Source organism: Oryctolagus cuniculus, chromosome 11 (assembly GCF_964237555.1).
Source record: "Oryctolagus cuniculus chromosome 11, mOryCun1.1, whole genome shotgun sequence".
Taxonomy (NCBI): Eukaryota; Metazoa; Chordata; class Mammalia; order Lagomorpha; family Leporidae; genus Oryctolagus; species Oryctolagus cuniculus.
The window spans coordinates 117479321-117547102 of NC_091442.1; the positions used below are offsets into that span (position 1 = coordinate 117479321).

The following is a 67782-nucleotide window of genomic DNA, read 5'->3' on the forward strand; positions in this document are numbered from 1 at the left end:
ATGGGGATGGCAGGAATCTAAGCACTTGGGCCATCTCCCACTGCTTTCCCAGGTACATCAGTAAGGAGCTGGACTGAAAGTGGATGGGACCAGCACAGTGGGTTAAAGCCCTGGTCTGCAGAGCCAGCATCCCATATGAGCACTGGTTCAAGTCCCAGCTACTCTACTTCCAACCCAGCTCTCTGCTATGGCCTGGGAAAGCCATGGAAGATGGCTGAAGTGCTTGGGCCCCTGTGCCCATGTGGGAGACCTGGAAGAATTCTGCTCCTGGCTCCTGGCACAGCTCCAGCCGTTGCAGCCATCTGGGGAGTGAACCAGCAGATGGAAGACTTCTCTTTCTGCTTCTGCCTTTAAACTAAATAAATCTTAAAAAAAAAAAAAAAAAGAGAGAGAGAGAGGGCAGGCGCCGTGGCTCACTTGGCTAATCCTCCGCCTGCGGCGCCAGAATCCCATATGGGCACCGGATTCTAGTCCCGGCTGCTCCTCTTCCAGGCCAGCTCTCTGCTGTGGCCCGGGAGTGCAGTGGAGGATGGCCCAAGTCCTTGGGCCCTGCACCTGCATGGGAGACCAGGATAAGCACCTGGCTCCTGGCTTCGGATCGGCGTAGCTCCGGCCGTAGCGGCCATTTGGGGGGTGAACCAACAGAAGGAAGACCTTTCTGTCTGTCTCTCCCTCTCACTGTCTGTAACTCTACCTGTCAAATAAATAAATAATCTTAAAAAAAAAAAAAAAAAAAAGAGAAAGTGGAGCAGCTGAGACTCGGACTGGCACCCATATGGGATGCTGGTGTTGCAGATGGCGGCTGAACCTGTTACACCACAACACCGGCCCCAACACCAGCCCCAGGAGACAAATTTTAAAGAAGTTAAAGGCTGAAGGTGACTGAATACCAGAAAAGAAACACCAACTTTATTGATGTAACAGCAACAGGAAGGGTTTCCAACTTCTAAGAAAACATGAAGCCCGCACCACCTGCAGGCACTGCCAGACGCAGCACCCAGCACGGCCGTGCGCGCCGCGCCTGCCGAGGGCCACGTGGACACCCGCCTTTAGAGCTGCTGCGGGCCCAGGCTTTTCACCATGGGGCGCTTGTGGTCAGCGCTCAGACAGGAGGCTGAAATGGTCCAGGCCCGTGTAGCTCTCGGTGCAGACAGAACACATCCGCGTGGGGAACAGGGCCCTTCTTGAATTCATGATCACCTCTTCCCTCCTAAGCCAGCCAGGAGGCTGTGAAGAACCCTTTCCGTCCACCCCACCCCGGGCGAGGGAGAGGGAGAGCGGCAAGGTGGTGGACGCTCCGGGCTGGGCTCCCTTCTGCTGGGTCGTAGGTGTCTTTTCTGGCAGCCGTGGCAGCTTGGTGGGGGAAGGAAGGAGACACCCACCAATCACCTCTTCTTAAAGCCGTATTTTTTGCGTTCATAGAAGAGATCTGTCTTAGAGCTCCCCAAATTGACAATCTTGGGGCAACCATCTCTCTGCAAAACAGAACGAAGAAGCGGTTAAGTTTCCGAGATTTCAGGGGCAGGTGTTTTGGCACAGCCAGTTAAGTGGCACCTGAGATGTCCGCGTCCCACATCCCTGCCACTCTGCTTTGGATCCAGCTTCCTGCTATGCTCAGATAAATGGCTCCTGTCACCTATGTGGGATATATGGATGGAGTTCTGGCTCCTTGCTTCAGCCTGGTCCTGCACTGGCTGTCAGGGACACTGTGGGGAGTTAACTGTCAGATGGAAGATCTTTTTCTGTCCCTTTGCCTTTCAAATAAATAAATTAATTAAAAACAAAAAAGAGGCACACACTTAAGGAAGAACAAAAGCTAAGCACCTCCTCGATCATCCAGAGGGCAATAAATGGCTTTGCATCTATCTCCTTCAGACGGGAGGTTCAGATCAACCAGTGCTGGCAGTGGCGTTGTGGCACAGCAGGTCGAGCTGCTGCCTACAACACTGGCATCCCACAGGAACCGTGTCTGGGAAAGCAGCAGACAGCCTAAGTACTTGGGCCCTAGTACCCAAGTGGGAGACCCGGATGGAGTTTCTGGCTCCTGGATAGAAGATCTCTCTTTCTCCCTTTTTGTAACTCTGCCTTTCAAATAAATAAATAAACCTTAGGAAAAACAAGCAAAACAGATCAACAGCACTATCTTTTAAGACTTTATTTAAGATTTATTTATTTATTTGAAAGTCATAGTTACAGAGAGGAGAGGCAGAGAGAGAGAGAGAGAGAGAGAGAGAGAGACAGAGAGAGAGGTCTTTCATCCACTAGTTCACTCCCTAGTTGGCTGCAATGGTCGGAGCTGTACTGATCCGAACCCAGGAGCCAGGAGCTTCTTCTGGGTATCCCACGTGGGGCAGGGGCCCAAGGACTTGGATCATTTTCTACTGCTTTCCCAGGCCATAGCAGAGAGCTGGATCGGAAGTGGAGCAGCCGGGACTCGAACCAGTGCCCATATGGGATGCCAGCACTGCAGTCAGCAACTTTACCCACCACACCACAGCACCGGCCCCAAGACTCATCATCTATCCGCTGGTTCGCACCCCAGTGGCCACAATGGCTGCGGCTGTGCCAGGAGCTTCCTGTGGGTCTTGCTGCCTTCCCAGGAGCATCAGCAGGCAGCTGGATTGGAAGTGGGGCAGCCGGCCTCGCGGGAGGCAGGTCTATCCACTGTGCCAGAATGCTGGCCCCAGCGACCTCATTTTTAATTTAGCCGATTTTTTCTTCTGGGGATTGGCATCAACGCTCCACAAAAACCTCTGAAGAATGCACAGAGCCCACAGTAGCACGGAGGGGTATTTCAGAACACCTGCGGCACATGCCACACTAGTCCTATCGAGCCTGGTGTACCGAGGGAGCCAGCCCTTCAGTGGGCTGTAGGTAAACTCAAATAAGCTCTGTAATGTGTCACCAACGTCCTTGTGCAAACGAGGAACCTGCTGTCTCCCCTGACCTGGGCAGGTGACATGACCGTGCTCTTCGTCCCAGAGGTGCTGTGAGACCGCGCAGCCTGAGCTGTGTGCTGATCTGCGCGGCTGTGGACTCAGCCTCCTCGCGTGCCGCACGAGAACTGCATCAGGTCGTCTGCAAAGTCGAGATTCCTGGGAGGCACCAAGTGATGGACCCATTTCCCATTCTTACTGAGCTTAAGCTAAGGTAGCGGGCTCTGGTGCTGAACACTTGTTTTTTCGGTTATTTATTTATATATTTATTTTAAAGTCAGAGTTACACAGAGTCTTCCACCTGCTGGTTCATTCCCCAAGTGGCTGTAATGGTGAGAGCTGCGCTGATCTGAAGCCAGGAGCCAGGAGCTTCTTCCCGGTCTCCCACAGGGGTGCAGGGCCCAAGGACTTGGCCAGTCTTCTGCTGCCTCTCCAGGCCATGGCAGAGAGCTGGGTCGGAAGTGAAGCAGCTGGGACTTGAGCCAGTACTGATAAGCGATACCGGCACTGCAGGCACTGGCCCCTTGTTTTAATTTGGGAGGAAGAGACAGAGAATACTCCCATCTACTAGTTCATGCCCCAAACGACTGCAAAAGCCAGGGCTGACCCAAAGCCAGGAATTCAGGTCTCCCACGTGGGTAGCAGGGACTCCACTAGTTGAGCCATCACCACCGTCTAGCACTCAGCCTGCAGCGCTCCTACATGACACATTTGGAATCTTGGATGTTCCACTCCCAGTCCAGCTCCCTGCTAATCCAGCTGGGTAAGCAGTGAAGATGGCCCAAGTCCCTGGGTCCTGGCCACTTGGGGAGTAAACCAGTGGAGGGGAGGGCAGTGAGCAAGTCTGCGGATGCCTCCCCAGGGGCAGCTGTCATATCCCCTGCTCGGCTTCATTTCGTGTGGTAACCAAAAGGCCATTCCAACCACAGAAACAGAAACAGAAATAAAACCAGTGGATGGAAGATCTGTCTCTCCCTCCCTGTTTCAAACAACCAACCAACCAATAAATGAATCTTCAGAAAAAAACAGAGGAGCCAGAGTGTCTGCCCAGATGTCAACCTTGATAAATCGTGGACTTGGTCGTGAACAGACATGGGTGAATGCCGCCAACGCTGGAGATGCTGCCGTCACGGCTGCGGGGCAGCGGGGCCGTTACGACGTCCTGCGGACACCCGCTCAGGGCCGGTCAGCAGCCAGTCGCTGAGGGCCAGAGCCTCCGCAGAAGAGCTGAGAAGACTAAAGGAGACTGTGACCGAGCGGGGGTGGCCTGTGTCCCCAAGTCTTTACTTATGGCTCAGGAAGTTGAAAAGAATGGCAAGTCTGTGAGTTAACTTTGAAAATTTTCAAGTGATCTTTTGCACTGGAGTGCCCTGCTTTCCACGTAACAGGAGTACACACAGGTGCAGCAGCAAGCAGGGAAGGCCCCAGGAGATGGTCAGGGCTCACTGCTCTGAGCGAGACCAGGCATCTTCCACCGGGACGACGCTGCCCACAAAGGGGCCAGAACATCTTGGAGGTTACGGTGATTGGCCATCTGAAGCTCACCCCGCCCCTCTGTGCCAGAGAGACAATTTAATCAGTTTAAAGTAAAATTCAGACGGGGCTGGCACTGTGGGTTGACGCCCTGGCCTGAAGGTCCAGCATCCCAAATGGGTGCCGGTTCTAGTCCCAGCTGCTCCTCTTCTGATCTGGCTCTCTGCTGTGGCCTGGGAAAGCAGTAGAAGATGGTCCAAATACTTGGGCCCCTGCACCCACGTGGGAGACCCGGAAGAAGCTTCTGGTTCCTGGCTTTGGACTGGCGCAGTTCCCGCCATTGCGGCCAACTGGGGAGTGAACCATCGGATGGAAGATCTCTCTCTCTCTGCCTCTCCCCTCTGTGTAACTCTGACTTTCAAATAAATAAATAAATCTTAAAAAAAAAATAAGTAAAATTCAGGGGCAGACATTCAGATTAAAATGCTGGTTACGAGACTTGCATCCCTGGGTTCCATGCCCGGCTCCAGCTTTTTGCTAATGCAGACCCTGAGAGGTAGCAGTAAGGGCTGAAGTGACTGGGCCCTGGACAGCCATGGAAGAGACCTGGATTGAGTTCCTGGTTCCTGGCCTTGATCTTGGCTGAGGACTGGTCCCTGCAGGCATTTGGGGAGTGAACAGCAGATGGGAGCTCTCTGTCTCTCTCCAAGAAAAAAGAAGTTTCTGAAAAGTTTAAGTGGGCAATAATGAAAAATGGTTGAGACATACGGAGTCAAACAGACCTAGGTTCTGATCCCAGATCGCAGCTTCCTGGGCCTGTGACCCTGGAGCAAGTTCTCGAACCTCGCTAAGCCTCAGCTTTCTCACGGGCACTACACGCCGCACGAGTTCCGTCCCGTTACTGCTCCTTTCCTCATTTTCTGGTTGGAAGGAGTGAGGGAAATGAGAAGCTCAAGGAGTGCAGGAATCACGGGTCAGGGGACCGACGTGGCGCTGCCCCGCAAGGCACTGCCAGCGAGAACCTGGCAGCAACACGCACAGCCGCTGTGCTCGACGCCTGCTTATTCCAGTGGCTTTGAAAAACTATAAATGAGAGCACCCAGCTTAGCTTACTGGCCTGATCACCTTATAAATTATGCAGGCTGCAAGAGAACAATAAAGGGGCCGCTCTGCTTGCAGGAAGGTTTCTGCACAGGCACTGATCTCCACGAGGATCGGGAAGGCTGAGAGGCTGCATCGTGTCACTGGACTGCTCGTGTTCCCCGGAAACGGTGCGAAGTCAACGTGAGCCAGGCCCATCTCAGCCTCAGGACACTGCCAGGTAATGCAAAGTAAGGAGTGACGCCGGGATCCTGGGGGCAGTGAGGCCCGGGCAGCCAGGGGATCAGGTCGCCTGTCACGTGCAGAGCGGCCAGACAGCACTGAACCTCTATTACGCATTCTCTAGTTGCAATCCCATGCCAGACAAGAACTCCAGTTATACCCTTGCAAAAGCTCAAGAAAATGTCCTTAAATGCACTCTAGCTAGTGTAAGAACTGTCTGTACTCTTCTCATTGTTCACCTTACCATGATTTCACTGCTTATAGACTGTAATTACCAAACACCAGGTACCAGACACCCCGGAAGGGGACTCCTATGGATAATTTATAGGGCCAGCACCAACCCATGTATACTGCGGTCACACTACCTCTCAGGCACGGTAGCAAGAACCAGGGAATCGGGGTTGGTGCTGTGGCGTAGCAGGTAAAGCCACTACTGCAGTGCCGGCATCCCATATGGGCACCGGTTCGAGACCTGGCTGCTCCACTTCCAATCCAGCTCTCTGCTGTGGCCTGGGAAAGCAGTGGAAAATAGCCCAAGTGCTTGGGCCCCTGCTCCCACATGGGAGATCTGGAAGAAGCTCCTGGCATCAGATCAGCCCAGCTCCAGCTGTTGCGGCCAGTTGAGGAATGAGCCAGTGGACGGAAGACCTCTCTCTGTCTGCTTCTCCTTCTGTTTGTGTAACTCTGACTTTCAAATGAAAATAAATAGATCTTAAAACAAAACAAAACAAACAAACAAAAAAAAAAACAAAAAACAAAAAAACAAAAACAGGCCGGCGCCGTGGCTCACTAGGCTAATCCTCCGGCTTGCGGCACCGGCACACCGGGTTCTAGTCCCGGTCGGGGCACCGGATTCTGTCCCGGTTGCCCCTCTTCCAGGCCAGCTCTCTGCTGTGGCCCGGGAGTGCAGTGGAGGATGGCCCAAGTGCTTGGGCCCTGCACCCCATGGGAGACCAGGATGAGCACCTGGCTCCTGCCATCGGATCAGAGCGGTGCGCTGGCTGCAGCGCGCCGGCCGCGGCGGCCATTGGAGGGTGAACCAACGGCAAAAGGAAGACCTTTCTCTCTGTCTCTCTGTCTCTCTCACTGTCCACTCTGCCTGTCACACACACACACACACACACACACACACACAAAACCAGTGAAAAAGAGAAACAAATACACAAATCAAATCAAGATCCGTTCTCTAAAGCAGTATAATCCAGCTGGCAGACTACAACCTCATTTTTAGAAAGAGGAACATGATTTGAAAGTCAAAGGTAAATGCAAATCAAGGTCGAGGGCAGGAAAATGTGCAAATCACCAACTGAAACAGAGTCTGACACTCTACTTACAGCCCTTCTCATCTCCATAAGCAACACATGATCTGATGGTGCAAGGAAGGATCTTGGGGGCTGGTGCTGTGGTGTAGCAGGTAAAGCTGCCACCCGCAGTGCTGGCGTCCTGGACCACTTCCAATCCAGCGTCCCTGCTAATGGCCTGGGAAAGCAGCGGGAGATGGCCCAGGTGCTTGTGCCCCTGCCACCCCCATGGGAGACCAGGATGAAACTCCTGGCTCTGGCCTGGCTCAGCCCTGTCCATTTTGGCCATCTGGGGAGTGAACCACTGGGTGGAAGATCTCTCTAACTCTGACTTTCAAATAAGTGAATAATGATTTTTGTTTGTTTATTTAAAAGTGGAGCAGTCAGGACTGCAAATGGTGTTCTGATATGGAATGTGGGCATCCAAGCAGCAGCTCAATCTGCCGCACAATCCCCACTGCCTTCGTCTTGAGAAGAAGCAGATTCGTGGGTCTGTATCAGTAAGAGCCCTGTTGCCAGTACTATTCTAAATATAAAGGACAGAACTTGCCCTTGGCGCCGATCCACAAGGCCTTTCCCTGGCATCTGGCTCAGTGAGTCAAATACCTCACTACTGCCACTACATAATGTCAAGGGACAAATGTCTGAGGCAGATGTGCAATCAATTCTGCAATATGAAACCAACACAGCATCCACTCATACACACACACCCATGTATATAATTATTTAAAGTCCGAGTTAGAGAGAGACAGAAATATTTCATCTGCTTGTTCACTTCCCAAATGGCCGGAGCTGGGCTGGTCCGAAGCCAGGAGCCGGGAGCTGCTTCCAGGTCTCCCATGTGGGTGCAGGGGCCCAAGCACCTGGGCCATCCTCCACTGCTTTTCCAGGCACATTAGCAGGGAGCTGGATTGGAAGTGGAGCAGCCAAATCGAACCAGCACCCATACGGGATGCAGCTCCGCAGGTGGCAGCTTTACTGGCTATACCACAGCACTGGCCCCAGCATTCATTCCTTAGCGACTTAAAGCTGAAATCAACTTGAACCATCCCATGGGCACAGTGCATTAAGGCTTACAACACTGCTATCCCATACCGGAGCGCAGGTTCATATCCTGGCTGCTCCACTTCTTTTTTTTTTTTTTTTTTTTGGACAGGCAGAGTGGACAGTGAGAGAGACAGAGAGAAAGGTCTTCCTTTGCCGTTGGTTCACCCTCCAATGGCTGCCGCGGCCGGCGCACCGCACTGATCCGATGGCAGGAGCCAGGAGCCAGGTGCTTTTCCTGGTCTCCCATGGGGTGCAGGGCCCAAGCACTTGGGCCATCCTCCACTGCACTCCCTGGCCACAGCAGAGAGCTGGCCTGGAAGAGGGGCAACCTGGACAGAATCCGGCGCCCCGACGGGGACTAGAACCCGGTGTGCCGGCGCCGCTAGGCGGAGGATTAGCCTAGTGAGCCGCGGCGCCGGCTAGCTGGCTGCTCCACTTCTGACCCAGCTCCCTGTTAGTGCGCCTGGGAAAGCAGCAACAGCCCCAGTACCTGGGTGCCTGTCACCGATGTGGGAGGCCCAGAGGGAGTTTCAAGTCCCTGGCTTCTGCCTGGCCCAGCACCAGCTGTTGCATGCATCTGGGGAGTGAACCAGCAGATGGAAGATCACTCTCCCTGTCATTCTGCCTTAAAAAAAAAAAAGTCGTATTCCTTAAGCAACAAAAAGCCAACTTGAACTGCCTCCATGTCAATGCTGCTATCACATCAGCCAACAGCCATGCTCGATCCAAGGAAAACACCGAGCAGCTAATGCACACCACGCGCTGTGCTAGGACTTAGCAAGTGCAGGAGGCTGCGTCTGCGTGAGTAATCAGACACCAAAGCCAGGAGGGACGGCGCTCCCAAACTGCTGGTGTCCACAAGGACTTGCTCCTGTTGCACTTCTGTCTTTGGTCCAGAATAGCTGCCCTTTCGCGGACCACACCCAGCCTGGCTCAGGGAACGTGAAGCCATTACAACCTGGGCGGCCAGCTGAACACAGGACCCTCCACCGGCCAGAGGAGACCGCTGTGGGCAGCCAAGCCTTGGGAGGCTCAGAGCACAGCCCAGACACTCACGTCCTTCTCCTGGATGGTGCACTCCTTGCAGTAGTAGGCGTCGGAGACCCCGGGGCCGCCGCAGATCACGCAGCGCCCCTGGTAGGAGCCGTAGTTGCATTCGTCACAGATGCGCACCAGGGTGCAGGGACGCACGTAGGAGTCACAGATCACACACTTGCCGTCACCTGCAAGCAGAGACCCGAGTCACGCTCCCTGCTGCGTACCTCGGCCTCCGTCTACGCCGGCATCCACTTCCATCTCCTCCACAGGTAATAATAATAATACTAACAGCAATAAAAAGCGGTCAACGAACACCTGTCAGGGCCCGAGAGCCGCACCAGGGAGGCCAGGAGCTGAGTGTGTGCAAGGGGCGGGTCCCCACGGCTCTGGGACCCTCCCCTCCAGAGCCCACAGATTTCCCCCAAGCATGCGGGAAGGCGGAGGGGCCCCGGCAGCAGCCTGGCGTTCGGCGTTCGCGCGCCCCCAGGCACATCTCCCCGAAGCCCCCCGGCGGCCACGGGAACCCTGGGTGGTGGGGGGCGGAAGGCGTGTTCCACTCACATTTCTCACACAGTCTTCCGATGGCTGCAAGAGAAACGCAAACAGCGTTAGAGCGAAGGCTTTGATCAAGAGGAGCTCCTGGGGCTGGGCGTCGGGGCGGGGGCGAGGACAGCAGAGCCCCGCGGGATGGCCCTTGTCTCACTACGGACTTGGATCTGAAGCGAAGCGCCCGGCGCCCGGCCCCGGCCCCGGCCCCTGGCCGCCTGATCCGACTCCCAGCACGTGCGCCCCCGGCGGGCCACAGCACAGGCCACGCACTGGCACGCTCCTACGATACCCGCGACCGCCGAGGCGGGAAACGGGGCTGCCCTGAGGCAGTATCCTAAGGATGGAGTGGAAGTCCCCGGGCCCCCCGCTCGAACAACCCCCCTATCCAGGCAGCCGAGGGCAAGGCGCTGTCTCACCTACACCGGCCTGCTTGCGGCAGAAGATCAAGTCCGGATGATGTTTGGCCATAGCCCCGACCCTAGCTTGCCACCGGAAGCTCCGGGAACTTCCGTCCGCCCTTTACCCCGCTCTTGTTCCTGCCTCCAGGTCGCCGTGATTGGTCGTCGAGGCTTCCATCAGCAAGTACAAGCTGCACCGAGTCTCGCTCGCTCTCGCGAGAGTTTCTGGAGCTGCGGGAGGCCAGGTCCTGGTAGGTTCATGTAAGTCTTAAAGTAAAAAAAAAAAAGCCTCCCAGACTTGGATGGCAGAGATAACCTAAATCTGCTCTTGGATATAACATCTTTGTTCGCGGTGTTTAATTATGCAAGTTTTTTATTTCGGTTTTTAGTTTACCGTATCCGTACGTACTTTCAGGCATATCTTCCTTTCACGTGTCCGTTTCTCATCCCTGAGCTCCTCCCACTGCGCTGGCAGCACTTTGGCGCCCCCTAGGGAAGCCCCGCCTCCACCATGACGTGTCGCTCTTCAGGCCACGCCCCTGGCCGTAGGCTATAAATGAGCCCGGTGGCACGTCACTTTCACGCGACCTCATCTTTGTCAGTGCACAAAATGGCGCCTTACAGCCTACTGGTGACCCGGCTGCAGGTGAGAGAGCTCAGGGCCCTGTGGGTTCACAGGGGCGGGGTGCCTCCTGCTATGCCCGCGGCAGTGGGCGAGGCAAGGCGAGGCGGGCGCGTCTTCGGGCTGACTTCGCGTGCCCGTCCGGGTTGCGGGCGTAAGTCGGTGCCCGCTCCCCCAGTGCCCTAGGTCAAGGCGTCCCCGGGCCGTCAGTCCCTCCCTGCCCGCTAGGCAGCGTGGGCCCAGTGAGTGGCGGCCGGTGCAGAGTAGAGACACCTTTCCCCCCTTTCCGAGGACGGCAGCCCTCGCTCCCGTGGGGTGACTTCCCGTTTCTCAAGGTGAGGGCAAGGTGACTTGGGGGGCGCCGTGGTTGTTGAGCGCTCTAGGCCCAGCGCCCGCCGCCCTCGCTCCCCGCTCCGCAGCGGGGGCCTGCGAGCCGAGTGCGTCCGCGGTTGCCGGGCTTCGAGGCTGGAGAGGAAGCGCTAGTCCCTTAATCCATTTCTGGGGACCCTCCCGATCGTGCAGCCGCGAATTCGAGGGGCTTTTCCGGCTGCCGGAGGTAGCGCGTAGTCAGCTTCTCAGCAGACTGCAGGGCTGCTGTATGCTGGTCGCTTCGTATACTCACCCGGTGAGACCGAAGTGGGTTGATCGGCTCGCCTGATGGCTGGGGGAAGCCGCCCCTCTGCTGCTGGTCAGCCTGCTCTCACCGAGCTGCGGTGCGCTTATTTGCACTTGCCAGACTACAGAATGGCGCGTCTGAGCTCAGAATTAGTTGCTTTTCAAGTCCTAGATAGACAGCTAAGGGGACCGAGCAGTCTGACCTTGAGGGCTCTGTTGGGAGCCGTCCGGAAGGCTGTGTCTGCCAGATGGCCTCTCACTCCTAACTTGACGTATTCAAAAGTTCAATGTCAAAATGTGTGTTTCGTTAATAAAAGTTAAGAAAGCAAGTGTCTGTAGACATTTTCTGTTAAACTTTTAGCCATCAGCTTTGTGAGTCTTTGGATCAAACAGCACAACTTGGTAGAATCAATAAAGAAGTTGAATGCGTACCCTCACATTGTGTTACTTTTCATCGCACCGCTGGAGTTCTAAACCATATGGCTTCAGGAAAATCATTTATTCCAGAATACTTTTGGTCTCAAATTCTGAGCAGAGGCGAGAGGTCTGAACTGAATTGTCTCTCCAGGTTATTGATGTAGAAACAGTTTGATCTAATGGAGTCAAGATTTTTTTTTTAAGATTTATTTACTCGTGATTTTTTTTAAAAAAGATGTATATTATTTATTCAAAAAAGCAACAGAACGAGACAGGAGAGCGAGCTTCCACCCATTGGTTCACTTCCCAACTAGGTCTGGGCCAGGCTGAAGCCAGAAGCCAAGAGCCAGGAACCCCATCCTGGTCTCCCAAATGGGTGGCAGGGCCCAGGTCCTGGGCTGTCTTCTGCCTTCCAGCGTTCAGTAGGAGGGGATGGGTGGGAGGCAGGGCACCTGGGATTCAAACCGGCTCTCAAATGTGGGATGTTGGCACTGCAGTGCCGGCCCTCAGGCAGTTACTTGATAGGATACCTGGTTTGTTAAGCTTGGAAGAAAGGAATAATATTGCATTTTTGAACTGAAAAGTGATCTGGACTGTAATTTGTGTTCGCCCTGACCCTGTGACCTTGAGCAGATTATTTCCTGAATCCCAGTTATCACATGGGGCTTATCACCGTTAAACAAATGTTTACCGAGTACGTGGACTGTTGCAGAGTGATGAGCAAGTAGAATGTATTTGTGGCCATCATGTGTTCCAATCTTTTTTTTTTTTAATCTTTATTTATTTGAAGGCAGAGTTACAAAGAGAGAGAGAGAGGTAGAGACAAAGAAATCCTCCAGCTGCTGGTTCACTCCCCAAATGGCTGCAATGGCCAGGACTGGGCCAGGCTGAAGCCAGGAGCCAAGAACTCCAACTGGGTCTCCCACATGGGTGGCAGGGACCCACGTGCTCAGGCCGTCATTTCTGCCTCCCAGGCCTGTGAGCAGGAAACTGGATCAGAATCGGAGGAGCCAGGACTCAAACCAGACCGTGATGTGGAATGTGGGAGTCTCAAGCGGCAGCTTGGCCCGCTGACACTGTGCCACAGTGCCCGCCCCTTCCGCTGTGTTTTGATATATTCTCCAGAGAGCCTTGTGTCCCAGCGGCTGGACAAGGGTGAAGGTAGAAGATGGGATATTGGCTGTTACTACTACCAAGGCCAATGGCTGACATGGACCTTACTGTGTGCCAGTGCCCTCACTAGACCCTGAAGATGCGGCACATCTGTCAGCTCTGTTTTAAAGATGAAGAGAGATCAGAGAGGAAGCGTGGTGTCAGCTTTGAGCGTGGCCTCTGGCAGCTGGTTGCCAGGATTGAATTCCTGCTCAGTAACTGGGACTTTCGGCAGGACACTCAGCCTCTCAGCCGCTTCCCCCCGTAAGGTTCCTGCACAGCAGTGTGTCAGTCGTGTTAGATTCCAGGGGCAGTGCCCACACAGTATCCTGTGTATTGTTCAGATTGCCTCCACCTTCTCGCTGCTTGTTGGCAGATCTGATTCTGATTCTGCCTGTTTCTGATTCCCAAGCCTGAGGGCTTTGGCATGAAGTCAGTGACCCAGACACTGCTGATGCTCTGTGACTGGAGAACAGTGCCAAGTTGAAGTTTACTATTGTTTGTTTGATATCACCTGCTACCAAGTAGTAAGATTAGAAACAAAGTGGAGGCGATGGGAGGTGAGGTTTTGTTTTTTTGAAAAGTCCTGGTTTGTGGCTGGCTCTGTGGCGCAGTAGGTTAATCCTCTGCCTGTGGCGCCAGCATCCCGCGTGTGTGCCGGTTCTAGTCCCGGCTGCTCCTCTTCAGATCAAGCTTTCTTCTGTGGCCTGGATTGACACAGCTCCAGCCATTGTGGCCATCTGGGGAGTGAACCAACGGAAGGAAGACCTTTCTCCTTGTTTCTCCCTCTTACTGTCTGTAACTCTGTCTCTCAAATAAATAAAAAATTTAAAATTTATGGTTTACTTTCTGATTTTTTTAAAGATTTTTTTATGTGAAGGTCAGAGTTACACAGAGAAGGAGAGGCAGAGAGAGAGAGAGGGAGGGAGGGAGAGAGGTCTTCTATCTGCTGGTTCACTCCCCAGTTGGCCCCAGTGGCCGGAGCTGTGACAATCTGAAGCCAGGAGCCAGGAGCTTCCTCTGGGTCTCCCATGTGGTTGCAGGGGCCCAAGGACTTGGGCCTTTTTCTGCTGCTTTCCCAGGCCACAGCAGAGCTGGACTGGAAGTGGAGCAGTCAGGACTCAAACCGGCGCTCGTATGGGATGCCGGCACTGCAGACAGGGGCTTTACCTGCTACGCCACGGTGCTGGCCCCTCTTTCTGGTTTTTAATCTTTATTTTTGTGCATATGACTGTAGATTTTGGTTTTGCCTTGAGGTGCAGGGGTGCTGAGTCCATGTGACCTTGGGGAAGTCAGGTAACTTCTTGCATGTGAATCTGGGATGACAAATTGACTGAAGGAGTCTGACATCTTTTGCAGAAGTTCTCTCTCAAGCATCACTTAAAAACATGTGTTTTGGGACTGGCGTTTTGATACTGGGAGTTAAGCTGCTGCCTGTGGGCACTGGTTTGAGTCCTGGTTGCTCCACTTCTGATCCAGCTCCCTGCTAATGCTCTTGGGAAAAGCAGAGGAAGATGGCCCAAATGCTTGGGCCCCTGCTCCCACGTCAGAGACTTGGATGAAGCTCCTGATTCCTGGCTTCGTCCTGGCGCAGCCCTGGCCATTGCAGCCATTTGGGTTGTGAACTAGTGGTTGGAAGATCTATCTGTGTCTGTCTCTTCCTCCTTCCCTCTCTGTCTGTAACTCTGCCTTTCAAAGGAATCTTTATTTTTGAAAACTTACATATTCTAATAGATTATTTTAATTTTTAAGATTTATTTGAGGGCCAGCATTGTGGTATAGTGGGTAAAGCTGCTGCCTGTGACACCAGCATCCCATATGGGCACTGGTTCAAGTCCCAGCTGCTCCACTTCTGATCCAGCTCCCTGCTAAGGCACTTGGGAAAGCAGTGGAGGATGGTCTAAGTGCTTGTCCCCTGCTCCCATGTGGGAGACCCAGAGGACTCTACTGGCTTCAGACTGGCCCAACCCCAGCCCCTGGGGAGTGAACCAGTGGATGGAAGATCTCTCCCTTTCTCTCCCTCTACCTGTGCCTTTCAGATAAATGAATAAATTTTTTTTAAAGATTTATTTGAAAGAATTAGAGAGGGAGATGACAGAGAGTGAAAGATCTTCCATCTGCTAGTTCACTCCCCAAATGCCTACAACACTGGGGCTAGACCAGGCAAAAACCAGGAATGTGGAACCCGATCTGGGTTTCTCATGGGTATCAGGGACCCAACTACTTGAGCCATCATCTGCTGCCTCCCGTTGTGCACATTAGCAGAAGCTAGAATCAAAAGTGGAGCAGGACCCTGACCCTGGCCCTTTGAGAAGGATGCGAGTGGCCCCAACAAGTGGACAAATGAGAAAATTGCTGCCGTGGGGTACTGCAAGGACCATGGGCTAGGGTGGAGGTGTGGAGGTGTGGTGCAGCTGTAGCTGAAGGGGTGACATCTGAACTGAGACTCATAAAGCAGCCATTTGGCGTTTGGGGAGACGAGGCCTCCAGTAGGAGCAGCAAGTGCAGAGCAGTGGATAGCCGTGAGGATAAGCGTGGGTGGGGTGTCACAGGAGAGGAGGGTCTAAGCGAGAGGCGGGAGCAGGAATTTGAGTGTTGCTCCGAGCGTAGGGAAAACCCCCGGAAGGGCAGGCGTGTGCGGAGTGCTTAAGATGCCCACATCCTGGGCCGGCGCCGCGGCTCACTAGGCTAATCCTCCGCCTTACGGCCCCGGCACACTGGGTTCTAGTCCCGGTCGGGGCACCGGATTCTGTCCTGGTTGCCCCTCTTCCAGGCCAGCTCTCTGCTATGGCCCGGGAGTGCAGTGGAGGATGGCCCAAGTGCTTGGGCCCTGCACCCCATGGCAGACCAGGAGAAGCACCTGGCTCCTGCCATTGAAGGGTGAACCAACGGCAAAGGAAGACCTTTCTCTCTGTCTCTCTCTCTCACTGTCCACTCTGCCTGTCCAAAAAAAAAAAAGCCCACATCCTGTGTGACGTGGGTTCCAGTCGCAGCTCTGCTCCGATTCCAGCTTTTTGCTAATGCACAGCTTGAGAGATGGTAGGTGGTGGCTCAAGAACTGCCACGCCCATGGAGTCCTGGGCTCCTGGATTGGCCAGGCCCAGTCGCAGCTGTGTGGGCTTTTGAGAGGGAACCAGCAGGTGGAAGATCTCTGTCTGCCTCCCTCTCTGCTTTTCAAGTAAAAATTAAAAAAAAAAAGAAAAGAAAAAGAAAAAAGGCACATGGAACATCAGAGCCTTCAGGGGGACTTCCTCTGCTGCCTACTCAACCCATGATTTACTGCTGACTGACGGGGGGTTCTCTCCAGGCCCGAAGCCGCGTGGCCCTGGATCACACGTCAGCAAAATGGAGTAACAGCTGCCCTCCCACTGGGAGGCTTGAAACTCCTGGACATGCCGTAAAGATTTGTGAATCGTTTCCCTTTTTTTAAGATTTGTTTATTTGAAAGGCAGAGTGACAGATACACACACATCGTATCTTCCATCAGCTTGTGCACTTCCCAAATGGCGTCAGCAGTGGGGGCTGGGCCAGGCTGAAGCCAGGTTCTAGGAACTCCATCCAGGTCTCCCAAGTGTGTGGCAGAGACCCAAGTGCACTGGGCCGCCGTGCACTTCCCAGGTGCGTTGGCAGGGGACTGCTCAGAAGCAGAGTGGCCAGCATTCGAACTGGTGCTCTGCTTTAGGAGGCTGGCATCACGCGGTGCCGCAGTGCTGACCCTTGTGAATAGTTTGTATATTTTGGAAATACAGCTTTTCTGAACCGCGAGTCAGGACTGGCTTTTCCCTGCGACTGTCCCTCGGAGCTGCAGAGCGCTTTACTCTGGAAGTCCTGAAAGGCACAGAGAGTGGGTTCCCTGGCTTCATTCTGCAAGTGTGGCCCAAAGCCAGGGGCGCCAGTTTGGAGCCAGGTCTGGAATTTGGCCTTTCTGTGTGTCCTTGGGCACAGCCTGTTTCCTCCCTGTAAGATGCACACAGTACCTTCTGTCCCTTTGCCTCACGGGACAATTGTGGGGTTGTGTATAAAGTGGTTGGGGTGAGCTGGTGCAGGATATAGGCACTTGGAGCACGTTGGTCTCTGCCTGCAGCCTCCATTGGCTCTGCTCATGTGCTTAAAACAGACCGGTTCTCGGGAAGTTGCTTGTCTACCCGGATAGCGGTGGTTCTGGAAGACCTTATCACACTGCTCTGACAGTCGGGGGAAGAGGGAAAAATGAATCTGACAGTTCTTGGTGGTTTTTTTTTTTTTTTTTTTACACTTTTTTGTTTTAAAAGCAGAGAGAGAGATTTTCCATTCATTGGTTCACCCCTCAAATGTCTAACAGCCAGGGCTAGACCAGGCCAAAGCCAGGAACCCAGAATGCCATCTGAGTCTGCCACATGGGTGGCAGCGACCCAAGCACCTGAGCCACTATCTGTTGCCTCCCAGGGTTCACGGAAAGCAGGAAGCTGGACCAAAAGTGGAGGAGCTGAGGTTTGAACCTGACACTCAGATAGGGGATGTGGATGTCCCAGGTGCCGGAGGCCTGCCCCTTTTCTGGGTTCTGAGCTGAAGGGCAGGACTGACTGGGGAAGTGCGCCCCAGAACCACATTTGCTGCACTTATGCCCAGACATTAAGGCCCCGGCCCTCGGTGAGTTGAGGCCTAGGAGGCTGTTTCTGCTTTCTCCTTGCAGAGGCTGAGAGTGTTTCTGACTGGGAGCTTTACTCCATGGGCGCTTGTGAGCGGTCCCAACGAGGCAGCAGGAGTCCTTTAACATCTCTCACATACACACTTCTTCAGGGCCTTGTCCCTGGGCATCTGTGTGTCATCTACACGCGTCGCTGTGTCCTGCCTGTCCACTGAGGGAGCTGCAGAACTGTGTGGACAGGGACCTGCCTGTGAGGACACCTCTGTGCTAGGAGGAGCAGTCGCTTAAGGAACGGTGGGACCTTGGGCCAAAGCAAGGAGCAGGGGCGGGGGGGGGGGGGGCTGAATGCAAGCTCACCCGCCTGTCCTGGCCCCTGAATGTAGTCTGCCACTGCCACGGTGGTGGTTAGAGACCAGACCCAGTCTCGAGGGACGGGCAAGCCACATTAGCTGCCGTATGCAGAGTGTGCAGGCCCGTTCGTTGCACCACTCACAGAACTGGGTCTTGTTTTAAAATATTGCCTCATGTGTCCTTCACAGCAACCCTAAGAAGCAGGTCGTATTAGCCTGTTTTCATAGTGATGCAACGCAGGCCCAGAGGGGTTAAATAAACAGTGCGTCAGAGGTCTCCGCCGGCAGGCAGCGAGCTGAGCTTTGGATGCACGTTTGTTTGCAGAACCCAGGCTTTCTGCTGCTCAGCCAGGCTGGTTCCCAGAGTAGAAAGCGGATCTCTGCAGCAGGGCACAGTGCGGTTGGCTCCTGGCCACTCGGGTGTAGGAGACGTCTCTGGAACTGCGATCACCTCTTGCCCCACACACCAGCAAGGCTGGCAAAGGAGAGGGCGGCGGTGTGGGTCTCACAGAGGCAGCTGTGTCCGTCACTGAGCTCTGGGCGCTCTTACGGCCACCTGTGAGCTTGCACAGGATGCCCTTCGCAAGTGTGTTGGCGTGGATCTGCCTAGTGGGGGCCAGCGCAGGCCTGGGGGTTTGTGTGCAGCTCACAGTAAACCTGGAGTCTGTGCTGCTGACGCCAGCAGCCAGAGAAGTAGGCAGACGAGTGAGTGTACCAGCCTGTTCCCTGCTGCCTTTGGAGCCTGACAGAGGCTGTGACTTGGAGAGACAGGCACCTTGCTCCCTTCCCAAGCCTCTGAAGAGGACGGCATCACTTCTGTTCTGCCAGTCGCATAGCAACCAAGCCAGCTGGCTGCCTGCTGGCAGGGGAGAAGCTTCTGGCTGTGGGTTCTTGGGAGAAATGCCAGCCTGGCCTACCGGGGCTGGGAGACGATTGTTAGAAGCCTCGCAGTGGCGGTGTGGGAAGATGCCTCCTTAGGTAGGGGGAGGGGGAGGGTGTTGCTTGACGTGCACACCTGTGTTGCCCATTTGAGGCTCATTTGAGGCTCCTGTGCCGGGGTCTGGCAGCTAGCCGCTAAGAGCTGTGAGCCTGAAGCCTTCTGGAGCTGTGGTCTGAAGAAGCAGGGGACTGACCCCCCCCCCCCCCCCCCCCCCCGCCAACAACCCTGAAGTTCTCCTTTCTTCTGGTGGAGTGTGGCGTCCTTACCCCGGAGGTGGGCTGCGTAGGTGGAGTGTGGCGTCCTCACCCCGGAGGTGGGCTGCGTAGGTGGAGTGTGGCGTCCTCACCCCGAGGTGGGCTGCGTAGGTGGAGTGTGGCGTCCTCACCCCGAGGTGGGCTGCGTAGGTGGAGTGTGGCGTCCTCACCCCGGAGGTGGGCTGCGTAGGTGGAGTGTGGCGTCCTCACCCCGGAGGTGGGCTGCGTAGGTGGAGTGTGGCGTCCTCACCCCGGAGGTGGGCTGCGTAGGTGGAGGACTGTGGTGAGCATTCAGGTGCCCGGTGAGTGGCTCCATGAGGCCTTTGCAGGTCCAAGATGTGCGGGCCTGATGCTTGGGGCCCGCTCTGGGCCAGTGGTGGTTGGCGGCAGGGAAGGGAGAAGTCGAGGGCGTGGTGGGAAAGCAGCAGCCTGTAGCCCTTCCCCCAGGGCAGAGGCAGGCGGGCATTGTGCTCCCAGGAGGACTGACTGGGTGCCTGCCCAGGACCCAGCAGTCAGGCTCTGCTTCTCAAGACATTTTTTTCCTTATAGATGTGATACATTCTATAAGCTCCGCCTCTCCATCCCAATTTCCAGAGGCAGCCACTGCAGGAATTCTGTTTGTCCGTCCGGACCTGCCCCCGCATTTACAAGCCGCGTGTTACTTCTCAGTCTGCGCAGAGCAGAATCCCGGCTGAGGTTCCCCCGCCAGGGGCGCTGAGGTGCTTCCCGAGCTGCCCCCGGCTTTGGGGCGGATGCCATCTCTGTGACGTGTTCTTGTCTGGGGGTGTTTCCACAGTGCACGCTCGTGGAGACCGGGCCTCCCCCAGCAGCCAAGCCGTCGTGAGCTCCTCGGCTTGCTCCGAGGGCCCGTGCCCACCAGCACGTGGCTTCCTAACCGGCAGTGCAGCTGTGCTTGGCAGGCTGAACAGAACCCTGCCCACAGACTTGGCCGTCCCTTTGGGTTGGATGTTCTCAGGACACAAGTGTCCCAAGGGAAGTCTCCATCCTTTGGGAAGAGAAGGCAGCGTGTCTGACTTGAACCACGTTGGGGCTGAGTCCTGAGTGGGTGAGGGTGTGTGACGTGCCACGGGGCGGACTCACATCCCAGTGCCTTGGCTCTGAACTGGCCCTGATGACTCATTATGGCCTCTGCCAGAGGCACATATGATCAGAGTTTGAAAGCACAATGAAGCTCTACCTTCATCCGTTTCATCACCAAGTGTTCCTTGAACTGTATGTCAGACGTTGCCTTGGGCACTGAGTTCTAGTGGTGATCAGAATAGACGAGGTTTTTGTCCTCATGAAACTTACGTTTTAATGGACTTGACTTTCTCTTCTGAGGCTGTCTTATCAAACAATGGACAAAATGACATGTAGCATTCCTTCTTGGCACAGTTATTGGAAGATGGCATAAGACCAGGCATGGTTTCCTGCCCTCTCCCCTCCTTCCTTCCCTTTTTTCCTTCCTTCCTATTTATTTATTTATTTTTAAGATTATTTATTTGCGGGACCAACACTGTTGCTTAGCAAGTTAAAGCTGCGGCCTGCAGTGCCGGCATTCCATATGGGCCCCGATTCGAGTCTCATCTGTTCTACTTCCAATCCAGCTCCCTGCTAATGCGCCTGGGAAAGCACTGGAAGGTGACCTAAGTCCTGCACCTGTGTGGGAGACCTGGAAGAAGCTCCTGGCCTAGCCCTAGTCATTGTCACCATTTGGGGAGTGAACCAGCAGATGGAAGATCTCTTTTTCTCTCTGTGTAACTCTGTCTCTCAAATAAATAAATAAATCTTTTTTTAAAAAAATTGTTTGAAATGCAAGTGACAGAGAGAGAGGGAGAGATCTATCTATCTGCTGGTTCACTCCAGAAATGGCCACAAATGCCAAGTCTGGTCCAGGCCAAAGCCAGGAACCTAGAATTCCATCCAGGTATCCCATGTTGGTTGTAGGGACCCAAACACTCGGGCCATCATCCACTGCTTTCCCAGAAGCATTAGCAGGGAGGTAGATTAGAAGCAGAGCAGCTGGGACTGGAACCAGTGCTGTGGTGTGGATGTTGACACTGCAAGTGGTGGCTTGACCCGCTGTGTCACAGCCCCAGTCCCCTTTGCTGTTTGTTTTTAAAGATTTATTTATTTGGGAACCAGCACTGTGGAGCAGAGGCTTAAGCAGTAGTCTGCAGCACTGGCATCCCATATGGGTACTGATTGAGTCCCAGCTGCTCCACTTCTGATCTAGCGCCCTGCATCCATGTGGGAGACCCGGAAGAAGCCCCTGGCTGCTGTTGCTATTTGGGGAATGAAGCAGTGGATAGAAGACCTCTTCACTATTTCTTCCTCTCTGTAACTCTGCCTTTCAAATAAGTAAATAAATCATCGAAAAAAGATTTTATTTATTTGAAAAGCAGAGTTAAAAGAACTCCATCCAGGTCTCCCACTTGGATGCAGGGGCTCAAGCACTCGGGCCATCTTCCACGGCTTTCCCAGGCACATTAGCAGGGAGCTGGATTGGAAGTGGAGTAGCCGGTTCTTCAACAGGTGCTCAAATGGGGTGCTGGCATCAAAGATGGTGGCTTAACCTGCACCACAGTGCTGGCGGGGACCCCCCTTCCTGTTCTTGCCCAGTCATGGGTAGCTGTCCCCCCTGTGGGTCCCTTTCCTCCTGTACAGTTTGCTCATTGTTCTGTATCAGGGAAGCGAGGATCCTCTGAGCCTCCCCTTCTCCTCGGGAGCCCTGGAGATCTGTCGCCCACTCTACCCGGGGTGGGCCGTCACCGGACTGAGCAGTTAGACTCCCAGAAAGGCAGCTGGGGCAGCAGTTGGGAGTGAGAGCCCCTGAGGAGGCTGCTGGGCCTGGAGGAGAGGCTGGGAAGACACAGTGAGGAGGCGTGGACCCTAGACTCCCAGCTGTGTGTGTTGGCAGACCACTTCCTGTCTCTGCGCTGCTGTTGTCTTCAAGGCAGTTAGGGAGGCTGAGGTGTGTGTAGCAGGGAGCCAGCTGCTGTGTGTCCCAACCAGATCTGAGGGCACGTGACTGCTGGTGTGCTGCTGCAGCTCTCACTGGAGTGTACAGTGAGGAAGCAGAGGGAGTGCTCCGGGGATGCTTAGAATAGAGAAGGCGTGTATTTATAGCCATATAAACAGCGATGCGAGTGTTCTTATAAATACTTCAATACCACAGAGAAGGCTGAAATCCTCAAATGGCCCCAACGGCTGTGGCTGGGCCCGGCCGAAGCCAGGAACTCCTTCTGGGTCTCCCAGGTAGGTGTCAGGGGCCCGCGTCCTTGGGCCATCTTCTGCTGCCCTGCTAGGCGCGATCAGCAGGGAGCAACCAGTATGTGAGCCGGCACCTGTGTGGGATGTCATTAGCAGGGAGCTGGATGGGAAGTGGGTGCCGGCACTGTAGACGGTGGTTTAATCCACTGCACCAGAACGCCAGCCCCTGGTTCACTCTAGAAACGCTCACGAGGGTTGGCTTTAGACTCACCAAAGCCGGGAGTGGCATCTCAGTCCCTTGATCCTTCACTGCTGCCTCCAGGATCTGCATCAGTGGGAAGCTGGAACTGGGAGCTGGAGCCAGGCATTGCACCTGAAAACTGGGATGTGATGCAGGCTGTGCGCATTATTTTTTTCTCTTTTAAAGATTTATTTATTTGAAAACAGAATGACAGGAAGAGAGAGAGCTCTTGTATCCACTGGCTCACTCCCCAAATGCCTGGAGTAGCTGGGCTTGGATTCGGCTGAAACCAGGAACCAGGAACTCTAACTGGGTCCCCCACATGAGTGTAGAAACCAAGTACTTGGGTCATGATCTGCTGTGTCCCAGGTGCGTTAACAGGAAGCTGGATTGGTAGCAGAGGCAGAGCTGGATCTGGGGCACTCTGATTGGGTAGGTAGGTGTCTCAAGTGCAGCCTAACTTGCACCATAATACCTGCCCTGGATATAGGTGTCTTAACCAGCATCTAACCACCAGGCTAAATGCCTTCCCCACAGTCTTTTTAAAGAACTATGGGATGGCATTCCATGGTGGGTGAGCCAGAACTTAATGCCCCATTTCTGAACAATTGAGTTCTTTAAAAAAAAAAATGCTGCAGATAATGTCCTTGCCTTTCTGTCTGCTCATTTATGTCAGTATTTTGATAAGATAGCTTCTTGGAAGCGGGAGAGCTGGTTAGAGGGTACAAGCACTTTCCATTTTAATAGGTATTGCCTAATTGTCTTTGAAAAATGTTGAGCCTTTTTGTACTCTAACCAAAAGCTTCTAAGACTGGTAAATCATTAATTTGTCTGTTAATTGCTCTCACAAGGTTAACGGAATTTGCTGTCTTTAACCCTGCTTAGTAAGGAAGAACTAGTAGGTAGAAGCACCATTTCTTCATTTAGCTAAGTGATATTTATGTAGCACCTTCTGTATCGTCAGACTTGGTGTTTAGGCATGGAGAATTTAGTCGTTAAGAAACAGACATGAGGCCGGCGCCACGGCTCACTAGGCTAATCCTCCGCCTGCGGCGCTGGCACCCTGGGGTTCTAGACCGGTTGGGGTGCCGGATTCTGTCCTGGTTGCTCCTGTTCCAGTCCAGCTCTCTGCTGTGGCCCGAGAGTGCAGTGGAGGATGGCCCAGGTGCTTGGGCCCTGCACCCGCATGGGAGACCAGGAGGAAGCACCTGGCTCCTGGCTTCGGATTGGCGCAGTGCCGGCCATAGCAGCCATTTGGGGGGTGAACCAACAAAAGGAAGACCTTTCTCTCTGTCTCTCTCACTGTCTAACTCTGCCTGTCCCCCCCCCCCCCAAAAAAAAAAAAAAAAAACAGACATGGGGCTGGTGCTGTGGCATTCCATGAGGGTGCCAGTTCGAGTCCTAGCTGCTTCACTTCCAGTCCATCTCCCTGCTTATGTGACTGGGAAAGCAGTAGAGGATGGACCAAGTACTTGGGCCCCTGCCACCCATGTAGGAGACCCGGAGGAGGCTCCTGGCTCCTGGTTTCCGATCGGCCCAGCTCCAGCCATTGCGGCTAGTTGGGGAGTGAACCAGCAGATGGAAGATCTTGTTCTCTTTCTCTAACTCTGCCTTTGAAACAAATAAATAAATCTTAAAGAAAAAAATACACTGCATGAGTGAGGGTGGGTAGATGCTGTAGTATTCGAAACATCATGCCGAGTGGAAGGAGTGTCTCCAAGGACTGCGTGGTGTAGGATTCCATTTGTATGAAGTGTCCACAACAGGCAAGTTTATAGACAGAAAATAGATTAGTGGTTGGCTAGGGCTGGAGGACTGTGGGGAAGTGGGACAGTGCCGAGGCCCCCGTGGCGGTCCCTTTAGGATTTGTACAGGCCAAAGGAGGTCTACCAGATTGTGCTCCTGAGGAAGGCAGATGTGGAATTGTTCAGAGACCAGGTAGGTGAGTTTCACTCGCAGGGTTCCATGAGCAGAGGGAGTTTCAGAGGCGTGGGAGACTTTCCAAGGCAACTTCTAACAAATTACAAATCATCTGAAGGAGAGAAGAGGGGGCCCTTAAAGAAATCAGCTTAGGTTTTCAGAATGACTTGTCCAAAGTTAGCAGGAGGGCCAGTAACCAAGGAGAAATACCACAGAGCTGCTAGAATACCTCAGAGGGGGTCAGGAATGCCAAGCCCAGATGAGCTAAGTCTATTTAAGATTTTAATCAACCCAGAGCCTGTGAGACAGTGTGTGCAGTTTCCTGGCTTCCCGCATGAGCCAGAAAAGGGACAAAAGTCACCACTTCTAATTATGTACCTCTCTCTGAAGGAAAATGACCCCTTGTAACACGTTAGGCTCTCTGCCAAAACACTCTATGTAGACTTTTTTTTTTTTTTTTTTTTTTTTGACAGGCAGAGTTAGAGAGAGAGAGAAAGGTCTTCCTTTTGCCGTTGGTTCACCCCTCAAATGGCCACTATGGCTGGTGCTGCACCGATCCAAAGCCAGGAGCCAGGTGCTTCTTCCTGGTCTCCCATACGGGTGCAGGGCCCAAACACTTGGGCCATCCTCCACTGCCTTCCCTGGCCACAGCAGAGAGCTGGACTGGAAGAGGAGCAACCAGGACAGAATCTGGCACCCCAATCAGGGCTAGAACCTGGGGCGCCAGCACCGCAGGCGGAGGATTAGCCTAGTGAGCCGTGGCACCGGCCTCTATGTAGACTATTACATTTGATAGTCACGCTATGAAGTTTATCTCCATTTTCTCTATGGCCAAACTAAGGCTTGGGAAAGTTAAATTACTTGCCCGGGGCAGTGTTGTGGCTCAGAGGGTTAAGATACTGCCAGCATCCCACATCGGAGTGCGTGGTTCAAGTCTTAACTACTCTGCTTCCATCCAGCTCCCTGCTGATGTGCCTGGGAGGCAGCAGATGATGGCTTAAGAACTTGGGTTCCTGCCACCCACATGGGAGACCCAGATGGAGTTCCTGGCTCCTGGCCATTTTGGACTTTTGGGGAGTGAACCAGCAGATGGGAGAGTGAACGTAATCTCTCTCTCTCTCCTCTCCACTTCTCCTCTCTCTCCTCCCTCCCCCCCATTCCATTTCTGTACCTTTCAAATAAGTTAATCTTTAAAATAAATGACTTGTGCATGGGGCCAGCGTTGTGGCATAGTACCCATATGAGTGCTGATTCCAGTCTGTCTGAGATGGGCCAAATCTCCTGAATTCTGCTGCCCCTAAGTTTGGAGCCAGTGCTGCCTCACAGAGGTCACCCTTCCCCAGCACAGTATGATAGACTGAAGACTGCCTAGCCACATACCTGCTGTGACCCTGGGTAAGTTATTGTTTTACATATTTATTTGAGAGGCAGAGTTACAGACAGAGGGAGAGACAGAGAGGTCTTCCATCCGCTGGTTTACTCCCCAAATGGCTGCAACGGCCAGAGATGTGCTGAACAAAACCAGGAGCCAGGAGCTTCTTCCAGGTCTCCCACACAGGTGCAGGGGCCCAAGGACTTGGGCTGTCTTCTACAGCAGAGAGCTGGATTGGAAGAGGGGCAGCCAGGACATGAAATAGTGCCCATGTGGGATGCTGGTGCCACAGGTGGAGGTTTAATCTACCATGCCACAGCACTGGCCCCTATTATTTTTTATTATTTATTTATTTATTTATTTATTTTTGACAGGCAGAGTGGACAGTGAGAGAGAGAGACAGAGAGAAAGGTCTTCCTTTTCCGTTGGTTCACCCTCCAATGGCCGCCGCGGCCAGTGCGCTGCAGCCGGCGCACCGCGCTGATCTGATGGCAGGAGCCAGGTGCTCATCCTGGTCTCCCATGGGGTGCAGGGCCCAAGCACCTGGGCCATCCTCCACTGCACTCCCTGGCCACAGCAGAGAGCTGGCCTGGAAGAGGGGCAACCGGGACAGAATCCGGCGCCCCGACCGGGACTAGAACCCAGTGTGCTGGCGCCGCAAGGCGGAGGATTAGCCTAGTGAGCTATGGCGCCGGCAGCCCCTATTATTTTGAAGACATAATAGTCTATTTATTTATTTGAAAGGTGGAGTTACAGAGCACTGTCTTGCATTCACTAGTTCATTCCCCAAATGGCCACAATGTCCAGGGCTGGGTCATGCCAAACCCAGGAGCCTGGAACTGACTGCATCCAGATCTCCCATCTTCCACTGCTTTCCCAGGGGTGGTAGCAGGGAGCTGAAGCAAAGTGGAGCAGCTGGCACTTGAGCTGGCGCCTACATGGGATGCTGGTGCCGCAGGCGACGGCCTTACCTGCTGTGCCACAGCGCCGGCCCTCATTTCATGCACCTTCTATCTCACATCGCTGTTCTGAACTCAGGAGCATTGCCGATATCTCCTCCTATACAGGTGTGAACACAGGCCTGGGGGAGCGGTCTCACAGCTAGGCCAACATCGCTTATTTTGGGGGACTAGTAGATCAGTGAGAGTGTCGGTTTCTGTGGGGTATTTGACTTGTTCTTCAGGCTGTCCTTAAGATCAGAGGCAGGGGCTCCTGACAGTTGAGGTAGGTGGCTTCTGTTTGGGGTGAAACCTGGGACTGGGAAGCTTTGCTAGATGAATAGTGTTGGCCTGACCAGACATCTCCCTGGGAGGGCCGGCCTGGAATAGGTCCCGTTTGTGTTGTGACTTGGATGGACAAGCCAGGATTCCTGCTCACTGCATGTGTGGCTGATACACTAGGAGGGTCCTCCTGTCATGACACGGGGTGACTGACCAGGACTTCTGCAGACCACAGAGGGCTGGAGATGGTCAACAATTGATGAAATTAAGTCAGGGTTAATGTCAGGTTCTGCCTTCAAGTTTACGTGGCCAGGTGCAAAGCAGAGCCTGGCTCCCGAGCAGTTGATGAGGAAGGTGGGAGGTGAGATGTCAGAGTATGTGGTCGTGATGTGCCTGCGGTGCGGTGGGCTGCTGTGGGACTGGTGATGATCCCTTTGTCCTCGGTGCTGGCATGCCTGGGCTGCTGCGGAATGTGGAAACATGCGTAGGGGACAGGACCGGGGCGGTGCTGTGGTGCAGCAGGTTAATCCCACTTAGGACGCCCACACCCTCAGAGTGCTGGTTCAAGTCCCGACTGCGCTGCTTCCAGCCCAGCTCCCTGCCAGTGCATCCTGGGAGGCAGCGGCTGGTGGCTCCAGTACCTGGGCTGCTGCCTCCCACGTAGGGGACTGTGTGGAGTTCCAGGCTCCTGGCTTTGGCCTGGTCTAGTTCCGGCAATTATGGCTATTTGGGAGAATGAACCTGCAGATGGAAGACAGGCACTAGTTAGCTAGCTAGATCCTCTCTCTCTCTCTCTCTCTCTCTCTTTCTCTCTCTCTCTGTTTCTGTCACTTTGCCTTTCAAGTAGATAAAAATAAATATTTAAGAAAGGAGGTCTCTATGTAGACATTGGAAAGAGGTCTTTGTTAATGAATGAAAGAAGTGAGCTGCAGAACAGCCTGTGCGGGTTCTGGTTGTGTGAGGAACACGGGGGACCGTGTGTGCTTCTGAACGCACAGGGCTGGTAATAGAAGAGAGACTTTGCTCAGGGTTTATGTAACCTCTCCAGTCCTCACAAGGGCCCCCTGAGGAGAGTGCTTAGAAGAGAGGGTAAGTTGTCCAAGATCACTCAGGCAATAAATAGCAGCACCAGACTTAAACCAGGGTCTCTGCCACTCCGCCCTGTGTGCTGGGCTCCCCCCACGACTGTGAGCCTGAGGTGCCCGTAGCTGCTGCTGGAATGTCCTGCCTTCTTCCTCTGCACAGGCACTGTCAGCGTCTTGGTGCAGGATGGGCCGTTTGCCTTACCAGTGAGCAGAGATGAGGCTCTGTGCGGGGTGTTGGTGGACAGCAGGCAGCTCCTTCCTGGTTGGGAGTGTGGATAACGGCCAGGTGCTGTTTCATAACAAGATCTGTTATCACCTGCCCAGATTCACGTGGTGGGACTGGCAGGCGACAGAGCAGCGCCTGGGGCTGTGGGCTCCGCGTCGCCGCGCTTTGCCTCTGCTCACACAAGTCTGTGCCTGCTGGACAGGTAGCACCGCTGCCTGGAATGGTGTCGGTGGAACAGTAGCTCTGACTTGGGGAGTGTTCACAGCCAAAGAAGAAGTTTTGCTTGTGGTCTCATTCCGCCTCAGTACCCCTGTGTTGTCTTACATCCCTGTTTCCTCTCCTCTGGGACTCAGGGGTGTGTGTCCCCAGATGATACAACTTAAATGGTTGAACTTGGCTTTGGTCCCAGCAGTTCTACATGAGTTCCTCGCTTTGCCACCTCGGGTTGTGCTCTTCGTGGCTGCTATGTCATCCTGCTTGGATGAGGAAGCCGTCACTGAGTAGCTGCCGACACTTTGGCTCCTCAGTTTTCTCAGCAAACTGAGCTGTCCCTCGGGCTGGAGCCTCCTGAGCACGCCACTGACCCTTGCTGTCTGTCTGCTTGCAGAAAGCCCTGGGTGTGCGGCAGTACCATGTGGCCTCTGTCCTGTGCCAACGGGCCAAGGTGGCCATGAGCCACTTTGAGCCCAACGAATACATCCGCTATGACCTGCTCGAGAAGAACATCAACATTGTTCGCAAGCGGTAAGGCTGCATGCGGGAGGCGGGCGGCTCCGCAGGGCGCCGCTCCTGCTGCCTCCCCCTTTCAGGCGGCCGGGGAGCAGCCGGTGAAGGCATCCGCTCAGGTGCTCAGGTGCCAAGGTCCCTGCTGGGGAGGGCTTTCCGGATCAGTGGTGGGACCTCTGCCCTCCGTGCCAGGAAGAATCTCAGCACTGAAGCCTCGCTATACGGGCAAAGGGAAGCTGTCAGGTCCGCTGAGCATCCCCTCCTCTTCAGCGTGGGCTGCTGGCCCTGGGCCAGCCCCTGGGAGCCAGCAGCCCCAAAGCCTGGAGAACCATGTGTTTTCCTCTTCAGTGTGAGGCTCACCTGGGCCTGGGCCCCAAGAGGAAGCCAGGGTGGGGGTTGAGCAGTCTCTTCCTGGCCTGATTGGGTGAAGATAGTCATCTTTGCCTGCTGTTCTGTGTGCCGGTCCTGGGCCAGGTGCTGCCACCAGCAGGGTGAATGAGGTATCACAGGAGCGAGCATGAGGCGGCTGATTACGCACAGCTGTGGAGTTGACCTGCTAGACGGGGCTGTGTCCTTGCCTAGCTGGTGGCTTCTCTGAGACACTGGTGACCCTGGAAGAGAACAGATCTGAGTAGCCAGGGAACAGGTGGGGGTGGAGAAGCGGTTTACCTGAGGCCACCCAGCGTGTGCTGCTGGGACCTCGTCTGGTGCCCCAGCCACTACCTTAAGCTCTTTTGCCGCTTGGCTTTCTGTTTCCTGGTATCCTGATTTCAGGTTTCAGGGTAGAGACTCTCAGTCTGTATCCCCAACAGCCTCTAGCACGGTAGCACCTAATTATAGTAAGAACCTGCCGCCCACTGAGGACAGCCCTAAGAGCAGCTGCCTCTCAGATGTTATTCCTGCCCCCAGCAACCCCTCCAGGTGGTTGTTCCTCCCCTTCTGCATTTTTCAGATCAGACATCGAGTGTTTGACTGGGGAAATGCTCTAAGGTCAATCGACTGTTCAGTGATTGGGCCCAAACTCAGCCCAAGTTCAAGTGCAGGTCTGTCTGACTGTAGCACCTCCCAGCGATGGTTCTAGTGCTTTCCTGGGTTTTGTTGAGGCTTCACAGGAGAATCACCTGGCAAGCTTCCAATGCAGCCAACCTTGGGCCCAACCCCAGCAGTTCTGATTCAAGTGGTCTGGGCCTTGCCCTTCAAAATGTGGTCCATGGGCCAGCAGCTTTGGCTGCAGGGAGCTTGTTAGAATTGCAGAATCTCAGACCCCGCTCAGAGCTGCCAAGTCAGAACCTGCTGCTTACCGGGCCCCCGGGACTTGGGTGACAGCCAAGTGGGGGAGGCGCTGGGTGGTTTCCCAGCTGGTTCTGAAGTGCAGTCAGGGCCAAGAACTGTCCCCTCAACGTAGGACCTTATACACGTGCCATCTCCGGGAAGCAATGCTCCATTTATTCTTGGCACTCTCAGACCACAGCTCTGTCGGAAAATGATGGATTTCCTTCCCACTTCCACCTTGCCCTTCATTGTGTGTGGATGGAGAGCTTAACATAGAAGTGTGCTTTGAGATAACTTGACAAAAGAGTATTATTTTCCATTCACTTTCACTTTAAGCAACAATGATGCCCTTTAGGGCGGGCATTGTGGAGCAGTGGTTAAGCTGTAGCCTGGATGCTGCGTCCCACGTTGGAGCGCCTGGTTTGGGTTCTGACTATTCCACCTTCCCACCAGCTCCCTGCTGATGCACCTGGGAGGCACAGACGCTGGCATCTGGGAGTGAACCAGCGGATGGAGGACTTCTTTCTGTCTCTTCCTGTCTCACTGTCGCTCTGCCTTTCAAACAGATCCTTTTTTTTTTTTTTTTTAATGTCCTTTTAAACACTGGGAGCTTTTTAGGTTTTAATTTTTTTTAATGTTTATTTATTTTCACCTACCTGAGAGGCAGGGACAGATCTTTTATCCACTGGTTCTCTCCCCAGATAACCGCAATAGCCAGGAGCTCAGAACTCCCTCTGGGTCTCCCACGTGGGTGCAGGGGCCACGCCCGAGCACTTGAGCAATCGTCCGCTGCTTCCCAGGTGCATTAGCAGGGAGCTGGATCAAAGTGGGACAGCTGGGACTCGAACTGTTACTCCTGTGGGATTTCCCTGATTAGTGTAGACAAGGATTCCATTTTTATTATTACCATAGATCAGTGGTCTTGACAAGGTAGGGAATGGTTGATTTTGTGCCCTCAGACATTTGGCAATGTCTAAAGACATTTTTCATTCTGATTTCAGGGCTCAATGGGGGTTTATTGTTACCCTAGTGGTGGAGCCAAGAATACTGCTAACCATCTTGCAGTACACAGGGTGGTCTCCCAGCAAACTGGCCCAAATTGGCAATAGTGCTATTGCTGAGAAAGCTTGACATAAAGAAAGTAGAGGCGAGGTACTATAAAAAGAAGGGTCTATTCGAAAGAATGTGTTAGAGGGGCTGGCACTGTGGCGGAAGCAAGTTAAGCCGCCTTCTGCAGTGCCAGCATCCCATATTGGTGCCAGTTCAAGTCCCAGCTGCTCCACTTCTGATCCCGCTCCCTGCTAACATGCCTGAGAATGCAGTGGAAGATGGCCCAAGTGTTTAGGCCCCCACCACCCACTTAGGAGACCCAGATGGGGCTCCTGGCTCCTGGCTTTGGCCTGGCCCAGCTCTGGCTGTTTGGGGAGTGAACCTGCGGGTGGAAGAGCTCTCTCTCTCTCTCTCTATGTAACTCTGACTTTCAATTAAATAAATTAAAAAAAAATTTGTTAGAGGCCCAGGGCCCTTGCTGGGGGGCTCTTTCTCTAACCCAAGTCCATGCCACAGGAGTATGATTCTGTTCTTGGGAACTAGGTCTCCATTGTCCTGAGCAACATAGGAGTAAGGGATATAATAGGGGACACAGAGGACCCTGGTCACCATTGTCAGTGTGTCCTCAAGGAGATGTGGTGGCAGACCTGTCATTAGGCTTTGTCACTGTCAGGCCTTTTTTTTTTTTTTTTTTTTTTTTTAATATTTATTTTATTTATTTGAAGGAGTTACAGAGAGAGGTAGAGACAAAGAAAGAGGTCTTCCATCTGCTGGTTCACTCCCCAGATGGCCACACGGCCAGAGCTGCACCGATCCGGAGCCAGGAGCTTCCTCTGGGTCTCCCATGCAGGTGCAGGGGCCCAAGGACCTGGGCCATCTTCCACTGCTTTCCCAGGCTACAGCAGAGAGCTGGATCGGAAGAGGAGCAGCTGGGACCAGAACCAGCACCCATATGGGATGCCGGTGCTTCAGGCCAGAGCTTTAACCCGCTGTGCCACAGCGCCGGCCCTGTCAGGTTTCTGTACAACTTCAGACATTGCTTTCAAGGCCTTGGATATTTTATTTATTTATTTTTTAAAGATTCATTTATTTATTTGAAAGGTGGAGTTACAGAGAGACACAGGCAGAGGGGGAGAGAGAGAAAGAGAGACAGAACATCTTCCATCCCCTGGTTCAATCCCCAAATGGCCTCAGTGGGTGGAGTTGGGCCAATCTGAAGCCAGAAGCCAGGAGCCAGGAGCTTCTTCCAGGTGTCCCATGTGGGTGCAGGGGCCCAAGGACTTGGGCCATCGTCTACTGCTTTCCCAGGCCACAGCAGAGAGCTGGATCGGAAGTGGAGCAGCTGGGTCTCGAGCCAGCGCCCATGAGATGGCGGCAGCTTTACCCACTACGCCACAGCGCCGCCCCCAAGGCCTTGGATCTTTAAACCCCGGGGCCCAGAAAGATGGGCTGAGTTCCGAGCAGCCACCACCCTACACCAGCCTCAGAGGTGCTGCAGACAGACAGGCTGTCCCTCAGGTAGTGCTGTTTTCACTCAGAGCTCTCTTGAGGGCAGAACTGTAGAAATTCTCAGAATCACCAGTTGATCTGTTACCTGCAGAGCTGGTGCCTTAGAGATTGCAGACTTTCAAGGGGTTGGATCATCTTAGGCCAGGCTGGAGCCCGAGCTTGCAGCAGAATCGTATAGCTGACGGGTAGTGGGAATTCGACCCTTCCCTGTGCCGTGGGCTCTGGTCTAAGGTGTCGCGAGGCAGGACAGGTTCACGTGCAGAGCACACCGCGGCCCTTGCGTCCCAGCACTGCCACTCACCGGCTTTGCCAGCTAGGCATGAGTTCCTCCACTTCTGTGCTTCCCTGGACCCCTTGCTTTGTGAAGGGACAGCGAGTTACATGCAGGGAAGTGCCCAGGACAATGCAAAGCTAGAAGTGAAAGCCACGACAGCACTGACCTATAGTGACCGGCGTGGTGTCCGGGGCGGGGAGAGGGAACTGCTGGGGGAGGCGGGTGTGTTCAGTATCTTGAACACGGTGCTGGTTTCACAGGTGTCAGCTATGTCAACACTTACCACATGGTACACTTGAAATACATGGGGTTTATTGTGGCCAGTTGTAGCTGAGCAAGGCTAGAAACAAAGAGGACTGTGTGCGTCAGTGTGGCTGATGCCTCCTGGCCGCCTGACCGCAGAGTGGGCAGGCTGAGCTCCCTGAGGAAGCTGTCTTACCTGGTGACACAGTGGCTTCAGTGTAGGGTCAGCTGTAGACCCAGAGCATGGCCTGCCAGTCTGACACCCCCTTTCTTGGCCTCCTATGCTAGGGCAAGGCCTGTTAGTGTGGGCGGGACTCTGCTGCTCTGAGAATGGTGGAGGCCTGGCAGGAGGGCGGAGGCCGCAGCAGGGAGTCCTCAGGAAACTTTAAGGGGGCGGGGATTCTTGGGCCCACCCAGAGCTCCGTCCAGATGTGTGGGAGGCTGGGGAGGAGGAGGCACTTAAGTCCTGGCAGAAGCTGAACAACACACACACACCCCGCCAAAAGGCCAGGCTTGGACTGCCATGTTGATCCTGATAAGGAAGGGAGGGGTGGACTTCACGGGACATGGGGCGCAGGAGAACTGACAGCCACACTGTCTCAGTGGGGTGCAAGCGAGTGGTGCTAATGGGAAAAGCTGCAGGGTGGCCAGGAGGCACCATCTGAGGTAGGGGGTGTGCATAGGACTGACTGCAGCTTAGGTGACGGGGAGGCTGGTCCCGTCCACAGGGAAGGCCACAGGCAGAGAGGAGTAGAGGTCCGAGGTAAGACTGGAGCTGTGAACTTGAGTCGTTCGCGTGACTGCTGAGCCTGCTTCCTCTTGGTGCTTTTATTAAATGGCAAGAACAAGTGAAGAAGTGGTAAGCTACATACTTCATAGGTGCTTATCAGATAATGGTAATGTGCTGGAAAAGCAAATATCCTTTGAAGACCCAACCCTGCCAGCTCTGTGACATTGTCATTCACTTAGTCATCAGTAACTTGGAGTGCCTGGGGCTGTGCGGTGGTTGTGCCGTGGCCGGAGCTGCCACAGAGAGCAAGACCAAACGTCTCCACCCGAGTGGGACTTGAGGCCTGGTGCAGGCTCCCTCTCCCTGCCCACCGCAGCCTCGCGCTCAGTGAGGGTGGGCAGGAGGAGGACGTCTGGGACTAGGCCACCTCTCCCTTCCCCCCAGGCTGAACCGGCCTCTTACCCTGTCAGAGAAGATTGTGTACGGACACCTGGATGACCCAGCCAACCAGGAGATCGAGCGGGGCAAGACCTACCTGCGCCTGCGGCCTGACCGCGTGGCCATGCAGGACGCCACGGCGCAGATGGCCATGCTGCAGTTCATCAGCAGTGGGCTGCCCAAGGTGGCTGTGCCCTCCACCATCCACTGTGACCATCTGATCGAGGCTCAGGTCGGGGGTGAGAAGGACCTGCGCCGGGCCAAGGTGCGTGGAAGGTGGTGTCGGGGCAGGTGGGTGGGTGTGACGTGGGATGGGAGGCAAAGCCCTCGCATCAGGCCCACCCAGGACATTGCCTCCAAATTCTGGGGGTTCTGTGGTGTATTCTGGTTGGTTGGTATTGGTTTTCCATTTATTTTATTTATTCGAAAAGCAGAGAGAGAGACAGAGAGGGCTGGACGAGACTGAAGCCGGACAGAGAGCTCAGTCTGGGTCTTCCATGTGGGTGGCAGCAGCTCAAGTACCGGAGTCATCACCGGCTGTCTCCCGAGGTCTGCATCGTCAGCAAGTTTGAACCGGGAGCAGACTAGGACTTGAACGCAGGCACTCCGATATGGGATGCAAGTGTGCCAAGCAGTGCCTTAACCACTGCCCCTGACACTTGCCTCCCCCCCCCCCCCCCCCGGTCTGGTCATAAAACGTTGTTAGGGGCCAGCATTGTGGTGCGGCGGGTCAAACTGCCACTTGTGACGTTGGCATCCCATATCAAGGGCCTGGAAGGCAGTGGACAATGGCCCAAGTTCTTGGACCCCTGCTAACCGTGTGGGAAACACGGATGGAGTTCCTGGCTCCTGACTTCGGCCTGGCCCAGTTCTGGCTATTGAGGGCATTTGGGGAGAGAACCAGCGGATGGAAGATCGATCGATCTATCAGTTGAGCTCTCTCTGTCTCTCTCTGTTTCTCTCTTCCTTGCCGTCAGATAAATTCAAAACATAATTCTATAAATACCACTTACTCATTGTAAAGATCTTACAAAAAAAAAAGTCATTATTCTTAGCCCAGTGGAGGTCCCTCGGGTACAATAGAGAGGACGAGGAGCGGCCCTGGGGTGCCGCACCGCCTGCACTGTCCTGTCCAGGTTTCCGTTCTGCAGAGCGGTGAGGGGCACTCCTCCGCACGTGTCGCTCAGCAGGGTCTGTGCTCCTTCCTGCTCACCCTGACCCTCTGAGGACGAGGCGGGCCACGTCGCGTCACAGCCGAGTCCTGCAGCTGCGTGAAGGTGTGGTTGGGTTAACCCCGAGCCCAGCTCCCACGCAGGTGCTCTCTTACCGACTGACCTGCTTCGGGGCCTCTCTTTCTTAGTAACTTGGGCTTCATAGCCAAAGCGCTGGCTGCCACACCCTAGAGATTTTCCCCTTAAATTCTGCCCCCTTCCTTACAAAATCCAATCCCTGCCCCTTTTCCTGGGCTCTGCCTGCCTGCCTGCCTGCGGTGCCTTTGTATGACTCTTGGCAGCAGCAGGCCTGTGTCTCCCAGCTCTGGGCCTCTTAGCTCTCGGTCCTTGCAGTGGGAGTGGGCACTCCCCACGGGGGGCTGTTGGCAGGAGCTGAATGCTGGCAGGGCCGCAGCCTGGCTGGCACGGAGTGGGGCGTGTGATTGAAAGTCCTCGGACTCCCGGGGTCAGCACGGCTCACAGGGCCTCTCATGCCCATGGGAAACACTCGGGGCAGCGTTCCCATTCGAGCCCTTTCTGGCCAGCCTGGCCCCCCAAGCCTGTGTCCTGGGTGCACGGTGGTCTTTTCCACCCAGCTGAAGGGAGGGTCCTGCCTGCTGGCGGCCAGTTTCCGTGTTAGCAGTGGCAGTGCTGCTAAGGTCACAGGAGTTCCTGCTGTGCCAGCGGCTTGCATGGCCTGGAGCCCGGGCCTCTTCAGCCCAGGGGACAGCTGCCCCATGCATAGTTTTTTATAGTGCATATTTTCTGTGAAGTTTTGGAAGGCCCCTCCTAGAGGCTGGGACCTAAACAGATAAATTGATATTGGCTGAAAGAACATTCTAGAAAGAATAACCTAGGCAAAGGCCCTGAGGCAGGAGGAAACTTGATGTTCTGTGTACTTAAAAAGGGGCCCGTAGTTGGCTGGCGCCGCGGCTCAATAGGCTAATCCTCTGCCTTGCGGCGCCAGCACACCGGGTTCTAGTCCCAATCGGGGCACCGGATTCTGTCCCGGTTGCCCCTCTTCCAGGCCAGCTCTCTGCTGTGGCCCGGGAGTGCAGTGGAGGATGGCCCAAGTGCTTGGGCCCTGCACCCCATGGGAGACCAGGAGAAGCACCTGGCTCCTGGCTTCGGATCAGTGTGGTGCGCCGGCCGCAGCACACCGGCTGCAGTGGCCATTGGAGGGTGAACCAATAGTAAAGGAAGACCTTTCTCTCTGTCTCTCTCTCTCACTGTCCACTCTGCCTGTCAAAAAAAAAAAAACAACAACTTTTTTTCTTAAAAAAGGGGGCCCATAGCGTGCTGGTGCTGTGTGTGGAAGAGACACACACAGGAGGTGGGCAGAGACCAGGCCAGGCCTTGGGGGCCATGGTAAGGGCTGTGAGCACCAGCCTAGGACCCAGGGGAGGGTTTAAGCAGGGGAGAGAAGTGGTCAGTTTTATGTGTATTTGAAAAAGGTCCTCCTGGCTGGGTCTCAGAGAGGCCCGGGTCACGTGGGCAGAGTGGAATCTAGGCTGAGCTCAGTGTGACTGCAACAGCGCCGTGGGGCTGTGGGGCTGCCGGGCTGCCGGGCTGCCGGCCTCCCGGCCTCCCGGCCTCCCGGCCTCGCGGCCTCATGGCCTCGTGGCCTCACACGCTCACCCAGACGTAGGAGCACGGCGCCTTGCTTTGTGCCCATTTCGTAGTGACTGATTTGTAAGTGGAAAAGCCAGCATCTTAATTATTAACTAAAGAGATTCTTCGGGGCCCGTTCTTTGCCTGCCACTCCTCTACCTGGGGGTACCAGGTGGGCCTCAGAGGCTGCATGGCTGGTCTGGACTGCACAGGAAGGGGTGTTGTGGGGCCTGGGGGAGCTGACAGCGGCCCTTCCCTGCCGTGAAGCACGACTCTCCGGGGGTCCTCCTTTGAGACTCCAGGCTCCACCACTGTCCTGTCGCTCTTGTCCCTGGGGTCAGCCTGACTTGCCCAGGAGCTTGCCAGGTCTTCCACGTGAACCCTGGCCTCCCGTCAGCTGGGCTGTGGAACCTCCCCTACCCCCTTCACTGTTGGCCATGGGAACCTGAGTGCCAGAGGGCACCTTGGCAGGGACTGCTTAGCCCAGGTTCTTCCCCAAATAGGAAACTCGAGACCCAGGGCAGGGCAGGGACTCCTTCCAGGCCAGGTGTGACAAGCGAGGGGTGCTTTCTCCTCCGTCTTTCTCTCCAGGCCTCCCAAGCCTTTTAGGAATTACTTTTAGGAGGTCTCTAGGGGAGGGCCTGCCTTCCCAGTGCCAGCATTGCGGTCCCAGGGGAGGAGGGGTAGGCAGGAGGGCGTGGTCAGTCACCCCGATGCAAGCTGTCAGTAACCTCTGCACGTTGATTTGTCTTCCTAGGACATAAACCAGGAAGTGTATAACTTCCTGGCAACTGCAGGTGCCAAGTACGGTGTGGGCTTCTGGAGGCCCGGGTCCGGAATCATTCACCAGGTAAGCTGGGCTCAGGAGGACGTCTCAGCTCCTAGGGGCCTCCCTGCCTCCAGGATCATCGCCACCACAAGTTGTGCATTCTCCTTCTCTGTGTAAGAAAGCAAAGCGACCCCTCACCTCCCCAGTCAGGGACATTCTGAGTTCGACGGGTGTCTTTCTGCACCTCCTTCCCAGCGTTACTCTAGCGTCTGCTGCAGTCTCTAACGGAAGCTTCGTGTTATTTTTCACGCCGTCTCTCCCAAGCCTTGATCGGGGGTGGCCAGCAGTCTGTGTGTTGGGTACTGGACGTCACGTCTGAAGAGCCTGGCTTGCTCAGTGCTCACCATCATCATAGGAGCCGGGGGGGGGGGGGGGGTTGTTACACACACCTCCCAGATGAGGAGACCGAGGCGCGGAGAAGTTAATGCGCTTGCCTAGGGACACCACCGGCTGGTTGTGGGGCCAGTTTTTTGTTTTTTTGGTTTTTTTTTGACAGGCAGAGTTAGACAGAAAGAGAGAGAGAGAGAGAGAAAGGTCTTCCTTCTGTTGGTTCATTCCCCAAATGGCTGCTACAGCTGGCGCGCTGCGCCAATCTGAAGCCAGGAGCCAGGTACTTCCTCCTGGTCTCCCATGCGGGTGCAGGGCCCAAGCACTTGGGCCATCCTCCACTGCACTCCCAGACCACAGCAGAGCTGGACTGGAAGAGGAGCAACCGGGACAGAACCGGCGCCCCAACCAGGACTAGGGGTGCTGGTGCCACAGGCGGAGGATTAGCCAACTGAGCCGCGGCAGTGGGGGCAGGATTTGTACCCGGGCGGTGTGACTTGGGGCGAGTGCTGCACATGATTCTGTCACCTCCCCCGCCTTCGTGGCATTCTGCAGGGTGGCGGTGCCCCAGGCCGCATGGCCATGGCAGCCTGGAGCTCTCCTGGGGTCTCCCCAAGGATGGGTTTTCCTCTGGGTGGACGGCGTTGTCTGCCTTGTTTCCGGGGCAGTAGGTGCTTCCCTTTCATTGAAGCTGACTGTCCTTGATCATCTGTCCTGTGTGTGAAAGCTGCCTCCCTCCCTCTCCAAGGTGACCTTCTCCCCACCCCCAGCCCGGGCCTGCTGAGTCGGCTGTAACCCGACCCCGCCTGGACTCCCAGGTCCACCCCACTGGGAAACCGGAGCTGGCCAGGGATCACTGCTCTGCCCTTTGAGGCACCACCGCCCTTGGCAGGAGGGGCTGCCTGGGATTGGCAGGTCAGCCCAGCCCTGCGGCCAGCACCCTCTTCCCGCAGTGGGGTCAGGGAGTCAGGTGGAGCCAGCCTCGGCCTTCTGTTACGAAGGCACCCCTGCCAGGCGTCCCCCTTTCCACCTCAGGCAGCCTTGTTGCCGCCTCCTGGGCTGAGTTGGGCTGTGAGTGACGCCACCTCACCGCTGCCCCCCGCCAGTTGCTGGCAGATTGTTCCTTTCAGGACAATTCCCAGGGGCCCCGTGAGTGCTGCACGGTTTCCCTCTTTCTCCCTGTCTGTCAGGGTGTCAGCAGCTTTGGTCCTCAGAGGCCAAACCAGACCTCAGCCCTTTCGGACCGCCTTGAATGCCTGTGTCCCGGGAGCCTGGCAGAACCACCTCCTCTGGGAAGCCTCCCTGGCTTCCTGTGCCCAGCACTGGGCTCCCTCTGTGATCCTGGGTGGGACTCCTTCACGTGGCCCCAGTAGCACACTCTGTGGGACAGGGACTGTGGCTCCTTTATGCCTCTGAGCTGGGCCTGGGCCGGGCCGGTACAGGAGAGGTCCTTGGTGTGTGTGTGTAAAGACAGCAGAATTGCAGTGTTACATTCTGTGTGGTGTTAGCCCAGCCTAAAATACACTTCCACACCCTCTCCCTATCTGTTCAGCCTCAGCCACAGATGGGTGAGGTCACTGCCACGGCCGACTTCCTCACGACGCTTCCTGCACTGGCCTCTCCTCTCAGGACATGGGCCACACTGTGTCCGCATCGTGTAGACCGCCCTGAGTTCTGTGTCTGTCTTCATGGATCAGACTTTGACCAAAGCCTTGAGGAGCTTTAAGGATTAACCCGTCCTAAATCTCTGTGCGTGGCTGAGGCGAGGGAGGGCCAGAGACAGGACATGGTCCGCGGTGCTGGCCTGTTCATCCCAGCAGCCGCCACTGCCCTGTGGCTGCAGCCAGTTCTGACCTGAAGGCAGGACTCCTGGTGCCTTGCTGCATCCACTGGGCAGATGCCTAGCCCAAGGGGGAGGCCCTGGGGTTTCTGTGGTGCCCCAGGGAGCCGGCCCACCGTTCAGTCAGTCCTGTTAGGTCACAGAGCCTGTTCCATCTCTGATCTCGTCTGTTTCTCCCAGCAGCCAGGCATCGGGGCATAATTCCTTCTAAAGATGAGCATAAAATAAACTCTTGCCTGTCCCAGACACTGTCGCCTGGCTAAATACACGTTCTCTTTGGTCATCATGATCCAGGGAGCGAGCCCTACTGCCAGTGCCAGCTGTTTGTTCTGGAAGAAACTGACACCTGGAGAGCAGACCTGACTTGCCCAGGGTCCCCTAACCACTCGTAGGCCCAGGGTGCGGGGCTCAGGGCTCAGGCAGCCTCCAGTGTCCAGCCCTTCTCATCTAACGTTTTGAGGAAAATCCACCCCCGACCCCGCCTCTGCCAGCCAAAGGCCTTCCAAGCTGAGAGCAGGGCCTCGATGAGGGGACACTGGGACAGGATGGGGACGGGGCAGGCGGTCGGTGCTCTTGGAGTGCTCACGTCAGTCCTCGGGCACCTCCAGGATGCTGGGAGCGGGCAGACATCCCCTGCACTTCTTTCCCACGGAGCAGTGGAAAAGCTCATGGCTCTGTGTCCCACTGAGTCCCCAGACTGCTCCCTAGGTGCCCTGTGCGTCCACCCTGGTGAGGAGCCAGAGAGGCGCGCTGCACACCCTGGACAGTCTCCCGTGCAGGCAGGGAACGGCATCAGGGGCATCTCAGTGGCCACGGTAGTCCCTGGGCCCCTCACGGGGCAGACTCAAGTGTGCCTGCTTGTCTGGTTCTTGGCACATCCTGGGGCCTGGATGTGTTGCTGTGAGGACACTGAGGCACAGGGAGGCGTTCACAGGCCGAAGCCATGCAGCAAGCACTCCAGAAGCTCGTCATGGACCCACGTTGCCTGCCTCCCGAGACATGGGCTCTTCCTGCCACACTGGAGATGGCTGGCGTTACACAGGGCAGCTTTGCAGAGCCCATCTGGCCTTTACCGCATTCCCTGCTGAGAGCCTCTAAGCTTAAGATCTTGGGTTCTTTTTCAGATCATTCTGGAAAATTATGCATATCCTGGGGTTCTTCTGATCGGCACTGACTCCCACACCCCGAACGGTGGAGGCCTGGGGGGCATCTGCATTGGAGTCGGGGGTGCTGATGCCGTGGATGTCATGGCTGGGATCCCCTGGGAACTGAAGTGCCCCAAGGTGAGGGACAGGGAGGGGCCCATTCAGGGCTGGCTGGGGGGGGGGCAGGGATGATTTGGGGGTGGGGAACGCAGACAGGACGTGGGAACAGTTCGGACTGAGATCTTTGGTGGGAAGGAGGCAGGGATGAACAAGCAGAAGTGGGAATGGCCGCAGGTCCCGCCCTGCCTTCCGGCCGGAACGTGACCACAGGACCCGTAACTGCTGTCTTGTCCTGTGTCCTCCAGGTGATTGGCGTGAAGCTGACGGGCTCCCTGTCTGGTTGGACCTCCCCCAAAGATGTGATTCTGAAGGTGGCCGGCATCCTTACAGTGAAAGGCGGCACAGGCGCCATCGTGGAGTACCACGGGCCCGGCGTGGACTCCATCTCCTGCACCGGTGAGGAGGGTGACGGGTGGCAGGCTCTTGCCCTGTGCTCGGAAGTGGAAGCCGTGAGTGGCCGGGCAGGTTGGGAACTGGGGTTAAGCACGTAGAGGATGAAGGAGGTCGCAGACAGCCTGAGAGATGGTCTGTCAAACATGGTGAGATGGAGGCCTCGGAGGCACGTGACTTCCTGTGGCTGCGCAGTTGGGCCACGCCAGCTTCTGCTGCGCCCTGGCCGTGGCCCTGGGCACAGTGGTGGACAGGAGTGGTGCTGCAGGCCCACATCGTCCCGTGGCCGGAGTCTGAGCCTTGCTTACTTCCCCCTGCCTGTACCCACGAGCAGGTGGGAGCTGGTGCCTTCCTGCCCTTCCCTGCCAGTGTCAGGCCTCGGGAGTCCAGGGAGACGCGGGCTGGTCCGGATGCCTCAGCCCACAGAGCTCCTGTGCCTCTGCAGTGATGGGGCTCAGCTGGGAAGTAGCTGACAGGCCATGCGCATGTCCCCGTGTCTGTAGAGGGCGAGGACACCTGTGAGCCTGGCCAACTGTGTGTGATGCCCGTGGCCCAGACAATGGGTGTCGCCCCATCTTCACTGCCGGGGAACCTGTGACGTAGCACCCCTGTAGACAGAAAGACCTGGCCCTCGACGTCAGCACCTGCACTCATTTGCTCTGTGGCCTGACCTTGGACGTGTCTGAGCCAGCTCCCTCACCTGTGAAATGGACACAGGAGCAAATGAGCAGGTGTGGCCAGGCAGCCTTCAGTGCCTGGAGGCCGGCTGATGGGCTGAGCAAGGTCGCTGGGCCCAGAACTGGAACTTAGCCGTGGGTGCTCGGCCCAGCAGTAGCTGCTCCGACAGCCGGGACGCAGAGCCCTGGCCGCAGTGCCTCCCATCACTGGTGTGCTGTGAACCCTGGGCCTCCAGGAACAAGTCTCTGCTGTGAGACAGCTCCCTGGTGAGAAGCGGGGTTGGGGACACCCACGCCAGCACTGCACCAGCCCACGGGCGCTCTTCCTCCACAGGCATGGCGACCATCTGCAACATGGGTGCAGAAATCGGGGCCACCACTTCTGTGTTCCCTTACAACAACAGGATGAAGAAGTACTTGAGCAAGACGGGCCGGGCAGGTGAGCAGGCTGGGCCAGGGGTGTGGGTGCCGCAGGCACGGTGCCCCCGCTCCCTGGGAGACAGAGCTGCGCCAGGGTCCTACACTGGTCTCTCCACGGGGCTCAGAGGCTCCAAGAAGCACCTGAAGGTGTATGAGGAATTGGCTGCATGTGGCTCTCCTGCTTCTCCAAGGATCTAGGTTTGAGGGATCCTGGAGCCGGGATTGGGATTTACTTTCTTTTTTTTTGACAGGCAGAGTGGACAGTGAGAGAGAGAGACAGAGAGAAAGGTCTTCCTTTTGCCGTTGGTTCACCCTCCAATGGCCGCCGCGGCCAGCGCGCTGCGGCCGGCGCACCGCGCTGATCCGATGGCAGGAGCTAGGAGCCAGGTGCTTTTCCTGGTCTCCCATGGGGTGCAGGGCCCAAGCACCTGGGCCATCCTCCACTGCACTCCCTGGCCACAGCAGAGAGCTGGCCTGGAAGGGGGGCAACCGGGACAGAATCCGGCGCCCCGACCAGGACTAGAACCCCGTGTGCCGGCGCCGCTAGGTGGAGGATTAGCCTAGTGAGCCGGGGCGCCGGCCCGGGATTTACTTTCACCTGGCAGTGGCTGACCCTCTTGGCCTGGTCCCTGGTGCCCCCTACAGGAAGCTCCAGTAATGACATGGAGCTCTTCTGTATAAATTCCTGCCACCGCAGAGAGGAGGAAGGGAAAGTCTCCCCCACAGCTTCCCTGAGGGTCTGGCTTGGCTTCTTTGAAGCTTGGCAGAGGAAATAAGGTGTTGGGACCTGTGAGGGGAGGTGGAGGGGTGCACGGGGGTCGTGGGAGAGCCCCGAGCACATGGCCTCGTGCCTGCAAGCCCCTCACTCTGTGAGGAGTGCCTTCTGGAAACGGCTGTGCTACTCCAGGAAGCCCTCCCCGCCATGCACCTCACCCTGCGTCCCCACCTTCCTGCGCCTGTCCTGTCACTGTAGCTTTGGGCTTAGCTCCGTCACCGCATCCTGAGCCCTTGTGGGAGACAGGGCGTGTGCTGGGCGTTACCCCTTGGTGGTCTCAGCACCAGCTGAGCACTGCCCGGCTCTGACGGATGGCTGGGTGGGATCTCAGGATGGCTTCCGGGCTGCCCTCTTCAGCGCCCGCCCCCCGCCCTTGCTGTTTCAGACATTGCCAGTCTGGCTGAGGAGTTCAAGGACCACCTCGTACCTGACCCTGGCTGCCATTACGACCAACTGATTGAAGTTAACCTCAGTGAGGTGCGGAAGGGACTTCTTGAGGGTGGGGACGCTGCCTTCTCCGCACTGGGGACCCAGGGCTCACGGTCCCTTGGTTGCCCAGTGCACCTGCGGACTGCTGCCTGGGGAGGTGGGCGGGGGGCGGAGGCAGAAATAGGTGTCAGCTTGCTCCTGCTTCAGCTGCCGCAGGCAAGACTGCATCCTGGAGGGTTCGTGTTGTTTGTCACTTTATTATCAGAGTTCAGAGGGCAGAACTCAAGCAGGGCTTGCCGTCCTGAGGCCTGCAGACCAGAAAGAGCGTGCAGAGGGCCGGGAGGGCTGTGTTACAGAGTGTGCAGCCTCACACCTGGTGGGCCTCACTTTATCACGTGCAAAACCTAAGGCCGTTGTGAGCTTAATGAGCTAATGCAGGTAGTTAGCAGCTGGGCCATCTAACCAGCGTCTGCGCTCTGCCAGGCACTTCTCAGTGATCTGGATTTGTTAATATTTTTTCACAAAAAGATTTATTTGAAAGATAAAGCAGGAGAGCAGGAGAGGCAGAGATCTTCCATCCTGGCTCCCTCCCCAGAGGCCCACGACGGCCAGGGCTGGGCCGGCAGCTCCACCTGGGCTCCCACATGGGTGTGGGCCTGCCAGGTGCATTAGCCAGAACTCAGACCATGTGCTGCAGTACGGGTGCAGGCACCCCAGGTGGCAGCCTGCCCCGCTGTGCCACAGCGCCCACCGCTATTAGTGAGTACTGTCAAATTCAGTAGTTTATTTCAGCAAAGGAAAACAAAAATAATTTGTGAAGCGAGTAGTTCCCAGAAGCACAGGTTCTGAGAACTCTGACAGCATGTATAGAAAACAACACAGCTGGCTGCCTGCTTACTCACCGATAGCGTGATCAGTTAATTGGCCGCAAGGCCTTCTGCAGGCAGCCAAAGCTTGGTTACCTGACTGGCCTGCACAGCAGTGTCACAGGCAAGCCTCCGGCCTCAGGTGAGATTCCAAAACAACTTAGGACTTAGGAGCAGGTGACCTTGATCCCTCCCTTGCCTCTGCCATCTCCTAGCTGGGTGACCGTCACCTCTGACCTGGCCTCTGCCATCTCCTAGCTGGGTGACCTGTCACCTCTGACCTGGCCTCTGCCATCTCCTAACTGGGTGATCGTCACCTCTGAGCTTCAGCTTCTGGAGAGCACAGATCAGCCCAGCCTGGGAGGGTTGGAGGGGTCTCAGGAGCTGGTGCACACACAGCGCCACCTGCTGGGGGGTGGCTGGAGTGAGGTCTGAGCCCTGAGAACAAGGACTTGGCCTCTCTCTGTAGGGTCCTGGTAAGGCTGTGAACAGAGACTGCCCACGCTCTAACCCAGTTCCCTCCTCTTCCTCTCTGTTCTTTGATTCTTCAGCTGAAGCCGCACATCAATGGACCCTTCACCCCCGACCTGGCTCACCCTGTGGCAGAAGTGGGTGCCGTGGCAGAGAAGGAAGGGTGGCCCCTGGACATCCGCGTGGGTGAGCTCCCAGACCCCAGAGCTGGCCATTCGCCTGTGCTTACCATGTGTGCTTTCTGAGATAAGATTTATTGTTACCTAAAACATTACTGTTTTTTTTACACATAAAATCTATTTGAAAGGCAGAGGTTGAGGCAGAACTTGCATCTGCTGGCTCACTCCCCAAATGCACACGGTGGCCGGGGTTGGCCAGCCTGAGGCCAGGAGCCAGGAGCCAGGAGCTCCATTCTGGTCCCCGAGCACTTAGGCCATCCTCCACTGCTTTCCCAGGCACACCAGCAGGGAGCTGGATCAGAAGTGCAGTAGCTGAGACTTGAGCCAGCGCTCTGATGTGGGATGCAGCTTAACCCACTGTGCCACAGCGCCAGCCCCTGAAAAAAGGCTCCGATAACAAAGCGATAATAAAGCTCCGGGAAATACTAGGAAGCATAAACAGGGGAACTGGTCACCTGCCGCAGCGCCTCCCCAGCAGTGATCACCGTTAGCAGCAGCGTGTGGTGCACGTGCACGTGACGCTGCTGTGAACACGGGCTTCATTCGCACTGTGACCTGTGTTCAGGTCGCAGTGGCTACAGCAGCTTCTCTCCCATGACTGGTCACAGATGGCCTTGCTTTGTTGTTGGCTACTTGAGTGGCTTCTAACAACAGTCTCTGGCCCAGCCCCGTCGGCGAATGCTTTTGGAGCAGGTCTGGGTAGTCTGAGGTCAGGGGAAGACCTCTGGTCACTGTCCCCTGCTGACCCCTAACCTCACACCCGTAACGCGCCAGGTCTCATCGGCAGCTGCACCAATTCAAGCTATGAAGACATGGGGCGCTCAGCGGCTGTGGCCAAGCAGGCCCTTGCCCATGGGCTCAAGTGCAAGTCCCAGTTCACCATCACGCCGGGCTCCGAGCAGATCCGCGCCACCATCGAGCGGGACGGCTACGTGAGTGCTCACGCGCCCCTGCCCCTGGCGCCCAGCCCCCGGCTGAGTGACGGCTGCAGGGTGGGATCAGCCATGGCTGCCCCAGGGCTCCGGGACAGCTCCCTGTCTTACGAGTGGCTGAGCCCCCCTTCCCATCAGCACTTGCCTTCCCCTGACAGTCCTGGCCTCCCTCTCCCCCCGCAGGCACAGGTCCTGAGGGATGTGGGTGGCATCGTCCTGGCCAACGCCTGTGGCCCCTGCATTGGCCAGTGGGACAGGTGAGAGGTGCATCTCGGATAGGACGGCCCCTCTGCACTGGTGTTCGGAGCCCGGGAACAGAGGGAGGGGTTACTGAGGTAGAGGAGGCTCGGGCAAGACGGGGCTGTGGCTGGGAGCAGAGGCAGAGCCTGCAGACGCCAGGCTGAAGCCTGCTGGCAGGAAACAGCCAGCGAGGTCTCCCCCCATGGACGCAGCCACCCGAGGGGAGGCCTCTGCCCTGGCTGCTGGGCTCGGGCAAGCATTGATCCCGAGCTCCCCTCCTATCTGGCGATCTGTTCAGGGGCTTTTCCACGCCCCCTTCTGTCCTGAGCTCAGCATGAGAACCCCGCAGGAGCCCGGCCCATCTGGCCCCCGGAGGCCAGGTGACAAGGCCAGGTGTCCCTAACCTTGTCCTTGTGGCCCGGCAGGAAGGACATCAAGAAGGGGGAGAAGAACACTATCGTCACATCCTACAACAGGAACTTCACGGGCCGCAATGACGCCAACCCCGAGACCCACGCCTTCGTCACGTCCCCCGAGGTGAGACTCGGCCCTGCACGAGCTGGGGCCAGGGGAGGAAGTGGCTTCTGCGTCTCAGGACTGGGGGTTGCTCCAGTGGGGACAAGAGCCACGGGCCTTCCCACATCATGTCCCCTGCACTTCCTGCCTGCTGCTGCTGTGTGGCCCGGGGTCAGGTGTGTGTTCAGTACCAGTGGATCTCCCCGTCGGGGCCAGGTCCCAGCCCTGCCGTCTCAGCAGCTGTGTGAGCTCAGCCAAGTTGCTGACCTCTCTGAGCCTGTGATCCTGTGAGGATTATGCAAGGTGGGAGGTGCGCTGGCCTTGCGGCCCCGCCCTAAAGAGCGCGTTGCAGGAATTTGAGGATGCTGGGGCTGCTCGCCCAGGAGCCGGTTGCTGGTCCCGTGAACAAACTCGTTTTTAAGCAATTTGCACTCAAACCACCTTGGAGGTCACCCATTGCACTGCCAGAGTCCTTAGATGTTATTCTCTCTTGCCCTGCATGTTCACGAGTTTAAGTTTCTTATTTTTTGATACCAACAGTAAAGGGGTCAGGAGGATTTTTTAATATTCAAACTCACATAACCCTTAGCAGTCACTGTTTCATTTTTAAGTTTTATGTGTTTGAAAGAGAATTAGAGAGAGAGGTAGAGACAGAGAGGCCTTCCATCTGCTGCTTCCCTTCCCAAATGGCTGCAGAGGCCAGAGCTGAGCTGATCCAAAGCCAGGAGCCAGAAGCTTCTTCCATCCTCCCACACAGGTGCAGGGGCCCAAGGACTCGGGCTGTCTTCTGCTTCCCAGGACTTTAGCAGGGAGCTGGATCAGAAGCCAGGACTTGACCCGGCACCCATATGGGATGCCAGCCCTGCAGGCCAGAGCTTTAACCCACTGTGCCACAGCGCCAGCCCCAGGATGTGTTTTAAAAACAGTGAAGCCTCCTTGGGCCCTGCACCCCATGGGAGACCAGGAAAAGCACCTGGCTCCTGGCTCCTGCCATCGGATCAGCGCGGTGCGCCAGCCGCAGCGCGCCAGCGGCCATTGGAGGGTGAACCAACGGCAAAGGAAGACCTTTCTCTCTGTCTCTCTCTCTCACTGTCCACTCTGCCTGTCAAAAAACAAAACAAAAAAAACAAAAAAAAAACAGTGAAGCCTCACGTCATTGGCCTGGGCCCTGGGGGCTGTGTGCCCCTGCCATCGGGGCCCCGTGGCCATCTCCCTTAAGTCTTTCACCTCAGAGCTCCAGGAACACTGCTGAGTGAGCGAAGGCCCGCCCCGTGCAGAGCTAGCAGCAGCAGCACCCCCATGCCAGGCCCCACGGGGGCCAGCCCGCCTGACGCCCGGGTGCTCTGCAGGCCCGTGCCCTGTGGTCCCAGAGGACTCCTGCCTCTCTGGCTTCTAGGAAGACCACAGAAGTCTCCTGGCTTCCATGCCCAGGAGCTAGACTTGTGCTGGGAGGGGACAGGAGCAGTGTTTGATGCTGACCACCAAGGTGGCCACCATTTCAGATCGTCACAGCCCTGGCCATCGCGGGAACCCTCAAGTTCAACCCAGAGACCGATTTCCTGACAGGCAAGGACGGCAAGAAGTTCAAGCTGGAGGCGCCGGATGCCGATGAGCTTCCCCGTGCGGTGAGCGGGCACTGCCACTGGCCCCCCCCAGCCCAGGCCACTCACTGTGTGGCTGAGGCCGGCCCCCCCACGTAGGCAGGGACAGCACTGATGTGAACAAAGCAGCTACGTTCCCTGGGAGGGCAAGGCCAGGCACGGAGGGCCTGCACCAACATCCCTGTCCCCTGCTACAGGAATTTGACCCCGGGCAGGACACCTACCAGCATCCCCCCAAGGACAGCAGCGGGCAGCGGGTGGACGTGAGCCCCACCAGCCAGCGCCTGCAGCTGCTGGAGCCTTTCGACAAGTGGGACGGCCAAGACCTGGAGGACCTGCAGATCCTTATCAAGGTCAGGACACTGGCTGGGTGGAGCTGGACACCTGACCAGCTGCCGCCTGGGCTCCGCCTCTCCAGTGCGTGTGGATGCGGCACAGTGGCTCCCTGGAGCTCTGGAAGCTACGGGCAGGCTCTAACCTGTCTGGGAGCTGAGCAGGCCTCATACCCACACCTGACCTGTGTGTCTCCTGTGGGCACTCGGCGACTGCCAGTGACCAGACAGGTTCCCAGACTTCTCTGTCCAGCCTGGGCACCTGTGAGCTGGGGCTGGTCCTGAAGGGTTAGCAAGCCGCTTCCCTGTTCAGCTTGTCCCCAAGACCGAGCAGCCAGAGGGGCAGGCTGAGTGATGGCCATGGCTGAGCCACGTGGTGTGGGTGAGGGTTCCAGGCCTGCCGACCAGCCGCGAGCCTGTCGTGCTTCTCCCTGCCCCCCGACCCAGGCCCTGGGCCCCTGCCTCCCTATGGGAGGCGTCCTTCATCCACTCAGCCACCTCCTAACCTCCGTCCCCTCTGCTTGCCCATGTAAGGTCAAAGGAAAGTGTACTACTGATCACATCTCGGCCGCCGGCCCCTGGCTCAAGTTCCGTGGGCACCTGGACAACATCTCCAACAACCTGCTCATCGGCGCCATCAACATTGAAAACGGCAAGGCCAACTCTGTGCGCAATGCTGTCACCCAGGAGTTTGGCCCCGTCCCCGACACTGCCCGCTACTACAAGGTGGGTCAGAGATGGCAGGGACAGCACAGGCACAGGGGGCTGTGTGGGGAGCAGAAGCTGGGCAGGAGGCCAGGCGAGCCAGGGTGTGGCCATCTGGAAGGGACAGGAGTGCTGGACCCCGGGAAGGAAGGAGGCTCGGGTGGGTGGGGCCGGGTGCACACCCTGGGGAGGCCCTGCCCCGGGGAGCTGCTGAGGGGAGTGCCTGCAGGAGGCGTCTGGCCCCTCAGGAGGTTGAGACCTCAGCACACAGGAAGAGGAGCTGACTGGGGAGGCAGGGGCAGAAGGCCACAGGGGCTCTCCAAGAGCAAGAGGGTGGGTACGTGGCCAGGCTGTGAGCTGGGGGCAAGGTCAGGGGAGCAGAGGTGCTGCCCTGGGCCACAGCCTGCGCTGGAGGCCAATTCTTTCTGCTGTGTGAAACAGAAGTGGGACTAAGCCCAGGTCATGGCCATCAGGGTCGGGGTGCCTGGCTGAGCGGGTACTCCTGGGAAGGGAGCCTGCAGCCCAGCTCGGCAGAGAGCAGTGCCCCGGTGTAGGGCAGCAGTGCCTGCAGCACGGCCCGCTGCTCTGGGCTCCGCTCCCACACCGTGGCCCTCCACTCCACACTGCCTCCACGCTGCCCACTGACGGGTGGGTCACATCTCCCTGGGCCCTGACTCACACCTAACTTTACCTGCCCTCCGGAAGCCAGGCAGATGGAGAGGGGCCTCCAGCCCCTTGGCCCACAGACCTCCGGCTGCCTAGGCCTGTGGGGATGGCACCTTCCTCTGCCTCACGCGCTCTCCCTGGCTCATCTGACAGAAACACGGCATCAGGTGGGTGGTGATTGGTGATGAGAACTACGGCGAGGGCTCGAGCCGGGAGCACGCAGCGCTGGAGCCGCGTCACCTCGGGGGCCGGGCCATCATCACCAAGAGCTTCGCCAGGATCCACGGTGAGTGGGTGCCCTCGTGGTGGCTCCAGGTCACTCACCCTGCCAGGGGCCAGGCTGGGCCCGCCACAGCCCCTCAGTTTGTGCTGAGCGAGTCAGGGCCCACAGCTCCCATCCTGCCAGCACGGGTCTTGCTTCACAGACTGAGCAGCTGAGACCCAGGAACCTTCTCTTGTGAACACAGCAGCACCCCTACCTGTTTAGGTGTCCCTAGTGGAGGGACACCCGCCTCTGGGGTCAAACAGACCTGTGCCCGGAGTCACTGCCCCCGGGGCTGGCGAGGCCCCCTGGGCAGGGGAGAGTGGGGCCTCCGCTGACCACCTGTGCCTCTGCCTTCCAGAAACCAACCTGAAGAAGCAGGGCCTACTGCCCCTCACCTTCGCAGACCCTGCCGACTACAACAAGATCCACCCTGTGGACAAGCTGACCATCCAGGGCCTGAAGGACTTTGCCCCCGGCAAGGTCAGCGGGCGGAGGGAGGAGGGCTGACAGCCCAGGGAGCTCCCAGGAGGGGGGGGCTGTCTTGCTTCCCCTCCCGCACCCTGCCCCTGCCCACACCGGTTCCGGCTAGGCCTCCCACCCCGCCTGCCCACGCGGTGCCCCACTTCCCACCCATACCTGCCCCCTCTTGCAGCCCCTGAAGTGCATCATCAAGCACCCCAATGGGACCCAGGAGACCATCCTGCTGAACCACACCTTCAACGAGACCCAGATCGAGTGGTTCCGCGCCGGCAGCGCGCTCAACAGGATGAAGGAGCTGCAGCAGTGAGGCCGCGCCCGCCTAACCATGCGGGCCTCAGTGCTCGCGTTGACCGACCAGATCTGACCATCCAGGCCATGGCTTCCTGCCTGCCCCTCAGCCCGGAGCGACGCACGGCTGAGGGGCTCCATACGGTCTTCAGCCCTCACCCCCGTCGCCGGTCTGGTTCAGATCTCGAGCGGCCCCTGCAACTGTATTTATTTTTGATGACAACACTCCCTTCTAAAGAAGTTTTTACTCTGCCTGATCTATCCCTGATGGCTGAAAATTTGAGAGAACTTTTGTTCCTGCAAGGAAAATAAGAATCAAATTCAGCGACTCGTCCTGTGTGTGAGTGGTTGGTGTCTGTGCCATTTGTTGTCAACTAGGGAAGGTCCTTTCAGCCAAAGTCAGTGACCCGGGCACCGCTGACCCCAGGCCAGGTCCCCTCCCACCCTAGCCCACTCCTCCCTGCAGGGCAGCCCCTGGTGAGCAAGCCTGTCCCAGGTCCCACGCCCAGGAGACGTGGCGGCCCGGCACTGACACCTGGGTAACGCTGAGTGCGACACAAGTGTCCGGTGCTGGCAGACGTGAGGGACAGGAGGAAGCTGGTGAAGCCGTTCTGCCCGCTCTGCGTGTCACTGCAGACCCTGTCACCTCTGGTCTTGTTTATTAGTGAGAAGTCCGTGGGGCAGCTCCAGGAGGGGACAGGCCGGCGGCACTCCGAGCCCCCACCCCCGGCTCCAGGCAACACTCTTCTCTTCAGCGTCTCCTGGGCACTCCGTCCCCAACGGTGGGCTGCACCACAGTCCGAGTAGAGGCGGGGTCTGCTGCTGAGCCCCAGGGCTAATTGCTGGTCCACCAGGAGAGGAGGCCCAGGCCCGGCTCACTGATGGACCCCTGCCCGGGGAGAGAACAGACACGTCTCATTCAGGGCTCGACCACCCCAGCCAAGAGGTGCAGCTGCAGGGGCCACACAACACCCAGGGCCTGGGGAGAGCCCTGCCGCTGTCCTGACCGGCACGCACTCAGCCCCTCCTGCCCCATCCTCCCAAGGCCTCAGTGGGCTCAGGCAGCCCTCACACCTAGGCCTGCCGGGAAGGCCGGGTGACCACTCTCGCCTGGAATTCCTTCAGCTAAGGGCTTCGATCCCTCCCAAGCCTTCACCCACTGTGTGCTGCCCCTCTGGCAGGGAGGGGTCACTCCCACCCCCACCCCCCAACAGCTGCAGTAGCTTCGTCACCCACAGTGCCACCTGCAGAAAAAGGCTCCCCAGGGACAGGTGGCCGCCAAGACCCCACAAGAGGCCGAGATGCTGACCTGCCACAGGGGTTCTGGGGGGAACCCCTGGTGCCCCCACCCCCAGCAGTGCCCCTCACCACCAGTGTGTACGGAGCCTCCTTCTTGGGCAGCTCCTCGCTGGAAGAGGTGGCCTCGGCCGAGCTGGGCCCCGTGGGAGACGTGTCCACAAAGCTCTCATCCACCACCCGGAAGCGGATCTCCTCGCCAGTGTCCATGTACAGGTCGTGTGCTCCTTCCTCTGTCTCGTACTCCCACACCCACACCTGCTCGGCTTCATCACTGGAGGCCAGAGGTCAAGGCAACAACCAGGCCATGTGGGGCGCCTGGAGCATGGGGGTGGAGACCCCTCTACAGGAAGTCAGGAAAGCAGGTCCCGGCCCCCGGCGTGAGAAGCCGGAGCTCTGGGGTGCCAGGGCCCTGGATGGGGGGCTTGGGGCCAGCAGGAGGAGGGGGTCACAGCACAAACCCCACTTCGGAGGTGGGGGTGACCACGCTTCTTGCTGCCTGCGGTGCCTCCACCCCTTTTCACCCAGGCCTCCTGACAGTCTGGCAGGCAGAGCGCACGGATTTACCCGGGGCTGACCGTGTGGTGTGGCAGTCAGGCCGCTGCTAGTGATGCCAGCACGCCAGTTTGCGTCCCGGCTGCTCCACTATTCAGCTCCCTGACGTGTCTGGCCCAGCCCCGGCCACTGCAGTCATTTGGGGAGTGACCCAGCACATGGAAGGTGTCTCTCCCTCTTTCTGCAACTAAAACCTTGCCTTGTCAGGAGGACATGGTAGGTGAGATGCGGTCGCCCACCCGAGGGCCCCAGTCTGGCAGCAGTCACAGGCAGACCCTGTCCCCGCCCTGCACAGGCCCAAGCAGAGCCTGCCATCCATGCAGCCCTCCCTGGGGCCCTGGGCAGAGGCCAGGCTGAGGGACACTGCTGCCCTCTAGTGGCAGTCCCGCTGCTGGCTCTGCCTCTGCCAGTGCAGAGCCAGGCCAGGTGGGTGCAGTTGTGGCAGGGTGGGGTTCTGCCTGGTGGGGTCCCACAGAAACAGAAGTACCGGCGCAGCAGGTGAGGGCTGGGAGGGGGACAACCCAGGCAGGCAAGTGTGGGGAGCAACTGGGAGCAACTCGGACTAGACTAAGTTACTGGAATTAAGACTTATTCTATGCATCTGCTCTCCCACAATATGGCGCTGAGAAGGGAGAAACAGCTTCTACACAGCTGCCTCCAGTTCAACCAATAAACAGCAGAACCTGCTCCTGATTGGAGGAGAGCAGCGTACTCGGCGTGTGGGCAGCCGAGTTGGGATTGGTGGAAGAGGACTATAAAGGAGGAGAGACAACATGCACCAGGAACATCTAAAGGGAACATCTGTGCAGCCCCCAAGAGAGCCGGCTGGCGGTGTGCCACTCCCCCGTGGAAGTCAGGAAAGTGGCAGGGGGAACCGCCCTTCCACGGAGGTGGAAGGGACGGTAGCCAACCCGGGAAGAACCAGCAGCAAACCCGGGAAGGGCCGAGCAGACAGAAGAACAGTGCAGGGTCCTGTGTCATTCCTCCACGAAGAGGGGGAGCGACAGGCAAGGCCGCACCCGTCAGAAAGGCGGCGGTGGGCAGCCGGGGCCAGCCTCTGGGGGCAGTGGACAGGAAGTAAGGGCGCCCCCAGGCCAGCCGGTGTGCAGCTGGCAACCACACACACGGCGCTGGTCAGTGCAGGAACAGGAGGCAGCGGCTCGCTTCCAGACCCCAGTGAAGGCCAGGGGGGCCACCCCTTCCACTGGAGGGGCCTGAGCTCCCCATGACCCCTTAACCGTGGGAGGATACAATTTGGCTGGCTGCTGCAGTGACTCTGGGGGGATGAGAATGTCATCGAAGAAGCCGAGAGAGACTGGAAGAAACGAAGGTGACAGCGTGGGACAGAGGCTCATGTCAACAGCCCAACAATGAGGGGTGTGGACAGCAACAGGCAAGTGAGCCCCTTACCCAGTGCGGCCCTTGGTGGGACCATGGTGGGACCATGGAGGTCCGGTCCCTCCCCACCACGGAGCCCACGCCTCTGCGCACATCACGCCCCTAAGCAGCCCAGGACAAAGCCCCAAGCATCCAGACACTGAAACCTGAGGGACACTGCACACAGCAGGACCAGCGGGCACAAGGACCCCCCGGCACCTCCACCCCGAGGTCCCGAGTCACAGCCTCCAGCAGAGCCTCACAGCCGAGGTCCTCGTCCAGTCCGTGAGAACCGGGGAAGGCCGACCTTGCCATCTGAGCCCTCCGCGACCCTGCGGACAGCACAGGCCCCCTCACTGCCGTGCCCAAGGGGTCAGGCCTGCCTTACCGTGCACTCCCTCCGGGCTGCAGCCTTTGATCGTCCCGATCAGAATCTCGTCCAGGAAGGGATGGAAGACCACATAGCGAAAATGCACTGCAAGCAAAGCAGCACGCCGTCGGGGACAGCGTGTCCACCCTCGCCACCAACCCCTCGCCGTGCTGCTCCAGGGGCCTGCCCACCCAAGTCCCTGTGAGCCCAGACGTGACGGCTGAGCCAGAAGACCCCCACCCCGCCCCTGCCAAGTCACAGCTGGGTTCCCAGAAGGCACAACAGCGGGCTGCTCCCAAATGCGCTAAGTCTCTCTTGAGTGGGGGATGGCCTCAAGGTCAACTGCCACCTTCCCCCAGGCCCCCGTTTAGTCTAAAAAAGGCAGAAGCAACTGGCAAAGGGACCAGGTTTGGAAGCAAGTCCTTGTCCCCTGCGGCTTTGGAAGGCCGCCCCGGGCAGAACCCTGACCCGGAACGGATGCTGAAGATGTCTGGAATGGGGGAAGGGAGCAAAAGTGGCTCTGGGTCCTCAGACCGCCCGGGGTAGGGCCCCCCTCACCCGACCCCGGGAAAATGCCAGGCAGCTGGGCCCACATCACAGCCTCTGAGCCCGGCCCCGCAGCAGCCTGGGTGTCACTCGACGCTCACACATCCTGCCCAGAGGGTGTGCCCACACTAACCCCGAGAGCAGGGAGGCGCTGCCTGCCACCTGCCCACTACTCTCGTCATGCCTCTGGGCCAGATGTTTCCACGTCGGGAGAAGAGGCCCGCTAAGTCACACAGCTGTTCTGCCGGGGGGCGGGGTGGGGGCACCAGGTTGTTTTTCTGTTTTTGACTTTTTTTGAAAGGCAGAGCGACAAACATAGGTCTTCTACTTGCAGGTTCACTCCCCAAATGCCTACAACAGCCAGAGCTGGGCCAGGCCAAAGCCAGGAACCCGCAACTCAATCCAGGTCTCCCAGGTGAGTGGGCAGGGAGCGGGATCAGAGCAGAGCAGCCAGGACCTGAGGCAGTGCTCCAGATCTGGGATGCCAGAGTCACAGGCAGTGGCTAAACCGCTGCGTCACCGCGCCGGTCCCCTGGGAGATTCCAGTCGCACACACACTTCCAGCAGCCGCCCAGCCCACCAGCACCCCCTCACAGGGCACAGGGCCCTCCATGCTGCTTCCCCAGGGCCCAGCAGGCAGTGGGGCGTGAAGAGACCAACGTCAGAGCCAGCACGGACACAGGCACTCCCCACCCCGCCACTGCCACCCGTCCCGAGACCTCGCATGCAGCTCGGGCTAATCCACCCTCACAGAGCCCCTGGCAGGTCGTGCAAGGCCTGGGTGGGGACAGCACAGGGAGCTCTGGTCTGTGAAAGCCAAGTGCGGGCAGCCCGCACGCCCATCAGCAGGGGGATGCATAGACAGCCGTGGCGTACACCTCCGAGGACGGGCACCCCGACGCGCTACCACACAGACGAGCCTTGAGGACTCTGAAGTGGAGGAAGCCAGACACAGGAGGGCTCGTGGCAGAGCCTGCGAGGGCCAGGGCTGTGGCGGACCAGGTAAAGCTGCCGCCTGCAGCGCCGGCATCCCACACGGGTGCTGGTTCCTGTCCCAGCTGCTCCACTTCCCACCAGCTCTCTGCCAACGCACTTGCAAAGGCAGTGGAGGATGGCCCAAGTGCTTGGGTCCCTGCACCCATGTGGAGACCTAGAAGAAGCTCCTGGCTTCGGATCAGCCCAGCTCCAGCCGTTGAGGCCATTTGGGGAGTGAAACAGAGGATGGAGATCTGTCTCTCCCTTTCTCTTCCTGGGAAACTCTGCCTTTCAAATAAATAAATCTTTTTTAAAAATTAAAAAATAGGCGGGCACCGCGGCTCAACAGGCTAATCCTCCGCCTTGCGGCGCCAGCACACCGGGTTCTAGTCACGGTCGGGGCGCCGGATTCTGTCCCGGTTGCCCCTCTTCCAGGCCAGCTCTCTGCTGTGGCCCGGGAGTGCAGTGGAGGATGGCCCAGGTGCTTGGGCCCTGCACCCCATGGGAGACCAGGAGAAGTACCTGGTTTCTGCCATCGGATCAGTGCAGTGCGCCAGCCGCGGCGGCCATTGGAGGGTGAACCAACGGCAAAGGAAGACCTTTCTCTCTGTCTCTCTCTCACTGTCCACTCTGTCAAAAAAATTTAAAAAAAAATTTAAAAAAATAAGGAATCTACCGATTGAAATGTTCAGAATCGACAAAGCCGCAGAAACAAGCAGACTGGTGTCTCCGGGGCTGGGAAGGGCGACAGGACGGCCTGCGAGTGGGAAGGTGGCTTCTTCCTGGGGTGAGGCCAGCACCCTGGGACTGGAGGGTGGCGACAGCATCTACTGTGCCAACCCACCAGCCCGTGAGCTCGCGAAGGCGCGCCCTACCTCACATGAACGCTACCTCAACTGAAAAATAAAGGGGAGGGGCCGGCGCCGTGGCGTAGGCTGCAGTGCCAGCACCCCTCACGGGCACCGGTTCATAGTCCCACTGCTCCACTTCCAATCCAGCTCCCAGCTAATGGCCTGGGAAAAGCAGCAGGAGATGGCTCAAAGTGTGCCCTCCCAGCCATGTGGGAGACCCGGATGAAGCTCCTGGCTTCCGGCTGGCCTGCCCCCTGCTGTTGTGGCCATCTGGGGAGTGAATCAGTGGATGAAAGATCTAACTCTGCCTTTCAAAGAAATGAAATAAAAATACATAAAAAATAGAAGTGGGAGGGGCCGATGTTGTAGTGTCGTGGATGAAGCAGCTGTCTGCAACCTAGGTGGGCACCAGTTCGAGTCCCGGCTGCTCCACTTCCTATTCAGCTCCCGGATGAAGTGCCTGGGCCCCTGCACCATGTGGGAGGCCTGGATGAAGCTCCAAGCTCCTGGCCCAGTCCCAGCTGTTGTGGCCATTTAGGGAGAGAACCAGCAAATGAACAAGCTCTGTCTCTCCCTCTTTAACTCGGCTTTTCAAAATAAATAAATACACACATAAGTCAAAACAGCGGTGCAAACCCTACACCAGGTGTCAGAAATCAAGCGAGCAGAGATCCCTGCGACCTCACTTCTCCTCGAGGCCCTCGTGCCTGTGACCACCTGTCTCCTGGACAGCCAGGCCCCGTCCAGTGCACACCAGGCTTGGCCTGGTGGCCTCCTCTGTGGCCAGGGGCCCTCAAGACGGCTTCCATGCCACGGTCTGATTTTTCTACTCATACAGACAGCCTGTTGTGCTCTCTGCACCGCACGGCAACACCGTGTGGACCAGTGAGCTCTCGGGATGCCGGGACAGACGCCTGGCAGCCTCCCGGCACGTGCCGGAATGCAGACACCCCTGCGCTGGGCGCGCACCAAAGCTCGCAAGGTCAGTGCTAAGCTTTGCGTCCTGTGCCCCTGAGGTCCCCCCCGGCCTGCTCTTCCGTTCCCTCTGCCTCTCTCTTCTTTTTTTTTTTTTTTTTTTGACAGGCAGAGTGGACAGTGAGAGAGAGAGACAGAGAGAAAGGTCTTCCTTTGCCGTTGGTTCACCCTCCAATGGCCGCCGCGGCCAGCGCGCTGCGGCCGGCGCACCGCGCTGATCCGATGGCAGGAGCCAGGAGCCAGGTACTTTTCCTGGTCTCCCATGGGGTGCAGGGCCCAAGCACCTGGGCCATCCTCCACTGCACTCCCTGGCCACAGCAGAGGGCTGGCCTGGAAGAGGGGCAACCGGGACAGAATCCGGCGCCCCGACCGGGACTAGAACCCGGTGTGCCGGCGCCGCTAGGCGGAGGATTAGCCTAGTGAGCCGCGGCGCCGGCCTGCCTCTCTCTTCTAACCGCGAGGGCCACTCCGGCGTCCCCACGCTCCTGGCCTGCCCTCTCCCAGGGCAGTGAGTGGCCAGAGCACCAGGCAGACAGGGCTTGGCAGTGGGCGGGAGGAGGGGCACAGCCATGGACCACAGCCTCGGACCCAGAGAGGCCTTGAGAGTCGCCGATCCACCCCCGCCCCGGCAGACGCTCAGGCCGAGGGGGAGGGGGCTGCCCACTTCCAGGGTCCCCAGGTGGGACAGGACCCCGGCCATCTCTGCCAGGAGCCCCAGCCCCGAGAAGACGCCTACCTTTGGTGTGCGACGCGCCGTCGCCTGGAAACACGTAGGCGTCCTCCAGCTTGGTGATGTCGAAGAGGCAGATGCAGAGTCCCACGTTGTACACCACCTGCGCCGCGACACACGGTGACCGCGGGCTGCCGCCACCTCCCGCCCCCGCCCATCCAAGCCGCAGCGCCTCCAGGACAGGCGCCCGGCTCCGCCCACCGGGCCGGGGCCCTGCACACCTCTCTCCCACCCACAAACCCTCTGGTCAGCGCCTCCCGGCCAGCAGGGCTCAGCCTGGCCGCCGGCTCCCACCACAGCTGCCTGACCCCCTCGCTGCGGACGCGGCTCCCTCGTGCCACAGGTTCGCGAGCACCAGTCCCTGGCAGCGTGCACCCCAACTCGTCACGCCCAACGAAGGGACCCCCGCTCCGCCTGCTGGTCGGGACACCGCTCCGCCACTCATCCACTCCATCAACAGACAGGCATGGAGCAGGCAGGCAGAGGTAGAGAGGGAACAGAGCCGTGACGGGCGCGCGCTAAGCCGGGGCCACCTGCATCCCGCGTCAGACGGCTGGTCCGCGCCCCAGCGGCGGCGCACCTGCGGCGGGCCGGCAACTCGCCGCAGACGAAGGGACCCGCGCTGTGCGAGCGCGCACGCCCCAGGCACGAGCCCCCTTCTCAGGCCCGTCCTCGGCCTCTCCCCCGCTCCCCGCCAGCCCCCGTGAGGCACGCTCCGCCCCGCACCTTGTTGGCCAGCTTCTTGTTCAGCTCCTCGGCGATGGAGTCGTTGAGCTTCCTCTCAAACTGCCAGGGGGGGATCCGCACGGTGTCCACCATCTCCACCAGGACGAACATCCCGGCCTGCGCTGGCGGCTCTGCGAGAGGGACGGGCGGTCACGCACCGGGGCCTGGGGTCCTGGGAGCCCCGTGCCCGACCGGCCCCCCTCAGGCCAACAGCGGGGCTGCGCGGTAGCGTCTGCGGCGCCCGGCGAGGGCCATGCTCGGCTGCGGAAGCGACGGGAAACAGAGGCCCGGCGGGCAGCGCCCTCGCTGGAGCGCACGGCACGAGAGCCCCTCCGCCCCGCGCCCGCACCACGCGCCGCCGCCTCGCACCGCGCACGGCACGCAGCTGCGGGAGTTAACCACCGTGCGCGAGATTCCGAATCCCGTCGCTTCCGGAGAGCCGACCAATAAGAAGCTTCTGTCCGCCCCCAGACGCGGGGCGGGGCTCTCTACAGGCTGCCGCACGGGGAGGGGCGGGGCCTCCCCGGGAAGACCCGGCGGCGCCTCTCGTTGCTAGGCAACCCCCTGCCGCTCTCCCGGGCTGGGGCATCTCTTGCTTGCGGGTCCCCGCATCCGGAACGATCCTTGCAAAACGCAAGTCGGCAATGCTTCCGACCTTCCGCCCGGAGTCGGGGAGCCCTGACAGGGAAGTAGAACGGAGGGACCCTTCCTGGGTGATGGAAATATTCTCGACCCCCTTTTAGCTCTTCGTAGAGCTGACAGCTCTCATCAGACTCCGTGCATTTCATTGTAGGCAGATTACATCTCAATTTGAAGTGATAATCAATTGGGACTATATATATAGTCTCTATATAGTGTATGTATATAGAATATATAACAGTGCATATATATATAGTATACACACGCGCGCGCACACACACACACACACACACACACACTCCTCTGTAGCTTCCCGCTGAACTGAGAATAAAGTCCAAAACCTTCCTTCCTGGCGGCTCACTGGGCTCTGTGCGATCTGGCCCTGGCACCTCTCTCCAGCTTTGCCCGTTCTGTTCCCCCCAGGATCCTGTCCTGTCCCTCTGACAGGACACTAACGCGGGCTAAGAGAACTCAGCAAGCTGTCCAGGGCCACCGGCTGCCACGTGCCAGAGATGAGCCCCTCTAAGCTTATACCCGTGCTGCCTCTAAGAGTTGGTGGAAGCGCCGGCGCCATGGCTCACTTGGTTAATCCTCCGCCTGCGGCGCCCGCATCCCATGTGGGTACCGGGTTCTAGGCCTGGTTGCTCCTCTTCCAGGCCAGCTCTCTGCTGTGGCCCGGGAAGGCAGTGGAGGATGGCCCAGGTGCTTGGGCCCTGCACCCGTGTGGGATACCAGGAGGAAGCACCTGGCTCCTGGCTTAGGATCTGCACAGCACCGGCCATGGCGGCCATCTGGGGGGTGAACCAACAGAAAAAAAGAAGACCTTTCTCTCTGTCTCTCTCTCTCGCTAACTCTGCCTGTCAAAAAATAAAAATAATATAAAATTGGTGGATATGGGAATAACTGGATTTTCATTTTGTTTTTTTTATTTGAAAGTGAGAATTACAGAGAAAGAGGGAGAGGCAGAGGTCTCCCATCCACTGGTTCACTCCCTCAGATGGCCTCAACAGCCAGCACTGGGCCAGGCCAAGGCTAGGAGCCAGGAGCTTCTTCGGGGTCTCCCACATGGGTGCAGGGGCCCAAGCACTTGTACCACCTGCTGCTGCTTTTCCCAGGCCATAGTAGAGAGCTGGATCAGTGGGGAAGCAGCCAGGACCCAAACCAGCACCCATATGAGATACCAGCATCACAGATGGCGGCTTTACGCACTACGCCATCAAAGTTACAATTTGAGGGGCTGGCATTTGGGGTGCAATGGGTTAAGACACCACCTGCCATGCCGGCATCCCATGTGAGTGCTGGTTTGAGTCCCTGCTGCTTCACTTCCGATCCAGCTCCCTGCTAATGCACCTGGGAAAGCAGTGGAGGATGGTCCAGGTGCGTGAGCCCCTGCATCCACGTGGGAGACCTGGATGGAGCTCCAGGTTCCTGGATGTGGTCTGGCCCTGCCCCAAACATTGTGGCCATTTGGGGAGTGGACCAGCAGGTGGGAGATATCTCTCTCCCTCTCTCTGTAAGTCAGCAATTTCTGAACTTCAAAAGCTCCTTGGAGCAGGTGACAGAGACACTTGGAAGTGCTTGGTGCTTTGATTTGCTGGTTTCACAGCACAGAGAACTCTCAGTGTGACTGGCTGTATCTTCAGGTCTGTCTGCTACTTTATTTATTTTTTAAAACATCTATTTATTTATTTATTTGAAAGTTAGAGCTACAGAGATATAGAGGCAGAGGGAGAGAGGGAAATAAGTCTTCTGTCCACTGATTCACTCCCTAGATGGCCACTATGGCCGGAGCTGCGCCAATCTGAAGCCAGAAGCCAGGAGCTTCCCCCAGGTCTTCCCATGTGGGTGCAAGGGCCCAAGGACTTGAGCCATCTTCTACTGCTTTCCCAGGCCACAGCAGAGAGCTGGATCAGAAGTGGAGCAGCCGGGGCCGGCGCCGTGGCTCACTAGGCTAATTCACCTGCAGCGCCAGTACTCTGGATTCTAGTCCTGGTTGGGGCGCCGGTTCCATCTGGTTGCTCCTCTTCCAGTCCAGCTCTCAGCTGTGGCCCGGAAGGGCAGTGGAGGATGGCCCAAGTGCTTGGGCCGTGCACCCGCAAGGGAGACCAGGAGAAGCACCTGGCTCCTGCCTTTGGAGGGGGGAGGGGGAAGAAGGGAGGAGGAGGATGGGGGAGGGGGGGGAGGAGGAGCCGGGACTCGAACCAGTGCCCATATGGGATGCCGGCGGCTTTACCCACTACGCCACAGCACTGGCCCCCTGACCTCCTTTAGACAGGGGCAAATGCTACTGTAGCTCTTCCCCCCCACCACTCCCAGCAGGTGTTAGGCAGGGCTGTTTCCGCCTCTCCTTCTCCCAGATGCCCCTCGCTATTCCACTCCCACTGCCCTTTCATTGCTCCCCTGGAGCTAAGCCTCAGTCTCTCCTACAGTGACCTCCACACTCTCACAAAACCCCCTTCTCTTTGTAAGCCTCCTTGCCTCCCAGCTTGGACAGAGCCCAGCCTCCCTCTGAGCCTCACCCCAGTGGAACAATGCCCTTTTACAGCTTCGATCAACCGCCTCTTCTTTACTTGGAAAACTCCTACTCCTCCAACAGAACCTGTGGCGCCAGCATCCCATGTGGGTGCCATTCTCCTTGCTTGATTCATTCAACACACCGTCGGGCCCAGCCGTTGCAGGTCCAATGGGGAAGAGGAGCTGAGTCCTGGGCCCACCTTCAGCTCACAGTGGTTGGGGCTGAGGGGCAATGGGAGAGTCTGTGTTCTCAAAACCAGAAGAATTTCAGCAGATTTACATGGGAGATGACAGCTGATAAGCTATGAGATTAGAGATCAAATGAGGTCCAGATCATTATGATAGCAACAACTAATATTTGGGGCCAGCTCTGTAGCAAGCTAGGCTAGGCCTCTGCCTGTAGCGAAAGCATCCCATATGGGTGCTGGTTCATGTCCCAGCTGCTCCTCTTCCAGCTCTCTGCTATGGCCCGGGAAGGCAGTGGAGGATGGCCAAAGTGCCTGGACACCTGCACCCACGTGGGAGACCAAGAAGAAGCTCCTGGCTCCTGGCTTCGGACTGGCGCAGCTCCGGCCGTTGCAGCCATATGGGGAGTGAACGAACGGAAGGAAGACCTTTCTCTCTATCTCTCCCTCTTGCTGCCTGTAACTCTAACTCAAATAAATAAGTAAAATCTTTAAAAAAAAAAAAAAAAAAGCAACTGGCCGGCGCCGTGGCTCACTAGGCTAATCCTCTGCCTTGTGGCGCCAGCACACCGGGTTCTAGTCCTGGTCGGGGCGCCGGATTCTGTCCCAGTTGCTCCTCTTCCAGGCCAGCTCTCAGCTGTGGCCAGGGAGTGCAGTGGAGGATGGCCCAAGTGCTTGGGCCCTGCACCCCATGGGAGACCAGGAGAAGCACCTGGCTCCTGCCTTCGGATCAGCGCGGTGCACTGGCCGCAGCGCGCCAGCTGCAGTGGCCATTGGAGGGTGAACCAACGGCAAAAGGAAGACCTTTCTCTCTCTCTCTCTCTCACTGTCCACTCTGCCTGTCAAAAAAAAAAAAAAAAAAGAAAAAAAAGCAACTAAGATGATTGAGCACTTGTTATAAGCCAAGCATTGTTTATTTCACAGGTATGGCTGCTCCTAGGCTGGTGTCAGTAAACTCATAAGTTCACAGTAACATAAGTAACAACTGCATTTAGGGGCGGGCATTCGGCTTAGTGGTGTGGAAGCTGCTTGATTTGCCCACGTCCCGCATCAGAGTGTCTGGGTTACAGTCCCGGCTTCTCTCCGGATTCCAGCTCCCTGCTAATTCGCACCTTGGGAGGGAGCAGTGATGGCTCGAGTAGTTGAGTCCTCGTTAGCCACTTCAGAGACTGGGATTGAATTCCCAGCTCCTGGCTTTGATCTGGTCCAGCCCCGATCACTGTGGGCATTTGGGGAATAAGCTAGCACATGGGAGATCTCTGTCTCTGTCTCTGTCTCTGCCTTTCAAATAAAACAATAAAAACTTTTTTAAACTGCATTTAGTACACCTAACCTAATAAGTCACGCCTACCTTAAATATGCTCAGAACAATTACATTAACTTACAGCTGAGCAAATTCCTCTAACCCAAAGCCTATTCCACGAAAGCATTGACTATCTCATGTAATTTCTTTTTCTAAAAAAAAAATATTTATTTATTTATTTGAAAGGCAGAGGTACAGAGATATAGAGGCAGAGAAAGGTCTTCCATCAGCTGGTTCACCCCCCGAACTGGCCACAACGGCCGGAGCTGCGCTGATCCAAAGCCAGGAGCCAGGAGCTTCTTCCGGGTCTCCCATGTGGGTGCAGGGGCCCAAGGACTTGGGCCATCCTCCACTGCTTTCCCAGGCCACAGCAGAGAGCTGGATCGGAAGTGGGGCAGCCGGGACTCAAACCTGCGCCCATATGGGGATGCCAGCACTGCAGGTGGTGGCTTTACCCGCTAGGCCACAGTCCAGCCCTCTCATGTAATTTCTTGAATACGGTACTGAAAGTGAAAGACAGAATGCTGCATGGGTAGCACTGCAGTCAGAACCATCTGTGTTAACTTTTATCCCCCAAAGCTCTGAGCGTGGGAACTCTTGTCGCGTCTCTTCCTCCGTGGTCTCACTCTGCCTCACTAAGGTAGAGAGAGGTGAAACAGGTCATTCAAGGTCACTCAGCTAATGGGCGGCGGAGCTTGGACTCAGGCTCCAGAGTGAGGGACCCTAACCACAGAGCTGCGCCCCCAGGACCCAGCCTGGAGGGCTGAGAGCAGGCTGAAGATGTGCGGGCAGTGGGGGGCAGGCGGCTGGGTGGAACAGGAAGTCTGGGAGCAGGCTGTTTGCAGCCCCACCAAAGAAGCCCAAGCAAGGCTGGTAGCCTTGGAGAGAAAGATGGGGCAGAGGCCAGAGGTCGTCAGCGGGGGGGGGGGGGATGGGGATGGTCTCAGCCACGTAGTTTGAAGTGGGAGGGGTCAACACTTGGGGGCTTTAGGCGCTGGCTGTGTGGCGGGCCTTTCAGCAGGAGGGACGCGGGGGAGTGGCCGGCTGGGCAGCGCTGCAGGGTTCCGGGCTGCATCCTGGTGGTCGGCAGATAGGAGGGCAGCGATTTGCTGGCACACGGACGGGCTTGCTCGCGGTAAGGAAATGAAGGTATCAGGCCTCTGTTCATTCTCCACACTGCCCCTCAGGAGAACACAGAGACTCCTTGTCAGCAAGCGGCCGGAAGCAGAGGACTTGGCCTCCCCGCCTGTCCTCTGGGCCACGGCCAGGGCTTGAAAATGGGGTCACTGGAATGGACCAGGGGATAACAAGGTCATTGCTGAGGGTAAAGCAGTGGGGAGGAACCGGGTTGGAACCTAATGAAGGCAGGAGGCGGGGAGGGGAGGGGGGCGGTGGAGGGCCGGTGACCTCTCAGTGCCAGCTCCTGGCTCGAGCAGCGGCCGTGTGCAGTGGCCGTGCTCGGAGCAGGAAGACCAGGCCCTGAGCGAGAGTGAGACTGCGCTTCGCGCACGGGTGGAGAATGATGTGGAGTCTAAGAATGCCGGTGCAGCGCCGTGTGCAGGCATGTGCTGTTGGTGGCAAAATACAAGGGAGAAAAAGAGTATATAATATAGACACAGAAAAAGTATATGATTTTGAGATTTGTGCGTACAAAGAGCCTTCAAACAGTTCAAAGAAAATGTATCATGAAAACTACGAGGGCTGGCACTGTGGAGGACTGGGGAAAGCCACCGCGTGCGATGCTGACATCCCATGTGGGTGAAGGTTCAAGTCCCATCTCTGATCTACCTCCCTGCTGATGTGCCTGGGGAAGCAGTGGAAAATGGCCCAAGTGCCTGGGCCCCTGCACCCACACGGGAGACCTGGAAGAAGCTCCTGGCTCCTGGCTTGTGGCTCCTGGCTCCTGGCTTGGGCTTGGCCCAGCCCTGCCCATTGAACCAGCGAATGGAAGACCTCTCTCTCTTTCTCTCTGTGTGTAACTCTGCCTTTCAAATAAATAAATAAATCTTTTTATTTTTTAAGGAAATAAAAAAAAGGATGCACTGTGGCGCATCCCTTATGGGTGCCTGTTTGAGTCCCAGCTGCTCTACTTCCAATCCAGCTCCCTGTTCATGTGCCTAGGAAATCAGCGGAGGATGGAAATCAGCCCAAGTGGGGTCAGTGCTGTGGTGCAGCAGGTTAATGCCCTGGCCTGCAGTGCTGGCATCCCATATGGGCGCCGGTTCAAGACCTGGCTGCTCCACTTCCGATCCAGCTCTCTGCTGAAACAGTGGAAGATGGCCCAAGTCCTTGCATCCACATGGGAGACCCAGATCAGCTTCGGATCGACAGCCAGTTGGGGAGTGAACCATCAGATGGAAGACCTCTCTCTCTCTCTCTGCCTCTCCTTCTCCCTCTGTGTAACGCTGACTTTCAAGTAAATAAATATATCTTTTATTTTTTTGACAGGCAGAGTGGACAGTGAGAGAGAAAGAGAGAAAGGTCTTCCTTTTCCGTTGGTTCACCCTCCAATGGCCGCCGCGGCTGGCGCGCTGCGGCTGGCACACCACACTGATCTGAAGCCAGGAGCCAGGTGCTTCTCCTGGTCTCCCATGGGGTGCAGGGCCCAAGCACTTGGGCCATCCTCCACTGCACTCCCAGGCCACAGCAGAGAGCTGGACTGGAAGAGGGGCAACCGGGACAGAATCCGGCGCCCCAACCAGAATTAGAACCCAGGGTGCCAGCACCACAGGCGGAAGATTAGCCAAGTGAGCCATGGCGCCGGCCAATAAACAAATCTTTTTTTTTTTTTTAATATTTTTTATTTATTTATTTGACAGGTAGAGTTACAGACAGTGAGAGGGAGAGACAGAGAGAAAGGTCTT

General features: G+C 57.1%; 3 protein-coding genes across 5 annotated transcripts; 1 reads left to right on the top strand and 2 right to left on the bottom strand.

The window, feature by feature from the left end:
- Nucleotides 1–887: 887 nt before the first annotated feature.
- Nucleotides 888–10327, bottom strand: PHF5A (PHD finger protein 5A). The gene is made up of 4 exons (XM_002721390.5): nucleotides 10084–10327; nucleotides 9680–9703; nucleotides 9137–9303; nucleotides 888–1475 (listed from the first exon to the last, which is right to left on the bottom strand). Exons 1-4 carry the CDS (start codon nucleotides 10133–10135, stop codon nucleotides 1386–1388), a joined length of 333 nt encoding a protein of 110 aa, XP_002721436.1. The 5' UTR covers nucleotides 10136–10327; the 3' UTR covers nucleotides 888–1385.
- Nucleotides 10328–10557: 230 nt separating this feature from the next.
- Nucleotides 10558–52204, top strand: ACO2 (aconitase 2). Of its 2 annotated transcripts, none has more exons than XM_002721389.5 (18): nucleotides 10558–10711; nucleotides 28927–29063; nucleotides 34568–34826; nucleotides 38141–38233; nucleotides 41504–41662; nucleotides 41890–42040; nucleotides 43046–43150; nucleotides 44292–44383; nucleotides 45753–45858; nucleotides 46626–46783; nucleotides 46967–47040; nucleotides 47449–47560; nucleotides 49042–49164; nucleotides 49338–49493; nucleotides 50007–50198; nucleotides 50997–51129; nucleotides 51467–51588; nucleotides 51761–52204. In XM_002721389.5, the coding sequence occupies exons 1-18, from the start codon at nucleotides 10622–10624 to the stop codon at nucleotides 51893–51895; spliced, it is 2397 nt and encodes a 798-aa protein (XP_002721435.3). In that variant the 5' UTR covers nucleotides 10558–10621; the 3' UTR covers nucleotides 51896–52204. The 2 variants fall into 2 exon arrangements, with proteins under 2 accessions (XP_002721435.3, XP_069909077.1); XM_070052976.1 differs by lacking the exon at nucleotides 10558–10711 and adding an exon at nucleotides 10730–17792.
- Nucleotides 52205–52518: 314 nt separating this feature from the next.
- Nucleotides 52519–60726, bottom strand: POLR3H (RNA polymerase III subunit H). Of its 2 annotated transcripts, none has more exons than XM_008275167.4 (7): nucleotides 60647–60726; nucleotides 60278–60408; nucleotides 59558–59654; nucleotides 55493–55579; nucleotides 54979–55042; nucleotides 53245–53446; nucleotides 52519–52765 (listed from the first exon to the last, which is right to left on the bottom strand). In XM_008275167.4, the coding sequence occupies exons 2-7, from the start codon at nucleotides 60386–60388 to the stop codon at nucleotides 52712–52714; spliced, it is 615 nt and encodes a 204-aa protein (XP_008273389.2). In that variant the 5' UTR covers nucleotides 60389–60408; nucleotides 60647–60726; the 3' UTR covers nucleotides 52519–52711. The 2 variants fall into 2 exon arrangements, with proteins under 2 accessions (XP_008273389.2, XP_069909088.1); XM_070052987.1 differs by having other exon boundaries at nucleotides 60627–60695.
- Nucleotides 60727–67782: the final 7056 nt, after the last annotated feature.

Excerpts from the sequence above, each read along its gene's own strand:
- PHF5A (XM_002721390.5), bottom strand. The coding sequence starts at position 10,135 with ATGGCCAAACATCATCCGGACTTGATCTTCTGCCGCAAGCAGGCCGGT. Across the intron at positions 9,304-9,679 it reads CGGAAGACTGTGTGAGAAAT|GTGACGGCAAGTGTGTGATC; the intron begins GTGAGTGGAACA and ends CTCTGCTTGCAG. Across the intron at positions 1,476-9,136 it reads GCACCATCCAGGAGAAGGAC|AGAGATGGTTGCCCCAAGAT; the intron begins GTGAGTGTCTGG and ends TCTGTTTTGCAG.
- ACO2 (XM_002721389.5), top strand. The coding sequence starts at position 10,622 with ATGAGCCCGGTGGCACGTCACTTTCACGCGACCTCATCTTTGTCAGTG. Across the intron at positions 10,712-28,926 it reads TACTGGTGACCCGGCTGCAG|AAAGCCCTGGGTGTGCGGCA; the intron begins GTGAGAGAGCTC and ends GTCTGCTTGCAG. Across the intron at positions 29,064-34,567 it reads ATCAACATTGTTCGCAAGCG|GCTGAACCGGCCTCTTACCC; the intron begins GTAAGGCTGCAT and ends CCTTCCCCCCAG.
- POLR3H (XM_008275167.4), bottom strand. The coding sequence starts at position 60,388 with ATGTTCGTCCTGGTGGAGATGGTGGACACCGTGCGGATCCCCCCCTGG. Across the intron at positions 55,580-59,557 it reads CGGCGCGTCGCACACCAAAG|TGCATTTTCGCTATGTGGTC; the intron begins GTAGGCGTCTTC and ends CTTTGCTTGCAG. Across the intron at positions 53,447-54,978 it reads CTGCAGCAGCCAGCCAAATT|TGATGAAGCCGAGCAGGTGT; the intron begins GTATCCTCCCAC and ends TCTGGCCTCCAG.